The 59,383-nt window shown below is 39.6% G+C and overlaps 3 protein-coding genes across 3 annotated transcripts; 2 read left to right on the top strand and 1 right to left on the bottom strand.

Annotated features, from left to right (window-relative positions):
- The first annotated feature begins 923 nt into the window (after positions 1 to 923).
- Positions 924 to 12,573, top strand: KLHL41 (kelch like family member 41). The gene is made up of 6 exons (XM_089519800.1): positions 924 to 2,110; positions 5,011 to 5,168; positions 5,254 to 5,361; positions 8,568 to 8,753; positions 10,163 to 10,309; positions 12,231 to 12,573. Exons 1-6 carry the CDS (start codon positions 1,001 to 1,003, stop codon positions 12,340 to 12,342), a joined length of 1,821 nt encoding a protein of 606 aa, XP_089375926.1. The 5' UTR covers positions 924 to 1,000; the 3' UTR covers positions 12,343 to 12,573.
- On the bottom strand, positions 12,488 to 54,484 carry FASTKD1 (FASTK mitochondrial RNA regulator 1). The gene is made up of 16 exons (XM_089519806.1): positions 54,447 to 54,484; positions 54,250 to 54,335; positions 51,126 to 51,607; positions 47,742 to 47,810; positions 42,297 to 42,422; positions 41,041 to 41,439; positions 39,264 to 39,374; positions 36,556 to 36,687; positions 33,856 to 34,342; positions 24,362 to 24,476; positions 21,416 to 21,544; positions 19,249 to 19,380; positions 18,846 to 18,959; positions 13,843 to 13,984; positions 12,988 to 13,102; positions 12,488 to 12,839 (listed from the first exon to the last, which is right to left on the bottom strand). The coding sequence occupies exons 3-16, from the start codon at positions 51,458 to 51,460 to the stop codon at positions 12,750 to 12,752; spliced, it is 2,496 nt and encodes an 831-aa protein (XP_089375932.1). The 5' UTR covers positions 51,461 to 51,607; positions 54,250 to 54,335; positions 54,447 to 54,484; the 3' UTR covers positions 12,488 to 12,749.
- LOC149313785 (uncharacterized) lies at positions 26,940 to 29,968 on the top strand. Its single transcript, XM_089519805.1, has 2 exons — positions 26,940 to 27,566; positions 29,817 to 29,968. Exons 1-2 carry the CDS (start codon positions 27,029 to 27,031, stop codon positions 29,882 to 29,884), a joined length of 606 nt encoding a protein of 201 aa, XP_089375931.1. The 5' UTR covers positions 26,940 to 27,028; the 3' UTR covers positions 29,885 to 29,968.
- Positions 54,485 to 59,383: the final 4,899 nt, after the last annotated feature.

Raw genomic sequence — 59,383 nt, 5'->3', positions numbered from 1 at the left:
ACAAATTATTATTATTATTATTATTATTATTATTAAATGTTTACCACGCCCCCACCCTGGATGAATATTATGTCTATCCCCCATGTTAACACTAACAGGATTACTGAAGTGTGTTAAAATTTTGAGATTTGATTCATTTATGTATTCTTGCTGCTTTCAGGGTGACCAGGTGTCATAACCACCGAGGAAGATAAGGCACTGCAAAATGTAAGCCGTTCAAGAAAAATGTAGGACATTACAAAATAAAAGCTAAAAACACTAATATAAATGTAAATTCATCCTTTTTAGTCATGCTGAAACTGAGGACATTTTTACATTCCTCCTGAAGAAAAGGTTGAAATGTAGGACATGTCTGGTCATCTTGGCTGCTGTGTACTTAGGAGACTTTCTTTTTTCTCTCTGTCACTGAAGCTGGTCAATGTGTTCAATCAGTTAACATTTTACCATTGTGTAGCACAATTAACTTTCTAGGTATTGGTTACTTAGGAGTTTCTTTTCCTAGGTGTATGAAGTGGCTTAATTTGTTTAAAAGATTACCTTTTAAATGGTTTTCATTCTTATGAATGGACATCATTCACCTGATGACCTCCATATTTTAAAATCATGCTTGAGAGTATTAAATAACAAGAATGTTTTTGAGACCTATTTCATAGCAACTACCTTTGGATCTAATTCTGACTCCTTGCTAACTCAGGGTGCTAAGTATATTCTACAAGTAATCTCAGTGATTCAGTGTGTGTAACTGAGTAAAACTGATTCCCTAGTGACTAAAAGCAACAGTTGCTTCTTTCAATGCATGACAGCTGCAAACTCCACTCTTCTTTCCACACCATCCATCCGAAATTCCAGCTTGTGAAAGTCTGCATCTATATTTAGCTGTCAAGATTAAATTACAGAAGCTTCAAGCTGGGCAAAGTACACCGATCTGCCTTTTTCAGGGAGACCTAAGTACCAGCAAGAGGGTTCTCTCTCTTAGCTCCTTGCCCAGATCTTCATCAAAATGAATTCTCAAAGAGAACTTGCTGAAGAGCTTCGACTTTATCAATCCACTCTTCTGCAAGATGGCCTCAGGGAGCTTTTGGAAGAGAAGAGGTTTGTTGATTGTTCCCTTAAAGCTGGGGATAAAAGCCTTCCGTGTCACAGACTGATTCTGTCGGCCTGTAGTCCTTATTTCCGTGAGTACTTCTTTTCTGAACAAAGTGAGGAGAAAAAGAAAGAGATAGTCCTTGACAATGTTGATCCTGTCATCCTTGATATGATTATTAAGTACCTTTATTCCGCCAGTATAGACCTTGATGATTCTAACGTTCAAGATATTTTTGCCTTGGCAAGCCGTTTTCAAATTCCCTCCGTCTTCACAGTGTGTGTTTCGTATCTTCAAAAAAGGCTTGCTGTGGGTAACTGCCTGGCCATCCTTAGGTTGGGTATCCTCCTTGACTGTCCAAGACTTGCCCTCTCTGCCCGCGATTTTGTGTCAGACCACTTTGTGAAGATTTGCAAAGAAGAGGATTTCATACAGCTTGCCCCCCATGAACTCATCTCGATTATTTCACAAGACGGCTTGAACGTTGAAAAGGAGGAAGTGGTTTTCGAGGCCGTAATGAGATGGGTGAAGAAAGATAAAGAAAATAAAATGAAGACTCTGGGAGAGGTCTTTGACTGTATCCGTTTTCGCCTGATGGATGAGAAATACTTCAAAGAACATGTTGAAAAAGATGAGATAATCAAAAGCAATCCAGATATTTCCAAAAAGATCAAGGTTATTAAAGATGCCTTTGCTGGGAAACTGCCTGAGCCTACTAAAAGTGCAGGAAACTCAGCCAAAGGCGAGGTTAATGGTGATGTAGGGGATGAGGACTTACTCCCTGGATATCTAAATGATATCCCAAGACATGGGATGTTTGTGAAAGATCTCATTCTTCTCATCAATGATACTGCTTCTGTGGCTTATGACCCTACAGAGAATGAATGTTACTTGGCAGCACTGTCAGAACAGATTCCTAGAAATCATTCCAGCATTGTCACTAAACAAAAACAGGTCTATGTGGTTGGAGGACTGTATGTGGATGAAGAGAACAAAGAGCAGCCTTTCCAGTCATACTTTTTCCAGGTATGAATCCCTCTCTTGTTTCTCGTTGTTATTTCACTATTGAAGGGAGATAAAGGGATTTTAAAAAATTAGGTTGACATAATAAAGACATTGCTTTTCTATAGATCTTTGGAATATAATCTTTAAATCATCATCCCTTGGTCTATATAAATTTTGCATTTGTTGTATCCTAATTTATCATCATAAGTGACTAGAGAACCAAAGATGTTTAATAATGTATCCCATAATTTCTCTATGAATCTTAAAATGTCAATTCAGTCAGAATTCCATATCCACAGATTCTGCATCCACGGATTCACCCATCCATGGCATATATATATATATATATATATATATATATATATATAATCCAAATTCATATATATATTTACTTAAGGGGCACCATATTACCACACCATTGTATTTGATGAGACTTGAGGATCCACAGAATTTGGTATCCACAGGGGGGATCTTAAAATCAAAACCCAGTGGATACCAAGGGCCCACTGTATTAGTAGATTCTACATGGTCTAATTTGCACTATATCTTCCCCTCCCCCCAAAGCTTTTTTAAAAAAACATTTCAAAACAGAAACAGCTGTGCTGTACTATGAAATGTACATGTAAAAGAAAGAGGCATAGTATTGGTTTTATAACAGAAACGGTTAGCACTGTGCCACTCTGTTGTAATAACAGAGCTGAGACATTTAGCTGGAGAGCATTTGATCATAGCATGCCTTCTAAGTACTTTCAGTCCAGAAGAGTCTAATCACATACTATTTGTACTTGAGCATCTTCTTTCAGACCTTCTGGCAAAAGTGGGGTGGGGTGGAGGCAGAACCAATGGGCAAGAACCCACTCTCTTAAATGATTGTACAGGTGAACATTTGGCATACTCTGTAGTAACATGACGTTAAACTGTGGGATTTACTGTCACATGACGTAGTGATGGCTACTAACTTTAAAGGTTTTAAAAAGAGATTAGACATACCCATAGAGAATGGGAGGTATCAGTAGGCGGTAGTATACATCTGCATATCAGTTGTCCCTGAATGCAAGAGGCTGTAGTTGCATTTGTGTAGCTCTTGTGGGTTTTGTATAGAAATTGGTTGACCACCATGTGAAGAGACTACTAGAGTATATAGGTTTTTGGTCTAGTCCAGCATCACTTGTCTTATGTTCTTAGTTATTTCATGTGCCTTGTCTATCTTTATGCACTGTCTACATTTCTTTTATATTTTTCCTTAATGGAGTTTGACATTTCCATTTCTGATGGGTATGGTATGTCCTCACAATACAGATGGAGCTCTTCACCTCACAAGGGTTTCTTCATTCATTCATTCATTCATTCCAGAACAGGAAGTAGATATCATGGACACTCCTTTGCTCTTGCAGATCTAATTCCCCTGTATGCACTCTGAGCACATGTAGACTTCTAGGTCAACAAGCACAAGCATCAGCAAATCTTGAGCTCACAGGGTCTCTCCTCTAGTCTCCTGTGGTGTGGCTGGAGATCAGAAACGTCTGCTTCTGCTTATAGAGCAGTTAGAGTTCCTGTTATAATCTGGATTTGAGGAACTCTGGTTATTGAAGGCGAGGGATAACCACCAGTTTGTTAGCAAACCAGGATTGTAAACTATGGTTTGATCCTGACTTGTTGAACAAACCAATGTGTAGGAAGGAAAGGTGCCCTCTGACCTGAAGAAGAAAACAAAGGAAGCTATGTATTTTCACTCTTTAGCAAATAGCTGGGGGAGGGAATATTTTTATGTTAGGAAGTTAACATAAAGGAAAAGGGTGAAACAGTCAAATCTTCCCTCAGCTACATAGCTGCTTCTAACTTTAAACAAAGCCCAGGAGATCTTATTCACATACTTCCACCTTTTTCACATAGAAAACTAACATGTTTTGGGAGATCATTGGGCTATGACCCTTCTTCTGGACACCTTGTCTGTGTGCAGCATGAGTGCTATGAATGGAAATGTAGATTATGAAAAATTTAATCTGAAAAATCAGTCTCCCCTTGTGAAGAGAGGGAATCAAGTCTTGCCTTGGTTTTGTGCAGCAAACAGCTTTCTTTAAAGTGATTACTGCAAATTCAAAGAGGGTGGGTAGGTGGGTTAGCAAACATGTTCATCACTCTATATATGGCCTTCCATGAAAGATTCAGGGAATAGGGAGTTCCTTTTCACAATGAGTAAAATGTATAGCAAAGTGTATCTACGCCAAACAGTTATAACAGTTTGACACCACTTTAACTCTCATGGCTCCATCCAGTGGAATCCTGGGAGTTGTAGTTTGTTGAGGTATTTAGAATTCTCTGCTACAGATCTGTAGGATATTTCTTAAGGTAATGTTAAGTACTTTGCCAAACTACTGATCCAACAATTCCCTAGGATGGAGCCATGGCAGTTGAAGTGAGACCGAACTGTAGTATGAATGTACTTCTTGTTGCTGTTTAACTGAGTCTGAGGAGCAGCAACCCAGATGTAGGCCTAGCATTCAGTTGCTAGACCCAACCAAAGCAGACTGATTGAATTACTGAGTGGTAAGTCAACACTTATATAGATCCCATTGGTTTTATAGGTTTGATTTAAGCCATAGTGTTACCACATTAATGAAAATTAGATCCAAATAAATAGAATAATCTTTTGGGAAAATAAAAAAGGAAATCGCCTCTGGAATATAAAATTTAAATAAATAATTGTAAAGGGAACATTATAGCACAAGTGGCAAACTTTGATAATTATCAGGGGAACATGTATAGATTTTTGTGGGAGCTTGTGGGATGGGACTAAACTAGTTATTTCATAATTTGTAGAGTTTTCCAGTATTTGCAAGAAATTTTAGGAGCTGTTGTGTAGTTGTTTGTAATTGCAATGCTATATATGCTAACATTTCTTATTCTACATTTTGAAAAAGCTGGATACTGTCACTTCTGAGTGGGTTGGCCTTCCTCCACTGCCATCAGCCAGATGCCTGTTTGGACTGGGAGAATCAGAGAACAAAATCTATGTAATTGCAGGCAAAGACCTCCAAACTGAGGAATCTCTGGATTCAGTATTATGCTACGATGCCACGTAGGTTGTTTAATGTTACTGTATTATAGGCTTTTTACTTATTATTTATCAAATTAAATGCCTGCTCATGTTCCTTTCCTTCCAGATCAGTCAAATGGAGTGAGGCCAAGAAGCTTCCACTCAAAGTGTATGGTCATGCTACAACTTCACACAATGGAACTATATATTGTCTTGGAGGAAAGACTGATGATAAGTAAGTACCTGCTTAGAATTTTGTTACTGGCATATGCAGGTTCAATGTCAAAATACAATTCTATATGGGTCAGTGTGGATGGAGGTGTTCAGCTCTGCTGTCTGCACCCTCCCCCTGAATACAGTGGTTCTGATGCTATGGCATCCCACTCATGGCCCTGAGATGATAGTGTGGCCAGGCAGTGACTGACTGTGCTTTAGCAGCCAGTCACAGGAAGATAAAGGCATCCTTTCAGATTTGCCCAGGGTCCAGATGTCTGGGAGGATGACTTTGCCTTCACGCAGCCAGCTGCTGAAGGGCAGGAAGCTGAGAATGTTTACCATCTGCTTACCATTTCAGAATTAATGGATAGATTATGTCATAGAACACAACCATATTAAGAAGCGGAAACCAGTTGTGACAATGAGATGAGCTATTGCTTTCTTTGGGTACTTCTGTGATGCACCATAGAGAAAAAGTGGTTAATGTATTCATAGAATAAAATGGTTTTTTTTTCAACATCTGTAGCTTAAATAAATATATATTCCTTTAAAATCAGCTTTAAAAAATACAAATGAAGAGTTTAATCATAAAATTGTTAGTCCTTTTCTTGTGACCCTACAAGCAACAAATACCCTTGTTTTTATGCTTGTACAATATCACCACCACCACTAACTCTATGAATTTGGCTATGTATGACTGTGTATATTCTACACTGGAATCTAGTCTAAGACATGGAAATTGGCATCCTGAAATATGCAGCATTAAAAACAATCTGCTCAGGGTAGTGCCCAAAATCTGCAGCCCAGGTCTTCTTGTATGCTAAGAAGGTCCAGAGGAGGGTGTGTCCAGAGGAAGGCGACCAACATTGTGAAAGGTCTAGAAGCCATGCCCTATGAGGAGAGGCTTGGGGAGCTGGGAATGTTTAGCCTGATGAAAAGAAGTTTAAGAGTGTATATGAGAGTCATGTTTAAATATCTGAAGGGCTGTCATATCAAAGAGGGATGAGCCTTGTTTTCCATGGCTCTAGAGACTAAGACAAAATGCAGTGGATTCAAACTACAGGAAGAGATTCCACCTAAATCTTAGGAGAAACTTCCTGATGGTCAGAGCTATTTAACAATGGAATATGCTGCCTTGGAGTGTGATGGAGTCTCCTTCTTTGGAGGCTTTTAAACAGAGGCTGGATGGCCATCTGTCGGGGATGCTTTGATTGTGAATTCCTGCATAACAGGGTTGGACTAGATGGCCCCTGTGGTCTCTTTCAACTCTATGAGTCTATGGATCTAAGGTGGAAGAGCTAGCAGAGTTCTCTGCTTTTCCTCCATAGCTGCTGCTTTACTGATGCAAGGATATCTCTCCAGCATTCTTAAGCGGCATACATTTTCTTTCCTAGGTCTAATCTCTGTCTGCCAGGTAGGCTAACATGGAGAATATGATTCATATAGATTGCAGACTTTGAGTACATATTTTCTGCATCATGCTATACTGAGTTAATTATACATAAAATCCAGTGAATTGTACATAGGTCACTGTTTTGGTGGAAGGGAGGTCTCTGAAACTACCTCTTTAAGTCTTGGGGCCGGGGAGGTGGGGAAAGAGATAGCTCTTGAGGCTGGCCTGAAGGATAAACTCTCTCTTTGATCCTTGGGGATTGGGAGAGGGACTTTCTGGTTGTCCTTCCTGATGGGCCGGCCAGGGAGTAACCTAGCTTTTGGGTTCTCTTTGGGGCTCAGATGTGATCGCCCAGGGAAAGTTGCTGAAGTGATCTGGAGAAAAGACCACCTGCTGCAACTACTCTCACATTAGGTTACTCTCCCTTCTTAGTTGCAGTTCTCTTAAGAAATCAATAAATAGATCAAGTTAATAAAATAGCCCAATTTTCAACCCATGTTTTGGTGTCTGTCTCATTATTGTGTTTTGTCTTGTTTCCAGGGTTGGTCAGCAATCTGCATCACTCCCATGTCAGAGATATTAGGGAGTGATGCATAATTTGCTGGCCTCCCTGGAACAGGGAGACATATTTCAAATCATATACCGAGGCAGTTTTGCCATGGTGAGAGAAAGCTAGGGGGCATGGTCAGAGGCAATTGAGCCCTTCCAGACCCAGCTTCTCATTCTGGCTCAGGGAATCGACCCATTAAAACATTTTTGGCTGGTAGTCTGTTGGTGTTTTACATAGTTATGTTTCTGGTATCACTTCACATCATTGTGCATTGATTGCGTAGTTGCACATTCACATCAGTGTGCAGTGTGCATTTGGTACGGCATTGCAACAATTCTGACATGTGGTGGCATAGTGCAACTAAGGTGTAAAGTAATGCTACATTTCAATGCAGGAAGAGAATATTATCACCATCATCATCATCACTAGTACTACTGCTACTATTTCAATTATAAATATGATTATTTAATTGAATGGTTGGATCCACATTTATGTGTGTGCAGCTCAGTTGGCTGAAGCAGATTTTATTACTCCTCCCCAAATGGATTAGGTATTGGTGGGGGTGTGCTTGGTGGGTGTGCAAGGAAAGGAAAATCCCTGAAAACTAAGCAGAGGCACCTTAAATTCCTGGAAAGCAGATCCTGGGTCCAACCCATAGATTTCCACTTTTCTTAATGATATATCTTAAGACCAGGCTGAGAGCTAACATTCTCACCTGAGAATGGAGGAAAGAATCCTGAGACTGGAGGAAATTCTTAGGAAAGTGACACCTACAGTGTAAGTGCAACAGAGGCTTTAAAAAGAACCAAAGGCATCATTAAATGCTCATATATTATTATTCTCTATTATATCCATTGGATAATTGTGTTTCATCTCTATATCCAGATCTTTTTTGGATAGTTTTTGTTTTGGAAATTATTCTAGTTTTAGATATATATGTCTGAATATTATTATTAACTTTTATTTATAAAGCACTGTAAATTTACACAGCGCTGTACATACAATCTTTTTAATTGGACAGTTCCCTGCCCTAAGGCTTACAATCTAAAAAGACATGACACAAAAGGAAAAGGGAGTGGTGGTGGGGAAGGGGATGAGGGCCAGCAGTTCTTCTCTACCTCCGAGGCCTGGATCAGGGGAGCTGGACTGGAGGGAGGGCTTGGCTTCTTAATGTACCGTAACATTCAGACTGAAATGTTTTGCAAGGTATTGCTGAAGCTTTCCTGCTGTGATTCCTGAATTGTGGTTGTTATTTTTTTACATTGTTTCTTTTGTTCCACAGAAAATGCACTAACAGGGTATTCATATACAATTCCAAGAGGGGAGACTGGCGTGATCTTCCTCCTATGAAAGTGGCTCGGTCTATGTTTGGTATTGCTGTTCATAAAGGCAAAATTGTGGTTGCAGGAGGTGTTACTGAAGACGGCCTCTCAGCGTCTGTTGAAGCATTTGATCTCACCACTAACAAGTTAGTGCATTGTCTGTTCTCTCTCTTAAAAACATGGCTCACGGTGGGTGTCCTTCTGGAGTCTGTCCATTGTTATGTCGTATTTTTGATAAGCACTTTAAAGTGAAATATTGTTGATGAAATTAATGGGACTGGATCACTTCCATGCCTGCCTGCTGAGTTTGGAATTTCCTCTGTAGAATAGATGTGCAATTTTTACATGTGTTTTTTTCAGCTGAAAAACAACTTTTTGGGAGTGGGTTGGGATTGCAAGGGCTGGATGCAGTCTGTGGACAACATGATTCTCATCTGTACTCTTGAAACATATTTCAAATGAGTGTCGGCCATGGAAGGGAAGATCATCCCATTCCTCTGCCAGAAAGGCTCGGTTTGAACAATCAGAAACAATGTGCATGAATATTAAATGTATTTAAGTTCCCTTGTTGCATGAGTTCATCTTAAGCATTTATTTTCTATATGGCCATGTTTCTTGAGCAGAATTTTTTCCTTGATGTCTGGGAACATCTTGCTGACAGTTTATTATTAATGCTTATTGTTCCTGTTGTCCCCTTCATAACGTGAGGAATATTTCCATTGTTGAATTGTCATCAGTCTAGTAGCTTCCATGCTTTGTGTTAATGTTTCCAAAATCAGTGTTGTTTTTTACATAATATAGCTCTGCGACATCACTGACAGCTAGATTTGCACACGATCATGTCATTTCCACATTTTTCTGTGAAGCAAATTCCAGTTTCAGGACAGAACCATGCAGCCATAGAAATGAATCAAATCATGGCCACATTATTCTCAAAACATTATCTGTATGTAGTTTGTACCTATTTTCATCCCATCCAGTGAAGAGTTATATTCACAGCAGAGCTCCTTACATGCCCGTATATACTTGACTATAGGTCAACCTCATGTATAAGTCAAGGGCAGGTTTTTGGGCCAAATATGGATTTTGACATGACCTGTGGCTAAGTCAAGGGTAAAACATAGCAGCATGTAACAAAAGATGTAAAGGAGAAAGCAAAGAAAAACAATGGTAAGATCTTAAAAATTTTTGACAGGCTCACCCTAAAGGCTGGCTGACTGGGATAATAAAAGGGTTTGATGCTTCTTTTTGGTGTTCTAAGAAGAGATTCAGCGATCACTTTTTACCAGGGCATGGTTCCTTTTTTTAATAAGAGTTAAAATACAGTACAGTGGTACCCCGGGATACGAATGCGCCGGGATACTTACATTGACCCTGTGGATAAGTCGACCCAGGTTTTTTGGGTCAATTTTTTTTACTAAATTTTCTAGACTTATATATGAGTAGATACAGTAAGTAGAGTGAAAACAATGGACATAACCCACTGGTTTTAAATATACAGATGCTTTTTCTATGGTGTTGCAATATAAAAATGTTATGTTTTGTTAAATTACAGATGGGAAGTTATGCCAGAGTTCCCACAGGAGAGAAGCTCTATCAGTTTAGTTGAGCTGTCTGGCTCCTTGTATGCTATTGGTGGTTTTGCCATGGTTCAACTTGAATCAAAAGAATTTGCACCGAATGAGGTTAATGATATCTGGAAGTAAGTTCTGTTTTATTATCATTCTTTCTGCTAGCCAAAGACATGAAGATATTTCAAACCAATCTAATGTGCAATCATCTAAAATGTTCAGGGAATATTTAACTTCTTTTTGGTAAATTCCTTAAATGTATACATGGGCCAGAATTCACTAAGGCAGTTATGAATGTATAACCTAGAACATTTGTATAACCTAGAACTGGTTCATATTCACAATCCCAATATGTACATGCTTTAGGGAATAGATTAGGACTATGCTTAAAGTCCCCATTTACCAGGCAGTCACTGTGATTGATGGGGGTCTGTTCCTCTGATGACTGGAAAGCAAGTGACATTCCCACACATCTCCTTGAACAATCTGATAGAAAATGCCAGCCATAATTTTGAAGTTTTTTTTGTCATAGTGTGAACTTATATGTGAATTTATATCAATTTCAAGTTTTTTATTTCAAAATATTGTACTGCTTGAATTATTAAACAATGCTCATGTTTTTGCACATTTGACACCAGGTTAAATCAACACATGACAAATTAGTATTTATTCAGATGCAGTAACCTCTTCATTCACAAACAGGCCAGATATTTGCACGGTTACACCAGTCAGTTATATAGGTGTTTGTCCTGTAAGCACTCTTATCTCCAGATCTGGCAAAAGGTGGTATGAACTGTGGAGGAAAGCCTGTGCTAGCAGCTGGTGGATGATGTGGTCTGTTCGTTGCCAAGGAGGTTGTACCAGATTCTTGTTGGTCCATTTCAGTGTGAAATGGAAATATCCTATTGAAGCTTTTTTGAGGGAAAAAAAGTATTCATGAAATGGTAGTGAAGATTGAACAGAGCTTCAGAGTAGAGCTAAGATAACCATAGTAAAATGAGGCATCAAATAATACAGGGTGCTGAATTACAGTTAGAACTATAACTGTGCCTTTTATAATGGGATTCTAGTCAAAGGCGCAGTACAGACCGCCAACAAGTGGTGTACCAGCGCCGGTATTAGTTAGGGAGCACGCACCCTAACCCTAATACACACTCCCTAATCCTAATACGTGCCAGCGGTGCAATAATGGCGGCGCCCTGTGTACACGGGCGCCACCATTATGTCATGCACTCGCCACCTCCAAATGGCACAGTGTGGGCGTGAAGTTTTTGTGCTTCCCCAGGCCGCTTATGATGGCCTGGCTGTGGCGCAAGAAGCTCTGAAACGGAGCTCCTTCTGGGAGTGCACCTCGTTTCAGCAGCCACCAAACAGCTGTGGGAACGACGACAGGGAGAAAGGGGCCGAGTGGCTCCTTTCTCTCATAGCTCTGGCTCCCAGGGTGTCCAGAGGCATGAAGCCCCAAGAATACCCCTTTCCATGCCACAAGGAAGCGGCATTTTGCTGCTTCTCCGTGGCTTGGAAAAGCGCCGGATTGGGGCCTCTGGGCTGCTGGTATGGCTGCCCTGGCCCCAATCCTCTGCGGAAAGGGGCGGCTGCGGACCGCCCCTTTTCTTTGGTCTGTACTGGGCCAATGACTGCTATTTGTAAATACAGATGGGAGTAATGATAGAAATCAGTGTTTTTCTGACTGTGTTCCAGTGGGATTAGTAATGGCGTCCTAAATTTGACTACCACACTTGCTCTTTCCCTAAAATGCATTCTTGGCTCACAATGGGCAACCATGAGCCCATGCAGGTTTTGCATACAATGACTACACAACCTGGAACATACCTGTAGAGCCTGTACATGCTGCTACATTGTGAAGCAGTGTTAACACAAAATATGCAGGTCCATCCTTACATTAACAATTTTTTCTCATTTATGTAAAACAGGCTGTTGTACTAGAAAGTGAGTTCTTTGAAATTTAGGTATCATTCATCTGTTGTTTTTTGAAGTCCATGTTGTGCCAAGATGTACCATGCTTACATATATTAACTTCTGCCCCTGCAGGTATGATGATGAGAAGAAAGAATGGTGTGGCATGCTGAAAGAAATCCGTTATGCTTCTGGAGCCTCTTGTCTTTCTGTTGGCCTAAATCTGTTTAAGCTGTCAAAGCTGTAAATCAAAAGACTGACTAATCTGACAATATTGTGCCATCTTGTTTTGTTGTGTAAAGCTACCCTGTACAGACTCTGATAAGTAATTTTATTGACTGACCTGTTAATATATCTGTTTTACATGTGCATTAACCTCTGTAGGTGTAAAAGCCCATCTAGTTTTTACTAACAGTTTGAATTTGAAGTAAATTCTGCTGTATCAATGAATAAAATTGAATTTGGCTAAGAATCAGAATGGAAGATTTGGCTTCTATTACTGTTACATCCCAACCAAAAGACACTCCATTGCACAGCCTCCAGCAAGGTTTCAAAAACTGAAACGTTTATAATGTTAAAAACATTTAAAATGCCATGATAATAGTCCATATAAAATAGCTTCATGATTGTATATCAGTCCTCTGCACAATGCCATCAGAGCTTCTCAAATATTTTCCTCTTTAGATACTCTAGCCATGCATCCTTTGATGACAATTCCATCGAATTCCATTCAAAATGAGGGATCTGAAATTAAATTAAGTGAAATGAAATTAAATATTGTTTACATTACATTTTGTCTATATTATCTTCACAAATATGTGGCTACCTTTATGACAATAAATACTCCAGCAATAATGATATTTTTTAATGAAATGTACAGTAGGCACCATACCTGAACAACTTGGTAGCCCAGGATCTCCAAATGTCTCTTCTTCATAGCAGTTTCTCCCTTTTGGTGATTTGAGTTTTTGCAAAAGGCTTTTGAATCAAGAAATTCTATCGCAATTCTGAATAAAAATACAATATAGACCACTCACTTTCACACATGAACACATAGTTTTTTTTTAAAAAAATACCAATCTGTTGTGCTACACACAATAACCTGAAAACAAAATCTAGGCTACAAAAAGACTATAAGCACAACATCTGTGAAAGAAGGCAGGCACTGAAAAATTAGACTGACTGGAACAGATTTTTTTTCCTGCCTTCTCTTACCACTGCTGCACAACCTTGTAAATATGGCAATCTTGTTTAGCTTAGGATTCTGATGTATCTCCTAAGCTGGAGACTTTCCTTCACATGACACACAGAGAGAAAACCTGTGCACTGCAGTGCCTCCCTTTCTATTGCCCTGGGTATTTTCTGTCCCTACATCAGAAAAGAAGGGTGGAAGGACCTCTACATCCAAGAGAAGGTAGGGGAGAATTCCTTGTCTCTTGGAAATGAAGCACTAGCAGCAGTGACCCCTCCACAATTGAGCAAGGGAGACTGGTAGGCTTTTCCTCACTCAGCCCAGTGGGAGGACTTGGCCACTGAGGGCTGCCCCTTGCTTCACTTAATTTTCTCTCTCTCAGGCAGCCACAACTGATCTTATGTTATTAACTGGTTTTGATTTTTTTGATAGTTTAATAATCTGTTCACTTTTGCATTTTGTGTATTTTAACAGTGTGTTTTTTATCTGTTATAAGCCACGTTGAATCTCAAACTGGATAAAAGGTAGGAAATAAATACATTTAACAACAACCACCTCTGAGCGCCTGGTGGTAGTCCTCTCCTTCCCAAGAACTGGCCATCTTGTCCCCAGTGCACCCTCTCCAAGTCAGCTACGACAACATTCTGGTCCATATATGGAAGAGGCTTCTTGTTTTTATCAAGAATACATTCAAAGTCTGAAAGACAAGAATTGTTATTATTACTAACTGAGTATGTTTTGATTTAACAGTTGTAGCTGGTATTTCAAAATAGAAAGTTACATCATTACAGCAACCTTGTCAAAGCAGGAAGTGAATCTTTAGTGTGGTATCCCTGCTGCAGCAGAACAATACTGCAAACAATAACATACTTAGGTAATGCATTTGTGTGTCCCTACACAGATGTTTACTTATCTCCTGTTCTCATTTTAAAACACTTAAAACAGTTTACAGAGGGTATCTCCTGGCCTCCCATCTAAAAACTAATTAAATCCACACTTAATTTCAATTTATTATTATTATTATTAACCTTTATTTATAAAGCGCTGTAAATTTACAATCTTTTTAATTGGACGGTTCCCTGCCCTCATGCTTACAATCTAAAAAGACACGACACAAAGGGAGTGGTGGTGGGGAAGGGGCCTCTCTAGTAGGATAATACATATAAAACACATAGCAATACAGGAAATGATTCAATAAAACAGGCAACAAAAGAACATCAAATAGCAAGTGACAATTATGCAATGCCTGGGAACGCTTCTCTGAACAGGATGGTCTTCAACTCTGTTTTGAAGCTGGTTAAAGAAGTGATGGCTCTTGCTCGCGGAGGAAGAAGGTTCCAGGAGTGAGGGGCAGCGAGTGAAAAGGGGCGAATCCGAGATGGGGCAGAGGAAATCCTGGGCTGGGACAGCAGACCTTGACTACCAGAACGGAGGGCCCTGGTGGGAAGGTGAGGAGAAAGAAGGTCTGATAAGTAAAGAGGGGCCAGTCCATGGAGGGCTTTAAACGTCAACAGCAGGAGCTTATACTGAATGCAGAAAGGGAGGGGGAGCCAGTGAAGGGATGCCAACACAGAGAGATATGGTCAGAGCGGTGGGCGGATGTGATAATGCGTGCAGCTGAATGCTGGACAGAGATTAAAGGACGGAGGTGAGAAAGAGGTAGGCCAGCCAGGAGGACGTTACAGTAATCAAGTCGTGAGATCACTAGGGTGACCAGGATCTTGGCAGTAGAGGCGGAGAGATATGGTCAGATTTTGGCAATATTGTATAGAAAGAATCTACAAGCCTTGGCTGTGGTCTGGATCTGAGAGATACACGACAGAGAAGAATCAAAGATAAAACCAAGACTGCGGGGTTGCTGGACTGGTTGAATAGAAATGTTGTCCACAGAGACAGAAAAGGAGTGTTGAAGGGTGGGCTTAGGAGGAAAGACAAGAAGCTCCGTCTTGGACATGTTGAGCTTCAAACGCCGATGGCACATCCACTGCGAGACAGCTGTGAGGCAAGACGAGCCTTTCTGTTCAAGCCTTGGAGAAAGGTCAGGGGTGGAAAGATACAACTGGGTGTATCAACCATGCTTTAACTTCAAGTGCTCCTAGACCACATACTGGTTTATTTAAGGTTGGAGTACAGTTATGCAGACTTTTTAAAAACAAATTAAGTGTAGAAAAACTTCCTGTATACATATATATAAACAACAGCCTTTGAAGCTGTCTACTCACTTTTTGTGACTGCAGTCTTAGTGATTTCAGCAGGGCCAACCAATCTGCAAATGTTTATAATAATCTGTTCACCGTGATCCATGTGTTACTAGTTTTAGTGAAATATACCATTTTGTGGTTTCTGTGCCTTACATAAAGGGTTTTCACACCTATGCAGAGAGTCAATAGGAATGTTCTAAACCTGAGTGGCCTGGCAGGAACTTCACCCCTTACATACTTACCGTGCATGTCCTAACCCACCAAGCTACTGTCCAGTCACTTTCTTTCCATCCACTGACAGAGTGACTTCTCTCAGAGTGTTTTGTGTTAAGTGGCTTCCTCATTTCTTATTTCATTACCTTCCTCCCTTGATATTTCTGTAACTTTGTGTTGTTTCTTCTCCCTTTGTTTATCTACTGTGCTCTCTCTCTCTCTCTCAAGGTAAAGGTATTCCCCTTTGACAATGTTGTCAAGTTATGTCCGATTGTAGGGGGTGGTGCTCACCTCCGTTTCTAAGCCGAAGCATCAGCTCTGTCAAACCAGGCCTTCCAGCTCATAATTTCAATTTGGGGCAGACCTCACGCAGATCTCTCCATGACTGTGACCAACAAGAAATGCTTTCGCTTCTGCTTGAGGGCAGGGAAAAGTCAAGGATCCCTGGGAGATGCATTTCTTCAAAGGTGGTCAAGTCATCTGATTTATTTGTTTTCTCATTCCCCCTACTTGGGAAAGTGGTAGAGAGTGTCAACAGAAACAGGTCTGATGCCATATTGGGGGAACTGCATGGGCACACAAAGCCATGGTTTGCACTGCTACTCCACTAGTCCAAGGGACACTTGCATTGTTGAAGCTGCTGTCCCACTTGCTGGAGCAGGTTCTGCAACCCAATGTCAAAATTTTGAGACTAACAGTGCAGAGAATACTCCTGTGACCTCTTCTAGGTTGGCAGCAGTTCTGGCAGCCTCAAGGAAAGATTCTACCAGATGGTCACATGATCCCAAGTGGAAAGGGTATTGTTCATTCTCATCAGCCTGATATGAGCATTATCCTGCACTTCTTTCTTCACCTATTACAGCAGGGTCTCACTCTCTCTTCATTAAAAGTATACTTAGCAGTAATTGTAGCTCGTCAACTGGTGTCTCTTGTCATCCACCATTCTCTTTTCAGACCCTGTAGAAAAGAGGTTTCTTAAAGGCTTAGCACATCTTTATCTGCCAGTTTTGGCTCCGATTCCACCATGGTTGCCAATATTAGTTCTTCTACAGTTGATGCATAAGCCTTTTCAACCTTTTGACATCTTGTAGCTGCATTCATTTTCGCAAGACAGACAAGTGAGCCCACAGCTATTCCATTTAGCAAAACTTTCCTTTCTTTTCTCCATGATAACGTCATCCTTCATCCAGATGTTACATTCTTATCCAAAGTAGCATTTCAATTCCATTTGAATCAAGATGCTGTACTACCTACATTCTGTCTACAGTGTCATCACCATTGGATAAGGTGCTCCAGTCTGGATGTGTGTCAGGCATTCACCTTTTACATACACCATACATCTGCATTCCTGTTATGGCGGTCCTTAAAAGGGATTTCAAGTATCCTCTCAGTGACTGTCCAAACGGGTGGTAGAGACTATACACCTCTATGAGTTTGCCTGTTCCTGTGGACCTCAGCACTCACTCTACAAGAGTAATGGCTTCCTCTGCGGTGTTCCCTTGCCTGAATTTTGTAAAGTTGCCATACGGTCACAGCTGTTAAATATATTCAGCATTACTGACTAGACTGCAGAGGTAGGGTGGAAGCTCACTTTAGACGTGCTGTTATTTCTTCTATTCTCCAGTGAACAGACCCATCATCCTTTAGTAAACTTTACAATCACCTATTTGTGTGAGGCATAAAGACTACAAAGGAGAAGAACACGTTGTTTACCTGTAACTGTGGTTCTTTGAATTGTCATCCATGACCTACCACAGCCCATCTTACCTCCCCTCTTTTCAGGTCTGTTATATTCTCAGTAGATTTTGAAACTAAGGGGACTGTAGCTTGGCAGTCTAGGACATGTGCGGAAGTTAGATAGCTGGCAGGATTACCACCAAGCTAAAATTCTGCCTAGATCTTATCCAGGCACAAAAGCCCATTTCTGTGAAGGCAGAGATGACCACTCAAAGAGCCATAATGACAGGTAAGCAACCTGTCTTTCTAGTGAAAAACTTATCCTGAGGATGTCATAGCATGTCTGAATTACATTCCATTCTTTTTCAAATTGTTCCTTTCAGTTCAGTGCAAAGACTATTCTTACATTAAACAGAGTTTAATGTTTAGGATGTTGCTTTGCAATTAATCTTTTTTTAAAAAATATGAGCTGTGTGCTTTACTATATGACCACATCTACATTTAAAAGATCTGTAAAATATAAAATTTATGGAAATACTATGGATATAATTATTATATAATACAATGGTAAAACGGAAACTAATAAATTTTCGCTTCTGCTCATAGCACTTATATAACAACATTCCACCCAGCTAGCTGGACAAATAATTATATCTCTTCAAATACCAGACTACATATAACATTTCTCAAGGAGAACTCTCCCCTCCTCTGCTCTGCATTCATCCACATTTACTCCAGAGGGTCTCCCCTAACCCCCCACTCCCAGAGTAGATTTTGGGAGGTATGAGAGGGCTGTGGAGTGAAGGAGGAAATAGATCTTCACCATTCCACCCAGGGAAGATATTACCTAATTAAATGACAGTAACTTGATTACATCCTATATTTTCAGATTTCAGAAACTTAGGGGGGGTACAGACCGCCAGAAAGAGGCGCCTCCCTGGCGCCTCTCTTTGTTCCACAGGAGCGCTGCAGCAATCAAATTGCGCAGCACTGCTGCGGAGCAAATAAGGAGTGCCCGGAAGAGGCTAATTTCTGCGGCACTCCAAAGTGCCAGAGCTGGCGCAGTGATATCGGAGCTGCGCCACCCCGCTTGGAAGCGGCGCAGCTGCAACATCACCGTTACACACCCCATCTGATGGATGTGCCGCAGCTGCGGTGCCCTCATCACATGCAAGGGTTGCCGAGTGTGTGGTTGCTCCGCCCACCAGGCAACTCTCGCACATGATGAGGGCGCTGCAAAGGTCCGTCTGTTCCGGGCCATAGTATCCTTGCCACAGAAGCATGACCTTCAAGGAATGGTACAGGATCATCATAAAAGAAACAGGAAACAATGGCTGTATGTTTAGGGTCACTTTTCTAGAGCTTACTTCTGTACATGTGAGTAACTATCTTGAGTACTTTATGTTTAGGAGAAGATTTCCGTTAAGCACCAAAGCAAGGAAGCTTTTCAGCGAATGAGCTACCTACCAATTCCATAGCAGTAAGGAGTGAATACAGACACCTTGGCAAAATGGCTTCCTCCCAAGATTTCTCCCAGCAGTCTGTGAATCTGCTGTTGTAATGCACTGAGACTACCATTGCCTGGGAGAAAACAGGACAACATGCAACACAACATTAGAAGCAAAGGAAAAATGGAATAGAACACTCAAAAGTTGTTATATGTTCAAAAACTATCATAACCTATAAACATTTTGTAAATAACAAGCAGATCACTTTTTATAAGGGAGACTAATATCAGACTGAAGAACAAGACTAGTTTCTATTTACTGAAATTAAGTAGGAATAAACATGATCCTTCTGCAAAAGGTTATTTAAAAATGAATGGCAACATCTGCAATGCCACTGGCATTTAACAATTTAAAATACTTACTTTTTTTCTGCAGCTGCTGACAGTAGCGGTCATGAAACCATGGGATTTGAAGTTCTGGACACTCCAAGCAGACTGCTCGGTTCAGTTCCATCAGCCGTAAGCGGACTCTCCTGTTTAAGGCATCTGGTAGTGCTAATTTCAAAAGACAAAGGGGAAAAAATACCAAACCAGCATTTATAATACCGTTTGCCCAACAGCTTATCTATTACTTCAAAAGAAAGCAAGTGATCCTTTGGGCAAGGCAAACTGATCGATTACAGAAAGAATTTAGCAGTTTCACCCAATACTATAGAAGTTCAGAACAAATAGCGGTTTCCATAAAAAATTGAATGTGTGTATTGAAGGCAAAATACTAAAATTTTAAAACTTTTGCTAAGAGCAAAAAAATTCCCAAAGAGGTTTAGTAAAAATATTAATGTATTGTAAGAATACAAAATTATTGCACTAAAATGCATTAATACAAAACTATTATATAAAACATAGGTTTTTGTGTGTTTTTTTGGCTATGTGGCCATGTTCTAGAAGAGTTTATTCCTGACATTTCGCCAGCATCTGTGGCTGGCATCTTTCTCTGAAGATACCAGCCACAGATGCTGGCGAAACGTCAGGAATAAACTCTTCTAGAACATGGCCATATAGCACGGAAAAGCCACAAAAAACTATGGATGCCAGCCATGAAAGCCTTCGGCTTCATATTATATAAAACACTTATAAAACTATTATAAAAACTACTATTACCAAATAAATAGTTTTGGTATTTGGCAGCATTCAGACTACAATTGTAAGCTGACCCAGTTTGTGAGGTTTGTACTGGCTCTGTAGCACATGAATGAAATATGTTTGTTGATTATATTGCTATTTGCATTACTAACTTTCACAAGGTCTTTCCCCAGACAAGCCAATATATCTAATAGCTAATCTGCACAACTCTGAAGATACTTTGCCTACAAACTGCATTTCTCTTAGCTGGTCAGGGAAACAATTAGAGGCTCAGATAGTGGCATATCCAAAACCTTTCTCTGCTACAAGTTAACTGGAAGTTTTCAAAGATTAGTGAGAGGTTTTTTTGAATAAATAGACTCAATGTTTTCTAGAAAAAAACAGCCTCTGTAAGTACAGTCAACCCTCCATAGCCATGGATTCCTTATTCACAGATCAATCATCCACAGCTTGGAAATACTCAAGAAACATATAAATTCTAAAAAGCAAATCTCAACTGTGCCATTGTATTTAATGAGACTAGAGCATCCACAGATTTTGGTATCCACAGGGGGTCCTGGAACCAAACCCCAACGGATACCAAGGGACCACTGTACATACTGCATTTGAACAAAACATCTTTTCACTGCACTATAGGCACTCATGGAACCAACACATGCTATAAGTAGCATAACATTCATACTGAGATTTACACGGAGAAACCATTTTGCTTTGTACCATCTAGAAAGTGGCCTGATGGTAAAACACAGTGGCAGGCAAACAATGCATCACAAGAAGTTAAAAACATGCAAACTAATAATAGCTAAGGCAACAGTGAAGTCTCAAAACAGAGACAAAATTCTGTTGCTGATGTTCTTAAGGTGGTTTGGGTCAAGTATCCTCCTAGTCGTCAAAGGACAAGTAGAGATATTTATTCTACCCTGGACAGATTGAAATTTTTAGGGTTTCTGCCTACCAGCACTCCAAATAATCAATAAAGAAGGAGACAGGTACTTGCCTATCTTGGCTCCTTTTGCTCATAAGATCACTTGCTCTGAGAGGTAAAAGAGAAGAACAAGGAGAAGCCTTATGCTACTTAAGCAAAGAACAAATGTCTTCCTCAGTAAGATTGCTGTAGCTGCTGAGGAGAAGAAACAGGCATGTCTTCTCCTCATTTTCCTTCTCAGAGAGAGTACAAAGGATATACAAATAAGCAAGCAAGGCTGTCATCTTGCACACCTTTAGTTGGAAATCCTACTGGGACTCATTCCTAAATAAGTGCGCAAAGGTATATGACCTGGAGTTCATCTTCTAAACTTAACTTTATTCCCCAATGGGAAGAAAGTGGATGGAGAATAGTAATTTCTAATTCCACACATTTGCAAATGAATCTCCAAACATTTACAAGAAAAATGAGCATTTCTGAAGTCCATCTAAAATAAATGGTATACAAGTAGTTATTGCTTACTTTCAAGCTGGGTATCCAATTTGGTTAGGAATTCAACATTAAATATTGCCTTTATCACAGTCTCTGGAAAATACTCAGCAACAGCCAAAGCAAAACCAAGCAGCACAAGAAGATGAGGTTCAAAACAATCTGTATAAAATAAATACATTGATACATTAAATGATCTTGTTTTTGGGAAAGTGGTTACCTGAAAAGTGGGAACCTGATCCAAGGTAGCTTAAATTTTAATATTGGAATTACAACATGTGAACATATTTGCATATATTTTCTCACTTAACATCATTCTGCTTTTCAAAAACTAGATTTTGGCTTTTTATTTTTATGGGGTTGCATGGAAAGAAGACAAAGGGCTGGGACATAAAATTTGGACATAGGAAGGCTGGAAAACTTTACTTAACTTTTCCTTCTCCCCTAATTTCCCAAGATTTCAGCTCTGTCTACTTATTATGCTTATTCTTTCCTTCCAAATGAAAGTGGAGTCTTATGATACTTCTCTCTGGAGCCCAGTTGCTACTCTTTAGTGTCTTGTAAGTCAATATATGTTAACACTATCAGAAGCAAGTTTAACCACTGGAACTGTGCAGATTAAAATGTCTTTTTAGAGTGATGTAGGTTAAATAAATTCAATGGGACTATGCTGGAGAAATGCCAGTTGCTATCTTTCTACCCTATTATACTGACAAACCAACAACACTTCTTCTAGATGTTGAATGAGCACTTAATCCTGGCAGGTTCCAGAAAGTAACAAATCTCACTTTCATTATGGTTGCTGGAGCCAAAGGAATTAATAGAAACCTTTAGCATGGACTATAAATGGAAGTGGAGAAATATCCAAAATCTATTTCCAGAAATAACAGAAATTTAAATAAATGAACAAAAACAACTGAAAGCCATTAAGTAAATGTTCACAAACAGTTCAGTAAAAGTTATTTTAAGATTTAAAAGTCACACAAAATGATTTGGCTTTATGTTGTCATCGCCACTAAGATTTATAAGAAAAATATAAATAAGTGATTAAATAAACAAGTGATAGATAGTGCAGTCCAGACAACAGAGGCCAAGTGCTGAATAAGAACAGCACAGTTCTTATTTTTTACCTCTCTCCACTGCAGAAAATATTGCCAGAATCCTAATTAACATTTACTTGGATTAAATCTTGAGAAAAAATGGAGGAGAAACAATTGAGATGATTTAAAAACATGCTATTGATACCACATACATGTTTAAGTATTTACCACACTCCATATAATCCCTGAAAAGCATATTCCAGATTTCTTCTATTGTTCCGTGTTTCTCACTTTTCTGTACAGTACTTAAAAAAACCTTTATATTTATTGAGAGGCTTTCAATAAGGGAGTGGAGTTATGTCTAACTTTCCAGTACTCTGGGAAAGGATGGGGAAGGATATCTGTGGTTGATTCTTGGAAAGATCCAGGGGGTGGTAAAAGGGAAAGGGGGCAGCAGGAGGCCTTCAGTTTAAATTATTGGTGTGCAAGAAAGACAAGGGAAACCAGTGGCCTTTTCGGACCGTGTTGGGGATAAAGGTGGCATGAAACTTTTTTTCAGGATTCCTTAAAACCACCACGAAGCTTTGCTTCATGTAGTGCTGTCTCCCAGACTCCACTTGTGCATGCAAACACACTCTCTTAGCCATGTCTTTCACTAGTAGTGGCAGGAAACTGAGGCTTGGGCACAGGGCATCATTTTTGTGGCTTGGAGAGGCACCATTTTGGGACAGACTGACTGACTGGAGCAAGGAGTTACAGCACATGGAGGTGAGGGAAGAATTGGTGGCAAAAAGGAGCTTTCACATTTGGACCCTGCTTAAGCTTTCTGAGCTTTACTTGGAATTGGATGGCAGGTTGGAGCTGCAGTCCAACCTGCTATTGCTTTCTTTCTTCAGACAGGCTGCGAGAAAGACTAGCAGAAGAAGAAATATTTATTTGTGGGGAAGATATGTCTCTGGGGAAGGAGGGGGAAGAATATCTGGGGTTGATTCTTGGAAAGAGCCCTTTGCCTTGGAGCAGCTCCTACAGTTAAAATATCTATCTCCCTTTCCCTGTCCACGACAGTCTCCAGTGCAGTCCAGAGCATGTGTCCTCTGTAAACCCACTATGGCTGAGCCCCTTTCCACCTCAACAAAGAAGGATTGAAAGTTCTCCCCCCGCCCCCCCCCCCCCCCATGGGAGAAGCTTCTCCCTTTGCAGCTGCTGGTCACTTTGGGAGCAGCAACTGACCAGCTGGCTGAGCAGAGACAGAGAAGCTTTTTGCCCACACTAGCCTTTGTCACAAGGCCAGAATGGGTGAGAGGCTTCTTGATCACTGGTCAGCCAGGTGCTCAATTGCTGCTCTAGCTGCAGATTCTGCACTGAGCAAGGGGTTGAATTAGATAGCCCATAAGGCTAATTCCAGCTCTATGACTGCATTAGTCTCCATACAGTGGCATGTCATGAAAAGCTGAACAGTCACCCCAACCCCCTCAGGGCAAATGGCACAGCTGCAATAGCAGCTTCTCCAGAGACACTGGGAAATTTCATAAACATCAATTCGGGGGCAGGGGGGATCATTATCTGAAAAAAAAAATCATCATTTGGGTCAGCAAGAGATACATTCTTCATAATCATTTAAAATGCACTCCTGCTTGCACAGTAGTCATTTTGAAAGATACAGAAAGGAACAGAACCTGCTGCACTGCTCACTAATTTAAATTCACTCTACCTATTGATGTTTTTAAAGCCTGGACCAGTCTCCCCTGGGAAACAAGCAAAAAAGGCACTGAACATTATATTCATTCCTTTTTCCTTGAAAGAAAGAAAGAAAGAAAGAAAGAAAGAAAGAAAGAAAGAAAGAAAATGACACAAAAGGTCTGGCTTTATGTTCTCATATGCCACTAATTTAAACTTGAGGAAAATATCCATGACAGCCATTTCTCTTTGATTAACTTACCTATCCGAGGGCTGAAGTGTCCAATGCAAACCTCAAAAAACTTTTCACCTTGAGGAGGATCATAATTTAAAACAGCAAAGGGAAGAAGAAGAGAATACGTTCCTGAATTGTAAATCTATGAAAAATTGCAAGGGGAGGGGGGAGAGAAAGGAAAAAAAGGGGTTAATAACATTTTTGCCAAACTTGTAAATTATTCAAAATGCAACTATAACCAGGGAGATGGTCTAAGACTGCCACAACCATCTATCAGCCTCATTTTCAGTTACAAGGTAACAGATATCCAAGGCAGCATTCCCACTGCAGAAACAATCCAGGTTGAAATCAGTTTAACTGCCATGACTCAGTGCTATGGAATCCTGTGAATTGTTATTTGTTGTGGCACCAGAGCTCTCTGACAGAGATTTTCACACGGGGAAAAGTGACAGGAGGTGTATAGCGGGATTTTCCCATTAATGAAAAGCGGCACTAGAATTCCTCTTCATTCGTGGGGAAATGCTGCAATTATCACAACGTCACACAACGTCGTCTAAAAATCTCCAGAGAAGCCTAAATGTCTCACAAAACTACAAATCCCAGAATTCCATTCTGAGCCATGGCAGCTAAAGTGGTGTAAAACTGGATGATTTCTGCAGTGTGGGTACAACCTTATAAAAGGAATGAAAAAGGCTCAGTGTGACATTCACTCATAACTATTTCAGTGTAATGTTAGAGATGAAATGAACAGAACAAGATTCATGTACGGCTCTGTGAGCAATCACAGGCTATTAGCTAGTTTCATGCTTACCTTTTATAGGGTTTCATTTAAAAAAATAAAAATAAAGGTAAGGTAGCTCCTGGAAAAAACAATGAAGGTGCCATGACACTATTTGGCTGTCAGGAGTCTACCTAAGATGAGTTGGGGTATTGGCTGCAGGTTCCCACACACTCCTCTTTCTGTTCCTCTCCATAGGGAAAGGCTAGATCTAAGAAGGAAATCCTATTTTTTAATGGAGCATTTCCTACAGCACATAGGATACATGTGGCCCCTGGAGTATCCCCCCTCCCACCTGGCAGCCCAGCAACAGCAACGAAGGTGAGGGCACCGCCCAGGGCCCTTTAAAAGAGGCCCAGGAACAGCGACCTCGGCGAGGCGGCGCAGCAGCAGCGAGGGAGAGAGAGGCAGCGTCTTTGGGGCTGGGCAGGCCCCTGGAGTATCCCCCCTCCCACCTGGCAGAGAGTGTGTGGTGAAATTACTGATATGGGCAATAAAAAACGTTCTAGAACAAGCCCTGATACAAACAAGCAGAACAAAGCTTCCAAACAGCTTAGAATTGATGACTTACTTGTTAATGAGGAAACTGCGAGTACTCCATCTAAATTGGCAAACACAAACTTAGAATTTTCAATTCCAACTGCTAACAACTTTCTTGTGTTGGGGCAAGAAAATGAGCTTTTATCTGAACTTTTAGTATCTTCAGGGAGTGAACCGGCTAATATTGGTGGAGGGGTGTCCCTGGAACTAAATGAGTCTGTATGGGAGAAACTGCCAGATACTGAGAAGGAACAACTCACAAAGCAAAACAAGTTAAATCCACCGGATTTTGTGACAAAACAATGCCTTTTAACAGCTCATACTGTCATTTCAATTTATGAGCGCTTAGGGAAAATTGTTAATCAGGTAGAGCTTCTCAAACACTCCTTTGAGACTTTTATGCAGAAGCAATTAGTGGCAAAAGAGAATTTAGATTATGTCAATAGAGAAATACCCTGTAAAGCGAGGATTTCCACTATCAATAACCCCAGAGGCAATCTACCAGCAACTTTTAAGGAGAGGGGGGAAAGAAACCACGGTAGGGTTTTACAAGTAAACCAAGTTATGTTGCAAATTGCCTACAACAGTATAAACAACGGCAGATGGAGATCCAAGAGAATTATTAGATCCTCGCTGAGCCAACTCCTACAGGTGCCCTTCTACGACATTGATATCCTTGATGTGGAATGGCTTCCTAATACATCAATTTATAAACGAATCTTGTTAACATTTGAACAATCTACAATTTCTCTCATGTTGTTGAAAATGAAACCTTTTTTATTCAAATTCCAAATAATTCCAGCACAGGTTTTTCGGGATCAAATTTTATCTCCTCTGTTCCCTAATAAGCATGATAGTGGGGGGCCTGCAGTTCAAAGTAATGCCCACCTGACAATTCCTAAAGGAATCCCTAAAGGGACCCTGAGTAAGACCACACCGAAGCCCAATTCAGTTAAAACCTCCAACAGTACGGCAGAGAGGCAACCCACAGAGAAACTGGCCACAGATTTAAGTGATTTAATAATTAATATAGAACAACATGACATCACATCCAGAGTGGACGACCTTAAAAATATGCTGCTTACTACAAAGGATTTGGCCATACCACTGTGGAACTCAATAACTACCGCTGAGGCCCACGATGTGGAGAGGGCTTTAGATATGAGTTCTATTGATGCTCTCTTATCAATGAATAAAAAGGACCTTACAACTATAATTCCAGTACAACCTTTGGAACCTAAGAGAGTTAATACTGTACCCTCAGTATAGAAGCATCTAACAAACAAAAGGGTCCAGTTCAAACAGAACTCTTGAACATTGATGATGACATGGACTTTACATCAGCCTGACAACTAAGCTTATTAAGTTGGAATATCATGGGCTGGGGAAATAAGTTCCATGATGCAGACTTTGCAAATTACCTCCAAACTTTTAAAATTCTATGTTTACAAGAGACATGGGCCCTTGAAACCAATTTGCCATCTCTTTATGGATTTCAAGCATTTTCTGTTCCCGCAGTTAAAAGTTGTACAAGAGGCCGTGGTAGTGGTGGTCTTACAATATTTATATCGGTTGATTTGCAGGCAGAGATTCAACCAATAACTAGTGCTTTTCCACATTGTATACAAGTGCTAGGTATCAAGAGCATGGATTTTGGTTTCTTAATTTGTATAAATGTTTACTTCCCCCCTAACTTAGCAAAGAACGTAGGTCCTAATAATATTTGGGATAGTTTATCTGAAACCATATTTTCCTTAGAGAGCCAATATCCCTCTACAAGGCTTTTACTTTGTGGAGATTTTAATGCTAGAATCGGAAATGACTCAAGGCAGGTGGAGAGTACTAACCAAGGATTAATTGCTTATACTGCACCAGTTCCTAGGGTCTCAAAGGATATAATTACCAACAAAGCGGGCTCTAAACTTATAGAAATTCTTTCTTTGCATGGCTTGCTGTGCCTTAATGGAACCCATTATGATCTGACATCGGGTCCATATACGTATGTTACCAACAGGGGAACAAGTACAATAGATTATATAATAGTATCTGCAAATCTGGTTCCTGATATTTGTAGATTTGAAGTTATTAGTCGTGTTGAAAGTGATCATTTCCCTTTGTCATTATTATTTAATACTGGGTCATTTCATCTCCCTGATACTCCCCAAAATTTAAATTTAAACTTAAATTTAAATGGAATTCATATCAGGGAACAGAGAATACGGTGGTCAATTAATCTGGGTAGCTCAGTCCATCAGATGCTGGAGAGTATTACTTTTAAGTCCCTACAATCAGCTATTTTAAATTCCACTTCAGATATTCTACATATTTTCCAAACTATCATTCAAATGCTTAGGCCCAAGTTGGTGAGTAACAAACAATTTAATCCCAACACGGTAGCAACTAACAGATGGTTTGATTTTGAATGTCAAAGTGCTCGGAAAGCACTGATGAAGTGCTCTCGGCAGGCACTTAGAAACAACGACAATATCTCTCCTGAAATCTTAGCCTCTATGCGGTCAGCCTATAAGGCACTTTTAAAACACAAAAAAGATGAATATATTAGAACGCAATGGAAACAAATAGCGCAAGCGGTTACAGAAAAAAATGAGAAACAGTTTTGGGATATTACTGCCTCTAGCATGAATAGGATTAGACCGGTTATTGTGGGGCATATTTCACACGGAATCGCGGCTTTCGCTATTAGCGCCTAAGGGCATTTCGGCTAGCGAAAGTTTCCGGGTTACGAAAGCGGCGGCGGAACGAATTAATTTCGTAACCCGGGGTACCACTGTATAGACAATCGCTTATTGGTTCTGATTAAGGAACTTTATACCAATACAACAGCAAGGATTAGAGTTGGTACTTCTGGCTCACTAACTGATCCCATTCCCACAAATAAAGGAGTTAAACAAGGATGCCTTTTGGCACCAACACTTTTTAATTTATTTTTGAATAATATTATCCCAGTACTTTCTGGCCCAGAATTCTTCCCGCCTACACTTGGATCTAAAAAGATCTCTATTTTGTTATATGCCGATGACATGGTTTTAATCTCACTTACACGTATAGGTCTGAGAAGGTTACTTTCCAAGTTAGAGGCATTTTGTTCCAAGGAAAAGCTTGTTATTAAGTATAATAAAACAAAGGTAATGGTTTTTGGGAAAAGACACGCTGATTTTCGTTGTTCTATTAATGGTCATCAGATTGAACAATGCAGAGAATTTAAGTATCTCGGCATTTACTTCACAGAAAATCTTTCTTGGAAGCCCCATATAGAAGCTAGTAGAGCAGTAGCTGTGAGATTAATTGGAGCAATCCTTAGATTCTATAATCAGGCAGGGGGCCACTTAGTTGCGCCTGCTGTTAAAATATTCCAGAGTAAAGTTATAACCCACATTCTTTATGGCGCTGCCGTGTGGGGTTGGGATGATTCCCAACTGGCCAAACTGGAGGCCATCCAGAATATGTTTCTTAGGAAGTTGCTCCTACTCCCACCTGGCACGCCTGCAGCCTTGGTTCGGGCTGAGGTTGGCCTTCCTTCTATTAGAGCTCGTATTCATTTTACTTTATTTAATTATTGGAGATCTATAAAAGATTCTACGGTTAAGGTCTTTCCTAAGTTGTGCTTTCATTATTTACCAAGCTGCAAAGTTTGGAGCTCAAGATACCAGAGGCTGCTTGAAACATATCCTGCTCTAATTGAAAATCCTTCCAGTTGGAATTCAAGAGAGAAACTCCGTGAATATATTTTTAACCAAGATGTGCATCTGGATAGACTGACTATTAATAACTCGAAATTTTCTAAATGGTTTAGATTATATAAATTGGACCATCAGATGGCTGTTTATTTAGGGAATCTTACATTTTTAAAGCTTAGACAGGCTTTTACAGCTCTCCGCTTCCAAACAATGCCCTCAGCTATGATTGATGGTAGATATTCACATACACCTAAGGATTCCCGTTTATGTATTTGTGGAGCCTCAGAAATTGAGGATTTACCTCATTATTTGTTTTCTTGCTCACTATATACTGGTCCAAGAACTAAATTTATGGGATCTATTCTGTCCAATTTACAGTCTAATACCATTTCCGAAAAAATATATTATCTCTTGTCTGATATCGATTCTAAGGTAACTTATAAGGTTTCACTGTTTGCTTCAGCAGCAATTAAAATTCGGGCAAGGGTAATAGCAGACATCGCAGTTGATTGCCAGGGGGATGATCTTATCTAAACTCTGAAGCTTTTTTCTTTTTCTTTTTTCTTTTCTTCTTTTTTCAATGCTTTTAATGACTGTTAGGTGGATGATTTTACCCAAACTTTGAAGTGGTTTTTTTTTGTTTTTTTTCCCCCCACTTCTTTTAATGTTGTTCTATTTAATTGATTGGAAGTATATTATGTATTATGTATTAAATCTGGATGTTATTTGAGGGGATATTTTATAATTCTAAATTGCTGTTACTGGTTTTATATTTTATATTTTATATTTTATCATGCGAATGGCCTTTGGCTCAAGCATTAATAATAAAGATGATGATGATGATGAAAAAAAAATGTGGCCCTCAATGCCATTTTGGGGGACCCAGACCCTCAATTTTTTGGGCCCTTATACCTGCCAGTGAATCAGGTGACACACTAAAGAGGGGTGGACACTTCTCCTTAAACACCTACCTTTTGGCAGAATGGGTGGTGGCATTCACCTCAGGTGAAGCTCAGTGGGAAGAGAAAGGAGAGGCCCTAGAATGTTTTAAAATTAACATTTCACATTTCAAAATTTTAAATCGAAAATTATTTTTTAAAAAATCATTTTAATTTTTTTAAAATCATTTTAAATTTTCTTTAAAACATCACATTTTAAAAAATATTCACTATGCATATGTAAATACTTTTAGGTAGTGTGTATGATATTGTAATTTGAAGGTATAATTTTAATCTTGCTAGTTGTTTATATCACATTTTTGCCATTGCATTCAGTGGTACATGGGAATTACAATTCACATGTAACATTTGTGCAAAAAAGCATTACTAAGGATTCTGTATGAAATGGGAGGAGGTCAATTGGGGGAGTGACATCATGAGTTACCGCACTGGGTGACAGCAACCCTAGTGGCGCCACTGACCAATACCTTGCAACATTCTCCCCCACACCAGTTAGAGGATATTGGGGGGATGTTCTGGGCCAAAACCTTTATTGTGAATACAGTATAATGAGAAGGTGGGAAATCATTTTTGCCCCTAACTCTGACAGTTGCCCATCTGTACTATGAAGTAAGCTGACATACATATCCATATAGTTCAGCACTCAGAAGTGTTTTCATTTTCATTTTGGTATTTACTATTACTTATTGTTTAAGTTTTGCAATATTAAGGTACCTTTGTAAATTAAGAGTACAATATAATTTTCTAAAAACAAGTAAATAAACAGTTGAGATGGGAGACAGACTGATTTGGCCTCAAAAAAAGCATGAAAATTAGCAAAAAAGTTAGAAATTTTCATCAGGTATGAAAAAGTCCTCAAGAAAAACATTAACTCAACAAGTTAGACTGTGATACTCCCTGCATCCTCAATAATATTCCCAGCATTTCCCCATATGTTTTTCTTCTAGTCCCTGCGAGGTGTAGTATGCTAGCAATTTAAATCTCACTTTTAAAGAACACCATTTTACATTTATAGAACAAATGGGATAAAAAGAAGTGGACTCCATACAATCCAGTGTTCTGTTGACCTCAAGATGCTAGGCAGTGATTCATACCCTTTTCCTGACAGATTCCAGTCCCTTCCTCTCTGGCCACTTTCTCTGCATGAAGAGAGGAAACAGACTGGAGCCCAAACAGTTCTGGAAGGCAATTTATCACTAGCTACCGACCTAAAAAGATTCACTATGCAACATGGCCAAAGGAAAGAAAATAGAGATTGGCTTCTGTGTAATAAAAACATAAACAAAGGTTGCATTTATCTGGTGTAAATGTTACCTTATTTCTTTTATGCACATGCCTGCCTTTGCAGCTCCAGCCGGAGAGCACCTTAATTACATGCTGCTTCCTCAGCCATGTATATGAAGGAAAAGACTCCACACAAGCGCTACCTTTGACAAATCACAGGTGGCATGTAACAATAGTTGTTTATTTTAACTATTCCAGATGTATCTGAAAAGTACCCTAAAAAGTGCAAATTCAGAAGCAGCCCCGGGTTTAAATCTAATTTGGGGTGGAGGGGAAAAGTAAAGGAGGTGCTTAATTTTGCCTCCTCTTGGGAAGAGGGAGAAGAAGAAAAAGTGGGAAATGTCTTTCCTTTCCCACCAAGCATAGTTGCAGCAAACCAGCACTGCCATTCATATTGCCCTACCAGGAACAGAGGATGCGGTTCAGTGTCACCAGGATGGTGGTAAAACCAAAACCCTCTCTCTCCTTTTCCATCCAATTCCAAGAAAACTGCTTCTGTACTAAACCAATGTCTGCTGTCAGTAATGGACTGGATGAGAGACATAAGAGATGCTCCTGGTCAATCAGAAGGCCGATTAGGGAAAAGGGATTCAGCCTGTGCTAGATGGGTCATGCTCCCCCTGAAATCTCAGGTTCAAGTTTGAGGGTACACCTGGAATCAGATCTGAGCCTGGATGTCCAGGTTTCAACAATAGCCAGGAGTGCATTTGCGCAATTAAAACTAGTACACCAGCTGTGCCAGTTCCTTGAGAAGTCAGATTGGGCTATGGTTACACATGCCTTCAATATATCCCATTTGGACTACTGTAATACACTGTGAGAACCAGCATGGCGTGGTGGTTTGAGTGTTGGACTATGACTCTGGAGACTAGGGTTTCATTCCCAGCTCAGCCATCAAACGCACTGGCTGACCATGGGTAAGTCACATGCTCTCAGCCTCAGGGGCAAGCAATGGAAAACCTCCTCTGAACAAATCTTGCCAAGAAAACCACGATAGGTTTGCATTAGGGTTGTCATAAGTCAGAAACAACTAAAACAAGGCACACAACAATAGCAATGCATTGTATTGTTTAGAGGAGGGTTGACTTTGCCTTCCTCTGAGGCTGAGAAATTGTGACTTGCCCAAAGCCACTCACTGGATTTCTATGGCTGGGCATGGATTCAATATCTGGACTCCAGAGTCCTAGTCCAACACTCAGACCCCTATATCACGCTAGCTACTGTTATTTAATTGTGTGGGAGTTTAAATTTTTTTATAAAATAAGATTTTATCTTAATCTTGTTTTAAATTAGTTTAAGCCTCCTTGGGTTGCATTCCAGGAGAAAGGTGGGGTACAAATTCAATTTTTAAAATGAATAATAAATAAGGATAATGAGCCATAAGACTATTTGTTTTTTTCAGTATTGCACATACAATGGTTATTACTAATACATATACAATGTGCCCTTGCCTTATGCGGGGGATCCGTTCCGGACCATCACCACCCCGAATAAGGCAAATCCCATGTATGATGAAGCCCCATTCATTTGAATGGTGCATGCCTCATGTGTGCGGTGCGACACGGTATGTGGGCACACACCCCATTCACCATATTAGGACTTGCCATCTGCATAAGCTCAAATCTGCGTCTGGTGAGCCTGCGTACAGCACGGGTGTGCTATACTACCTGTAGCAGCTTGGTGACAATGGGATAAATTGCTAATCAAATTACATTAGGAAAAGTATATTCATATGATTACCACAAATGTGCCCAAGAAATATTCAGAACCAATTCAACAAACTATCTGGTTGTTGATTTTTATTCGCTATCTTTGCATGAACAGTTGCAGGCTTTTCTAAAAACCAGATAAATCTGAGATAAATCTGAAGATGTGTACCCTTCTTTTCCTTAATCTTTCTTGAACAATGAAGACAGAATGTATTTTTCTTCCTGGAGTAGAATGACAGCAACCTTATCACCACTCAAAGTTGTGTTTATCTGGACAAGAAACTCTTACGTGAATTATTAAGAAGCTGCCCTCTACTAATTCAGGCCAAAGGGTGTGTGTCTATCTAGCAGATGTGTTTACACTGACGGCTGGCAGTGGCTCTCCAGGATTTCAAACAGTGGATTTCCTAACCTTAGCTGGATATTCCTAGGACTACACATGGCAACTCCTACCTGCCAAGTATGTACCACAGCATGACAGACCATTCCCAAGATAATATTGTACAGTTGTGCTTTCACTTACAGAAGAAATAAAATTCAAATATGCTGTTACCTTGTTTATGTGCTCAATGGTAATAGCAGCTGTTTTATCCAGTAATGGTGTGCAGAGGTAGCTGGTTTTTATGAGGAAAGATGAAAACTCTATCACATTTGCCCACGTCACATGGTCCACCAAACGCTGAAGAGTACTCATAGTTTCTTCAAGAAGCATTTCCTCAAACCACTCTCCGGATATATATTTCATTTCCTCTAAAAGAAGGTCCAAATCACTGGCTTTCTGAAGTCGCTGAAATGCACAATTGTTAATTTTTTGCAAAAGTTGTCCACATGGTCCAGAAGGACTTTGTTGACTCGACTGGTCACGTCGAACCCATTTAATGACAGCAGTGGCAAAAGAATTCAAATCGCTCAGGTTGCACTGAGGCAAAATGGCATCAATTCGTGTGACTACAACATCATCCATGGATGATGCAGGAAGCATGGAAAGAACGCGGATTAGCATAGAAATATCAGCTGGAATGATGCTAATTTGTAAGCAGCTGGAATTAAAATGAGAAACAAATCCATCAATTATTAGTAGTAAGAAATGGTGGACTGCAAATATTCACAACCACATTTCACAAGTAAATCACATGTTAAAAAGGCAGATGTGTTCCTGGACAGAAAATTTGTACCAGAGGTAGATATAACAGAAATAGGAATAGCTTCCTACACCACAAAACAGAAGAGCACTTTCACATGTTTTAGTATTTTTTTTTAAATTAAAAACTAAAAAAAAAATGCATGTGACATAAATAAATAGAAATATTTTGAACTTTCTAGAAACCATTTGAAAGCTTCTTCCAAAGTGCACCAAGGATTTTTTTTCTTTCCAGAAAATTTGATACCTATAACAGAAATAGGGATAGCTTCCTACACCACAAAACAGAAGAGCACTTTCACATGTTTTAGTAGTTCTTTTAAATTAAAAACTAACAAAATGCACATGTGACATAAATAAATAGAAATATTTTGAACTTTCTAGAAACCGTTTGAAAGCTTCTTCCAAAATGCACCAAGGATTTTTTTTCCTTTCACCAGCATTCACTTTTCTTATGATTTCCATTTTGGTGGCTAAACTTTCAGATCTATACTTTTATTTTTAACATGCTGTGGGTAGCTGGTGAGACCAGCTAATCTACTATCCACTTTTCTCTATTTTACTGTTCAGTAAGTTTCTGGAGGCAGCTGCTGTTATTTACTTTGTCTGTTGTAGGCTGGCATACCCAGCTGCATTAGGATTGGCTAGAGCAAAATCCTATTCTTTCCCAGCTCATGTTTTATTGCACTGTTTACTGCAGATATGCTGCTGCAACCCAGCACTGAAAGTCTGTAGTCGCTAGCTCTCCTCCACCATTTTTCTAAATTCAATGCTGCTAAAAGCTTATAACTAGACAGAGGACAAGAAGTAAAGGTGGCCGGCTGGGTATTAAGAGAATTTGCAAAAGTGAGTGAGTTTGTCAGAAGCTTTATTAACTGAGGTATGTCTGTATTTGATTGAAAGGTAATCCAACTGATATCAACTGAAGCTGCATATGTATTGCAGATATAATGCAGTTTGACCCACTTTAACTACAATGGCTCAATGCTATGGGAGTCTGGACTTTGTAGTACAAATGAGGTCTGAATCTACTTAAGTATATTTAAGACTAGCACCATATCCCTAAAGGGAGAAAATGAGAAAGAAGACCACAAACTAGATTAGACTGATCTCATACTTTGAACATTTATATTTCTTTTCCAGTAGATACAATTATTCAAAATATCAATATTTTAATCAGATTTCATCAGATTAGCTAACAGATTGCAGCAGCCCTCGAGTGGGCTGCTACAATCCAACTAACGTTTTTCTACTGATGGAAAGTCTCTCTCAGTCTCAGCAGAACAAGAAGCAGGCAAAATTTCTGACGATTTCCCCTTCCTTCACACAGCCTCCTGGACCACCCTCAACAAAATATGCTCCAGCATGTTGGGAGACCTTCCTGGCTAGAGATGTAGGAGGGGAGAATTAAAATCCAAAGCAGCTAATTTAATACTACACTTTTCTACAAGTGTGCACAACCAGTGTTTCCCCTCCCCTGGGTTTTATAGGCACATCTCTTCCTTTCAGACCCGCCAGCAATTACTGCTTCTCTTGAATTTGCCACAACAGCATGATTCCTCCTGCCTTGCACAACAGACAGTGTCTCTCTCCTGTCTCTAACACTAGCATAGAGCATTACACTCAAATGGCTGAAATCAGAAATCTGTCTGGCAGCCACTCTCAGAAGGCTTTACAATCTTCTCAGTGCTGTTGCTGCCACCACCAAACCGCCCCCCCCCCACACACACACACATCAGTGCACACTACACCACAGTGTGCAACCTTATTTCATTTTATTTATTTGGTAACATTTGATCTGCATCATGCCCATCCTCTAATGAATTCTAGTAGCCAATGGCAACTTAATATTTAAGTCAAATGGTATTTAGGTCTCATTTTCATCTTCTTCAAAGGAAAGGAAAGGACAGATGGTACTGTAAGTCTGACTTCTCCAGTGCCTGAATGGGAGATTGTCTGGGATCCCAGACTCAAACATCTTTGATTTTATCACTGAAGAAAGGAGGTATACAAATGTAATAAACCAATAAAAATGCATAAAAGAATATATGTGCAACATGATGTTTAACAGAAAAATATGTAATATATAATACATAAAATATACCTTCTTACCCAATTATCAACCTCTGTAATTTGGAGTAAAGGTCAGGATTGGGACAACGTAATGTCACTAGGGATTGTGCCACTTTGGTCAGCTCAACTGGTCTATACATATCCAAATATTTATGAAGAAGGGATATAATTCTGAAATAAAAAACAAGTTAGGCTAAATTGCAGGGTAACATTTTTACACTAATCCCTTCCAAATCCTTAGAAATCTGTGTAAAATCTAATCCTGCAATGCACAACAAATTACAAGATGGATCATAACTTTTTTCACCAGACCCTTAGCAATAGAAACACATGTGTATGTACGTGTCTTCAAGTTGCCTATCAAATTATGGCAGCACCATGAATTTCCTATGGCTTTCTTAAGTAAAGAGTAATAGTAGTGTTAAAAAAAGGCTATCTGGAAACTACGAATGCTTTTTGATAAACAGTATATTATGTGTGTGGTTATGCCAAGAACCTGGAACCAAACTGATACAGGTTGTGTATCTCCTCTCTGAAATGCTTGGGAAGTGTTCTGTATTTCACATTTTTTCAGATTCTGGAATACCTGTTTTTATATTTACATAATGACGCTGGAGAAAGATTGAGGATCTGTGAAATGGGCAGGAGTGGATTCCCACCATTTCACAGATCCTTGCATCGCTTTCTCTCTCCAGCCTCACGAATAAAGTACAAGTGGGTACTACGCTACTTGTGTTGTAGCTCAAAACCTTTTTTGGATTTTGGAATACTTTGTAGTTAGAGAATAAACAACCTGTACAGACACAGCCAATTGGAAACAGATATGAACACTGCCTTCTCTGTGACTTCTTTTTCTTTGTCTTATTCTTATTATATTTATTTATATCCCGCCTTTTACTCAAAAGTGGGACTCAAATGTGTGATCTCAAAACAGTGAGATTGGTTGTGTCTTTACTAACAGGAATCTAGGTATATCAATTTTTAGTTAAGGAATAGCTGTTACCATTCCTACCCAATGTTATCCTTCCATTCACAGAAGTGTCTTTGATCTAGCAGAGCTTCTCAATATTAAAAGCAGGAGGTTGAGGAAATTTTTGGTAATTTCCCCTTCCCCATGCAAACCTCTGTGATGCTTCTTCTCCAGAGTATTGAAAGATCCTGCAGAACAGCATGGGAGGTAGGACAGGAAAGTGGAGGAGAACTGACCAAAATTGTCTTTACTATTATTTATAACAGTTTCTGCTCCATCAAAGACCCTTCTGCCCAAGGACCAACCCAGAATTGTATTAGTTAAAAGAGGTTTTCAAGGTAGGGACTGGAGGGAAGAAAATCCAGCCAACTTTTAAAGGAAGCTAAACCTCACCCCATGTGTGAATCAAAAGTGTTGGTAACTTTCCTCATAATGCAAATAACAGAGGAGATTTAAAAAAAAAAAAAGGACTGTGGATCCCTGAATGAAAAATTTAGATATCCACCTGCCCCACTTTAGCTACATACATTTTTAAATGTATCACATTACATGCAAAGACAACATGTCTATTTTGGCCATTAGACAACAAGTATAGCTAGAACATCATGTTGCTTTTAGGCATACTGTATTTTCTGGCGTATAAGACTACTTTTTAACCCAGGAAAATCTTCTCAAAAGTCGGGGGTCGTCTTATATGCCAGGTGTCGCCTTATAGGGAAGGTGCTGAAACTTCCAAGCCAGACTGGAGAATCTGCAGTCGCCACATATGTAACTGAAGGGCGGAGCAAGCTGCAGGCGTCCAGAATGCCCGGGGAATGGAAAAAAAGAGTCGTGTTTGCAATACCGCTCTGATAGTCTTATATACAGGGAGGGCTGGGCAGGCAGGGAGAGCTGACCAATCATAGCAGGCTTTGCATACAGTAAGTTTTCCTGCTAAGTATCTGCATATCATAAGCATTTGAATTAAAATTACCATATTGAAATCAAATCTGATGTTTTTTTAATTTTTATTTGGTATGCGTTGGAAGAGGAGTAGTCTTATACAGCGAGTATATCCCAAACTCTATATTTTAACTGGAAATGTTGGGGGTCGTCTTATACGCCGGAAAATATGGTAATTGTTCAGTGCCTGTTATTAAATACCTGTTGTGCCAGAAGGCTGTGTGTGTATTTCAGCTTCCTGAATATATTTTCATGAAGAATCCTAAACTAGGGAATTCTTCTGTTAAACACACAGAATTGAGTTATACTATGACCTAAGCATGGTGTACATCCACCATAGTTCTTATGGGGTCTTTAATAGGACTAGCTTCCAAAAATATATATTTAGGACTGTAGTATAAATGTAACATAATGGTATGCTATACTGTAGAGCCAGTGTGGTATAGTGGGTATGTATATTAGGCTAGTATTTTGAAGACCAGGGTTCAATTCCCTACTTGAACATGGAAACCCATTGGGCAAGTCACACATTCTCAGCCTCAAAAGGATAGCAATAGCAAATCTTCTCTAAACAAATCTTAGCATGACTACTCAGAAGTAAGCCCTGATGATCCTGAGTAAAACCTCATGATCTCCTTAGTGTTGTTGTGAACTGGAAAAGACCTGAAGATACACAACAACACAGCAACAAGCCATGCTCCATGCATATCCAATGTTCTGTTTTAACTACGGTATTCTTACATGAGGGGATATTTCACATGCTCATTCTCAACAGTTAAAAAAAGGAGAATTGTTTAAAATGAGAATAGTGTAGCTGTTTTGTACTGAAACCTACTTTTGAATTAGCTGTGAATTTCTGCATTCTATTTCTTGCATAGTTTCTGCCACTGCTAATGTTTGGTGGTGGTCAAACTCATCTGCCATGAGTAAAGCAGTTTCTATTAACCTAAAATAAAGAAAAGACATGTTTTCAGCAGTTATTCTACATAGGAAAGGACAGATTTGTATCTGTCCCTCTTATTTCAAAGAAGAATGGAAGGAAGAAAATGTGCTAAACAGAAAGAGAATACACAGAAGGGTTTTTTTAAAAATCTTTTCAAGTATTTACAAAAAGCTGAGAATGGTGCAGTTTCTTTATTGGTGATCATGAAACCATTTTCTCCATGATCACAAGGGATATGAGATAAGGCAGGAAATCTATGGGGTGAAAAATATCAGAGGCTTGGAGTAACCTCTGGCCCCCAATCAGCCCAAGATCTCAGCAACTGGATAGCCTGCTCTCAAAATGGACCACTGCCACAATCCCAAATGTACCTTTGGCAAGGAGCAGATTTTTGCAGCTCCTTTTGCTGGTAGCTTCAGACCGCCTTAGGAAGCCTCAGAGCACCTTCTGGCAGTGCCAGGGGCATGCATCATCTGCATGCCATGCCCCTGAAGCAGCCCGAAGTTGCTCCTTTTGGCCCATCCGTTTTGGGATCAAATAAATAATTCACTTTTGTTCCTATATTTGAAAGATATGAAATTTGGATGTATATTCATGTATCTACTATACGCTTTGGGAAAAGTGAGACAGAAAGGATCCTTGTGTTTCACTAAGCTTCTATGTTGTATACAAATTCTTTGGAGAAAGCTATTATTGGCCTGTTTCAGACTGCCAAAATAAAGCTGCTTCGGGTCTCTTTGGAGGTATACTGTTTAAATGATGCATGCATCCTAAGAATCCGGAAGCTGCGCCAAAACTGCACTCCAGTGCTTAGGAATGGAGTGTGGCTTTGGCGCGACCTCCAGACTCTTAGGACCCATGCATCATTTAAATAGCATACCTCCAAAGAGACCCAAAGCAGCTTTATTTTGGCAGTCTTTAACAGGCCATTGTTGGCAAAAAAAAGTTGCATAGCAATTATGGCTGTCAACATCTACATTCTGATGTGTTAAATAAATATTGAAATTGGGGTGAGATGTTAACACTGTTGATGGATAAAGGAAATAAGAAACAAGATGGTCTCTCTGGGGTTCTGTGTTATTGCTGGAAACCACAAAGCCATGTTGGGGACATCAAAGCCTCATTATTATTTTTTCAGTCTCTGTGTAGTTCTTGAAAGGTTTCAAAACTTTTGACTAATCTTTGGGGGTAACACAAGCTCTTCTGCACTTTTGTTTGGAATCTTCCCTTATGACTAATCCAGGAACAACTACTATTCACAAAGGAGGCAAGTTGTGATCCACAAGGCTATTACTGTGCTTCTCCATGAGCACCTCCTCTCATGCACCACACCAGAACTTAACTCCCATGGACTGAAGGAACAGAAGGAAAGTGGCATGAAACAAAGCAGGAGTTTACTCCTCTATAAATAACCAGTACTAAGGAGAACTCAGACTTTATTTCCTTTTGCTACACTGCAGGCTATACTTACCTGAAGTCCCGTTGTTCCTAACATCAGTGTGGCCGCATGCATGCACCACCATTGGGGACAACAGGACTTGAGGTCCTATAGATTTTGGTATGTGTGGGGGGAGAGGTCTGGAATGGGTCCCCCACAGATACTGAGGTCCCACTGTATAAAGAAAAATTCACGCACATGTACATCAAATAAGCAGACAGGTAAACTTACTGTTCTTTGACCTCTGGTCCTGCCATAGGTGCAAGACTAACAAACAGTCGAGTAAAGCTCAAAGGATTGTTGCAATCATCCACCATTTCAGTCAGTTTCTGCTTAGCAATTAATCTAAATTCAGTGTTGTTGAATTGTAAAGACTGGTAGAGTCCAAGGATGATACTCAAATTTTCAATATTTAGCTGGTTGGCCTTCTGAAGAAAAACTTTATTACATTTATGTAGCAATGGGCGATGTGGTAGTTTCACATTCCGAAGAAACTGTACAAATCTCCTGGCATGGTTCAAAAGGACAAATTCCATGGTTTCCAGAGCAAACTCAGCTTTCTGTATTAACCGATCTCGGAAATTCTGGGAGATAATGCCAGATATGCTGACCATCAAAACTGACAAAATCCTAAAAATAATCAAACCATATTACACTTATTGAGTCAAGAAATGTAGAAAGTTTAAGAAACTGCATTAAAAAATAAATAGAAAGGTAAGAATGGTGTCTGTGGGGGTATATTTGGGTGAGGTGTAATCAACTGCCTTCTTCTGAAGAGCCATTTAAATTAAAAGCAGACTTTAAAATGCTATGAAAGCAGCAACTTTTGAGCTAAGGATGTAGTTGCTAATGATCCACAATCATGTACAGAAATAAGACAGGTTGAACTCAACAGGGCTTACTTCTGAATAGTCATGCTAAGATTACCAGCCAATATGTCTCCAACCCCAATCATGTAATAAAATTATCATGTGGTCTTCAGTTAGTTATTATTCCAGACTCAGGCCCACAGTACAACATGAAGCTGATAATACTAATCTCAGCAGGACCTACAGTCAAGCAGACACATCTGGGATCGGGAAGGAAGGTTCAAGAAATAATATCCAGCTACAATTTAAAACTATTTGTAATTGTCCATCAGTAGGACAGGAAACTCAGACAGGGACAATATTTTCTTGACTGCCATTCAGAGGTGCCATAGTTATCGTACAAAAAACCCAGATTACCCATTCATCAAAAACAAGGAATACAGGGTTCCTTGTATGCACCTAGGCCAAGTACTTTCAATCAATGGATCCAATCAAGTAGTTTAAAAAATCTTCACAGTTAATTCTGTGTAAGAAGGCTCCCGTCAGTTTCATTTTCTCCTTCAGTTTTACTCAGTATTTAACTAATATAACCAAACCAGAATGATTTAAACATGGACTTGTATTAAGCAAATGTAGTCACAGTCCTGTCCGCTGAGACATCTGTTCAGCTAAAATTACCTTGTATCTTCTATGGAATCCAAATTCCTATTCACAATATCAGCTATATGTCCCATGAGAGGACTGTTGTACATTTGTTGCTCATTTAAACATAGTGCAAACTTAGATAGTGCAGGCAGACTCAATCTGTGAAGATAACAAATAAAATCTCATTATTGTATCAAAAGATTTAAAGTGGTATATATCAAGCATGGCAATACTGAGTGCATTATATATAATAGAGACTCTTGATGAGTTAACTTCTTACTTTCATTACTCATTAAAAAGCAACTCTATAGCTCTAACCTATGACCCCCAGGATGAAAAACTATAATTGGTTATCTGGTAAAGAGATTACCACTTCAAGCATTCACACAACCATCAACTCTTCTGGGAGCTACTAAATTGCTGATTGGCCATAATTTAAACTGAACCTACCAATTCAGCTGCCCTCCAAGGGAGTTAGTGCAGGTGCCACTAAACTTAATAAGAATGTCAAGTACTACATTTAGAAATGTAGCAAGGAAACAAAAATTGGATGGCTTTTTAAACTACAAAGTCCTTACTATAGAAGCGTTATACCATATTAATTCACTTGAAGGCAGAACAAAATGAGTGTGCTCTAAGGCAGCCAATATATGAATAGTAAGTCAAGTAAAAATAAGAGTAAAACATTTTGTGATACAAACCAGGTGACTACCAGCAACTCTGGGAAAGTACAAGAAGGGGAACATTAACGGCCACAATTCTACATGAAGTGTGGCTACTAGGATTCATTCTAATCAGCCCTGTGTAATGACTCTAGCTAATGCTCAAATGAGCAACTTCCATAAACCACCGGGGGGGCATTTCACCAACGTGAGTGGGTGTTAAAGGACATTATGCCCAAGAGACAGACTTCCCCACTCTTAAAAAGAATACATACACACACACAGCAGAAAATAAGCTTGTGCAACATGACTCTCCTGGTTCTTCAAAATACAGTACTGTACCCAGTACTCCCACATAACTGTTCTTGAAGATCAACAGATTCTCTAGAATGGAATGAAGCACAAGGAACAGAAGAATAGTAGGATCAGAGAAATTTGGCAGAATTACCTGATGTAAGTGAAAAAATATATATTTGCTGCACAAGACATTTCTAGATCCAGTCCACTTCTTTAGGTGTAAGTCAGACAGATGCTACTACTGTATTTTCAATAGGATATGTGTTTCCCTATATTCTGCATTCTACCTTCCCCCTCCATTTTTTCCCCACCAGGCTCACCAATACAGCCAGAAATTACCCAAGGATGTTACTCAGTCATTTTTGTTCTAGTCTCTTGAGTATCTCCCTTCAGGGGAAATGTACAAGAGAAAACAAAAAACAAGCATCCTGAAGCAAGCCTGCAGTTCAGTATGAAGGAATTCTATGCCCTACTTGGCCACTAGTTTAGGTTTCTGAGTTTGCAGTTGATATGCATTGACATCCTCGGGGAGGGGCAGACTGGAGCAGAGGTTATTTACAACAATAATTTTTTATGAATCCTGCTATAAACAAGTTTAAAGCCAAGTTATCCATCTCTTACAATTACAAATTTTTAAAAGCCCAGAACTGTCTTTTCTAAAAGGGGGAATGGGAAACTAACTCTGCCCAGAAAATCCCTTACACATGATATACATGTGAGCCAAGAATAAATCTTGTTTAGTGACACTTTATTGGCTCTCCATAATTGGTCAGGAATACATTAAAGCAACCTGACAAGCTCTTGAGAACAAACATAATTTGAAGAGCTTCTGGCTGCTTTATTTTCTCTTCTTTGGAATTTATATTCTGGCTGTTACAACCAATAACTAAGGCCTGGTACAGATGGGCAAAAAGTGCCGTCCTGTTGGCAGGATGAGAGCTGAGCATCCCCACACTCAAAGCCCTCACTGCACTGCCCAGGTGCCATCTTAGCGCGCACTCGTTCAGACATTGCCCAAATGGTGCTGCACCAAAGAGATGTAATCAAGCCGAACGGCAGCGGCTATGGTACCCCTTCACGGGCACAAAAAGGAGCTGGAAAAAACGGCTTCTTTTTGTGCTTTGCAGAGGCCAGATCGGTGCTATGGCATGCGTTTGCTGTGGCACCAATTCGGGGGCCCTTCCTGCCCATCTGTAAAGCCCCTAAGATTCACATGAAAAACGTTTCCTGTTTTCAAAGTACAAGTATTTGAAGACAGAGAAGAGAGATAATAGGGGGGTCTAGTTGGATGAGTTGTTGCACCATTCTTGAAACTGTTTCAATAATAGATTTCTAAACTGTATGGGTGGGATTACAACATGTCAAATAGGGATCCTTGTTCCTTACCATTCCCTCAGCATACAACAGGGAAGACTCTGTTAATTAGATGTAGTGTTACTAGGCCAAGAAGAAATTTACATATCAGACTATGAAGATTCTTTAACCGCTGCTGACATCAGTCTGTTGCTTCCAGTATTATGACTCTCTCTTTTAACTTTTTTACCAGTGGATCAGAATGTCAATTTCTTAATTCCTTTAGGTTTTTGGGGATGATCATCCTAAAATACAGTGTCTGTACTACAGCCACAGTAAAGTGGTTAAATGCTGTACTGCAGCCACTCACTCACAAACCCTAAGGCTGCGAGTTCAATACCAGCAAAAGGGCTCAAGCTCAACTCAGGCTTGCATCCTTCCGAGGTTGCTAAAATGAGTACCCAGATTGTTGGGGGCAATTAGCTTACACTCTATAAACCGCTTAAGGAGTGCTTAAGTGCACACATAAGTGCTATAGAATGTACTTGCTATTTCTATATATTAGACATCACTTCAATTTTTTTGTTTGTTTTTTGTGTTTGTTTCCCAGAGAGACAGTGAAACATACCTTGAAATAATTACCTTCCAGACTGGCCATACCATCAAACTTGGCTACATAATGTGTGGAGTTTTTTCATGGTTTTTTTTTTTTCATTCAGTTTAACACCTTTAATTCTTAAAACACATTGGCTGCAATTCTGTTTTAGTTCCGACTAGAACCCACTGAATCAATTGGATTTATCTATGTACTGACTCACCATTCAACAATCAACTCAATGGATCTACTCCACTTGGTTCTAACCAAGAGGATGGCAGCCAATGGCTGAATCAGTTTGGAATTTAATAGTAATACTACATGAGGTCAAATTATTTGAATTTCTTCTTCTGACTCTGTATATAGATGTTTGGTAATGTTCATATACTTGTCACCAATAGTAATTTTAAAACATTATAAAGAAATCCCACTCAGTCCAAACAATTGCCTTGAAGGCATCAAGCAACAGTAGAGCTGTTTTCAAGGATTTGTTTATTTATTTATTTTGAGACATTATAATGTTCCTGAACTTTCTCATTGCATTGTTGTGAAGATGAAAAGGATCTGTGTACATTGGCTTGAATTCTTTCTTAAAGACAGAAGTGTAACACATATATAGCAAAGATACTATTAAGGATTCATTTGATGGATTTAGTTAGTTCTCTGCTTGGAATAAATCCAGTTAGGTGAGTCAGAAAATTTTGGTAGTACAATCTTATACATGTTTATACAGGAATAGGTTCCATCAAATTAAATGGGGCTTACACCAAGGAGGTAAAGTAACTACATTTTTGGTAGTTCAGATGCAACTCAAAGCACTCAGTTCAGGACAAAGAAAGGTTCAGTAAGCACTTCAGCAGCACAATAATGTAATTATTTCCTATTTTACTAGTTATATTCATATCCCACAATTCCTCCTTGGAGTTCAAGATGGTGCCTCTCCTTCTTCAAGCATTAATCTCACATCCAACTAATTATTTCCTGATCACACAAGCTTTGTATGAGGGGGATGTGGTGGCTTAGTGGTTAAGATGCAAATTCTAATTATTGCAAAATCAGAAGGTTGGCAGTTCAAGGCCTGAGTGCCACATGATGGGGTGAGCTCCTGTCACTAGTACCAGCTTCTGCCAACCTAGCAGTTCGAAAACATGCAAATGCAAGTAGATAAATAGGTATCACTTCAGTGGGAGGGTAACAGTGTTCGGTGCAGTCATGCTGGCCACATGACCACTGCACTTGCCTTCAGACAGTGCTGGCTCTTTGGGTTAGTAATGGAGATGAGCACTGCCCCTACAGTCAGTTACAACTAGACATTCATGTCAAGGGACTATCTTTACCTTCTTTTTACCTCATGCAAGGTAAAATAAATGTAAGGAATGTTATTAACAATAATTTGCTCAGTGAGTGGATCAAACCAATAGGTCTCAAACTGTGGCAACTAATTATCAGGAGTAAATATTGTGACATATGCGTGAAACAAAAAAAAAAGAATTTAAAGTTCTTAAGCAACAAATGCTTATTTCAACTGGAATCCAACTGGGATATGTTGTGCTGGCACAACCCTCAGAACAGTGTTTGTTCTTTCTCTGACCTTGTATATGGACATATTCACTAAACTGCACAACAGCCAGGATCTTTTCTGGTTGATCAGGCAGAGCCCCACCACTTCTGTCCTCATTGCACTCCTAGATATTTCTACTCAGAGTACAGTCAGAGCCAAGCATAAAAGGTGAAAAAGCAACCAAATCAATTTTAAAGAGAAAAGGACTTTGTAAATAGTCCGTGATTTTAATGTATTAATTAGCTGATTTGATTAAACTAGGGAAACAAAGAAATGCTGAATACAGGTGAATACAGAGGGTGATCAAAGACCAGACACAAAAGGGAATGTGGACATCCATTCCAGCCTTTGCCTTACGCTTCCCAGTGCGGCAACCTCTATACTTCAGTGTATATACTATAGAAGCAATCCCAGACATTAGTTTCATTTTGTGTCATTATTCTGATGGAAGAAGCCAGTTCATCAGACGTTTTATTCTTTGATTTGAGCCTCATTTTTACACACATAGCTTAATTTATCTAACTTTACCCCTCTGTTGTTCAGATCATCAACAAATTTTGTGGTAATAGTCTGGCTTTTTATCTGATTCGTGAAAAGCAAACATTTGTTCCAGTTTTGGTTCAGATTTGATTTGGCTTCCATTTTCCTCCCAATAAGGAACTGACAAAACCACCTCTGAGTGTTCCTTGCCTAAACATAAGCCTATGAAGTTCATGGGGTTACTGTAAGTCAAAAGGCAACCTGAAAGGGCATCCACACACGCACATACAAATATATATAACTGCTGCCTCAATGTACAAATAAGAATCTACCCTGAGCCACCAGCTGGACTGTACATTCTGCAGTTCTCTCTGTCAGTACAACATTCTTTATTGGAAATTTATCTTAACCCACAATCACACCAATCTGAAACACTTGACTTAATAGCTCTTTAAGAAGAAAAATGTAGTTTACAAAACTTTTAAAAATGCTAAGCTTGCCACCACTAATTTATGGAATCTCTTATAAACAAAAGCAACCAAGTTTTCAACATATAAAAAGAATGAAAACAAAACAAAAAGTATACTTGCCCATCTAATCTTCTCCACCCTTCCATGACCAGCTCTTGTACCAATGAATCATGTGCCTCCACTTTGAACCTACAGAAAGAACAAGTGAAAAGGCTCAGCATAGCTATTTTAACCCTGTTAGCTGAAACTATGTAATCAGAAACCTATTAGAAAGAGCAGCTCGTTAGCACATACATTTTGTGAATAATTAATAGTTTCACTATAAGTTTTTAAAAATCTTTTATAACTATGAGTGGATCCAGCTCTTTCTTTTCCTGCCATCTTTACTTACTGCTTTTATCACTTAACTCCACACCCCCACCTAAACTAACCTTAAGCAAATATAGCTGCATTTATACAGTCCCTGATACGTTTGCCTATATCTGCAGTGCAAACCTGTGGCACACATGCCAGAGAGAACACGAAGAGCCCTCTTTGAAAAGCATGTGCGCTGTTGCCCCGTCATGGCTAGAGATGTAAAATTTCCAGAAATTTTGAAGCTGCAGGAAAAAAAGTTCGTTTTATTTTGTTTTGTTCGGGGGGGGGGGGGGGAATTGAAATTTTTTGACAAATTTTTAAAAAATGCAACATTAGCACCTTTTACAGACTGAAAGTCAGGAACATAAAATATAACTATGTACAATTTGATTTGGCCTAAAATTATTACAGTGTATTCAAACAATTATTACAAACAGAATTTACTTTTATTTATTTTTTTAATATTTGTAATAAATGGAGTAATAATCTCCTGAACTTTGGTTTTGCTAGTTTATGTGGAGGAGGCCAAAAACAAAACAAAAACAAAAACAAAAGCCAGAGAAGACATAATCAACCTTAGTAATTAAAAATTATTTATATTTCCACTCCACAGCATAGAGATAAAGCACCTATTCCCTTCAAAAGAATTAGGGTGTGTGTGTGTGTGTGTGTGTGTGTGTGTGTGTGGTGTGGATGGGAGGAAGGACTAAGATTCAATTAATAGGCAGGAAATTTAATCAGATTAATTTTCCGAGCTCTGGACTGTATCCATACTGTAGAAATATTCCAGTTTGACACCACTTTAACTCCCTTGGCTCAATGCTAAAGAATCCTGTGAATTGTTGTTTGTGGCACCAGAACTCTCTGACACAGGCGGCTAAATGTCTCACAACTACAGTTCCCAGAATTCCATAGCACTCAGCCATGGCAGTTAAAGTGGTGTCAAACTGCATTATTTCTGCAGTGTGAATGCAGTCCTGGTTATCAGTATCAGTTCATCTCTGCTTCGTTATATTTGTCATCATCACAGTTATCATGGACTTCTAAAAACCTAAGGTGTACCTGGATTAAAAGAAGCTTCGGTACCTTTTCACGTTACAGTTTATTTCTTGATTTAGTGTGAGTATTTCTAAACATAGACCAGATTCTTTCAGTGCCCCTTAAAGGAAGAAATGCATCTTGCTCTTGCACTGGAGAGTTCATTTTGTAACCTAGCACTTGCTTGTCTTCCTCATTCACTGCACAGAAATTAGAATCATCTGATACTGTACATAGTTTTTAGAAATGATTTGGAGAATATATGAACACGTTGTCTTAAAGACTTTATTCATCATGCTAAAATAAAACATTCCATAACCACTTTTTTCAGTTTTCCTCATTTTGGAAGGGGGGGACAAAAAAAAGACTTCAGGAAAAAGCCACTTTCCAATTTTTCCAGTTTTGTTCCAGGCCTTCCCATCTCTAGTTATGGCAGAGGACAGGAGGCGCGCGGGAGAAGGAGCTCTCTACTTCTCCACGCCTCCCACCCCAAAAATGCAGGGAGAAAGTTTTTCCAAGGTGGGAGGGGTGAAGGAAAACAGTGTTCCGTTTCTCCATCCCTCCCACCCTGGAAAGCTGGGAGATGTCCCACCCCCTGAAAGTCCCCCCCCCCCGGCACTGGGCGATATCTGGTGTGGCGATGCCACTGAGTTTGGGCACTCGGTTTCTAAAAGGTTCACCATCACTAAACATTGACCTCTTCGCATCTCCTTGAGCCAGAAGCACAGAACCAGCCAAGAACTGATGTTCACGCTGCAGAATCTCCTCACTGGACACACTGCCCAGTATATACATCTTGCTTCCTTAAATTCCTTAACTTACTTTACTACATGGTTTCCAGAGGGTGAGAATGCTTTTCTTAGGCAACAAAGAAAGCTATCTGGGAATGCATAAGTTCTCCATTTTCCATTTTTGAGATATTGTATGGGGCAGCTGTCAGACTGCTAACCCACCTCCTCTCATTCAGTGTAAATAACTATTTCATGTGTGTCTGTTCCCAGCCTGTCAGCTACTTTGCAAAGCTGAGGATCAATCGTTATAATTTTCTTTGTTTCTGATGTTCCTCCTCCAGCAGTTTATCTCAAGTACTTTTCACTTTAATTTGTTTTCACCAGACATTAATACTGCCGGGGGAGCTATCTTTGCTTTGGTCTGGATACCAATGCACAAACTCAGATCTTCTCACCCATCTGCAGCACCTGTGACTTGAAAGTAATTTTACTTTTTAGAGGATCAAACATAAATATTGCAATTCATTCCTCAAAATATATAAACATAAAGTATTCCACAGTCAAATTGGCTCATATGTCTACCAATGCTAATCCAAAATGCTGGAGGGGGAACCTTTGCACATATGTGGCTGGATTGTCCCTTAGTGAATGAGTATTGGATAGAAATTTTACAACTGATCTCCAAGATCACTAAACAAAGAATACAATTATCACCACTGACTGAAAATAAAGCCCTGCAGCATGAAGAACTTATTAGTTTGCTTCTGGCTGTTGCCAAGATTGAGATAGCCAAGAACTGGAAAACTGGAAAGTTGAATATTGCAGAATGGTGGACTAGACTCTGGGACTTGTGGTTAATGGAGAAAATGGCAGACAATAACAACAGAGCGAGAGGCTTACACTCTGGATTGACCTTTCGTAACCCATTTATTGAATACATCCAGCAAGATTTAGTCTCTAGACATCCCCCAATTTTAGCTAAATTTTTATGGAAACATGTATTTCAGGTTCCCTGAATAAAATAAATAAACTGTGGAACAGTTTATTTATTTTATCTATAATTTATCTATTATCTATAATTTCCAGGGCCATATCTGGGTTATTGCCTGTACTTATTGTTGTTTTGGTGTACTGTTTGCTGTCGTGTTTTGTTTTAGAATGTATTAATAAATTTTAATTAAAAAAATAAAATAAATAAACTGTTCCACAGACACATGTTCTTACTTGCTCAGCAAGCTGTCTGTGCAGCAAAAATGATGGCCCATTTCAAATACTCAATTTCAATCAAAGAGGAACAAAAGAGGGGGAAATTCTTTTTTAAAAAATCACAGATTAAGAAACACATTCCCATACATTTAAAATCTCGTATTGCTTTTACCTGAGTATATGGTAGAGCATGTCCACTAGTGTTTCATTATCCATATATGCAATCTTGTTCTCTGCTAAAATGCGAAGAGTAAGAAACTGGGAGTGGCTTTTTATGTAATCAGTATTCCTCAGGAACTCAGGTTTCCACTTTTGAAAATGCCAAAGTATGTTAATTGCACTTCCCACATGTTTTTCAGAAAGTTTTGTTTTGTTCTTTCCAACAAGATCAAAGACTTGGTCTTCATTTGTGCAGTTATTCAGCTGGCTCAACAAAGGGTCACTACTCCAAGTTCGACAACAGCAATGCCTCAGTCCAAATGGGTAAAAACGTTTTAAGTGAAGCATCCTTTCTCACTTTTATAGATTTCTTTTAATTGTACTCAGAATTAGATTTTCTTCCTTCATTTTCATTCATCAGCAAACCGCACACTAGCAACCAGTATTAGCATTTAGACAGTATATATCTCACTTTTCCTGTATTCTTTGAAGTTACTGCATGGGACAAACATAAAAGAATTTTGGAATATCTGTAGCAGAATCAGTTTAAAATAGTTCAACGACCATCCCAAATAAGATTGCAAAAATGTGGCTGCAATACACTACAGTCCCAAACAAAATAGTTTTCTTCCAATGAACAAATTAACACTAAACCATGATTTGACACATTTGACACCAAGCTATAGTAAGCCTCAGGTTTACTCATGCTTAACCCTCCTGTTTTTCCTATACAGAGGTGGAATTTGGAAACTTTCACTTCCATTTTAGATTAATCACAACTTCTGATGTTTGGACCCACACAAATGCAGGCTTGTTTTCACTGTCACTATCCCTCCTCCTTCTAATTCCTTCTATGAACAGTCTTGCATCCTTCTGAGATCATTAAAATGAGTACTCAGCTTGCTGGGGGCAATTAGCTTACAGTTATAAACCGCTTAGAGACTACTTAGCACAGTATAAAGCCAAGCTGCCATGGTTAGCTGCTACTGCTAAGATGCCCTTTGATTTGCAGTCTTGATCAAACCCATCATTTCTAGTGCAAAATTATTTGTCATTCCAAATCTCAGAGGCTTAGACTTAGCAGGTGAGGCTTTTCTTGCCTTTTTGACATGACAACATGAACGTGTTTTTTTTTAAATAATCTCTTTTATACAATGGTTTTAAAAACCTACTATTGCACCTGGTCACTTTGGCCAAGAATGTTATCATTTAGAATGGAAACAAAACTAGTAATGAATGATTGTTATAATGGAATAAAAAAGAAAAAGTGTGCTCTTCGACATCTTTATCAATTACTTGGATGACAGTATTGGGGGCATACTTATCAAATTTGCAGATGACACCAAATTAGGAGGAGTAGCTAATACCCCAGGGGATAGGATCAAAATTCAAAATGACCTGAAGAGACTAGAAAGCTGGGCCAAAGCTAACAAAATGAAATTCAACACAGAGAAATGTAAGGTACTGCACTTAGGGCAGAAAAATGAAATGCACAGATATAGGATGGAGGACACCTGGCTGAACAAGACTACATGTGAAAGGGAACTAGTAGACCAAAGTTGAACATGAGTCAATAGTGTGATGCGGCAGCTAAAAAGGCCAATGCAATTTTAGGCTGGATCAATGAAAGTATAATGTCTAGATCAAAGGAAGTAATAGTACCACTATATTCTACTTTGATCAGGCCCCACCTGGAATATTGTGTCCAGTTCTGGGCACCACAATTCAAGAAGGACATTGAGAAACTGGAGTGTGTCCAAAGGAGGACGGTGAAGGGTCTGGAAACCATGCCCTATGAGGAACGCCTTAGGGAGCTGGGGATGTTTAGCCTGGAGAAGAGAAGGTTAAGAGGTGATATGAGAGCCGTTTAAATATTTGAAGGGATGTCATATTGGGGAGGGAGCAAGCTTGTTTTCTGCTGCTCCAGAAACTAGGACTCAGAACAATGAATGCAAGCTCCAGGAAAAGAGATTCCTCCTCAACATTAGGAGGAACTTCCTGACAGTAATGGCTGTTCGATAGTGGAACACACTCCCTCGGAGTGTAGTGGAGTCTCCTTCCTTGGAGGTCTTTAAAAAAGAGGTTTGACTCAAAAAGAGGCTTGAATGGCCATCTGTCAGGAATGCTTTGATTGTGATTTCCTGCATGGCAGGGGGTTGGGCTTGTGGCTGGATGGCCCTCCTCTACGATTCTATGCAGGGGAGGAAGGGGAAAAGATAGCAGCGCCATTAATCAATCAGTTAAGTAATTAATTTCATTTATACGCTGCCTTTCTCCTGGAGTGGGATGCAAGGAGAGCAGAATGGCCCCATCCTTGTTTCCTTCAGCCAGAAGTCTAAGACTTTTTTGTTTAGACAGGTGTTTAAAATGGAAAATTTTAAGACCTGGAGATGGTGTATTCTTTAGAAGTGTATGTTATTTTAAAAAGTGATTTTATTTTTTTTACATGTCATTCTATTTTTAAATAAATTATATTTTTAATATTGAAATAGTTTAATACTGTTCTAATTGCCAATTTTGTAGGTTTTTAACTGTATTGTGTTTTTTAGACTTAAGTCACTTTGGGTCTCAGTCTTGGAAGGAAAGTGGGATAGAAATAAATAGGAGGAGGAGGGCCTTCATGGGTCCAAAACACACTGCAGAAATAATCCAGTCTGAGACCCTGACTCAGTGCTAGTGAATCCTGGGAATTGTAGTTTGTTGTGGCACCAGAGCTCTCAGACAGAGAAGGCTAAATGTCTCACAAAACTGTAATTCCCAGGATTCCCTAGCACTGAGCCAGGGCAGTTAAAATGGTCTTAAAACTGGATTATTTCTGCAGTGTGGTGTGGACCATAGCTATTAACCCACTTACTTACTCAAATGCCATGACACAGTGCAATAACAAGTAAAAATGTTTTTAAGCCATGCAGAAGCACAAGCCCATTCACGTGCTTGGGACAGAAAAGAAGGGCTACACTGCTTTTAAACACAAAAGTTTCTGCAGATACGAGTTACTTTTCTAACCTCCCCATCAAGACACAGGCATCCATTTAGGGATGATGATCACCATCATTATCTGCAGCAGCAGCAGCAGCAGCAGGGGTGCCTTTTGCATTCCTCCCATGCCTGGCCATGCTTGCTGCCTCTTGGCTCACCCATTACTTCCTTCCTTGGTCTCCTCCTAGCATCCACAAGAAGACCATCCCTTAGGCAGCAACAGAGGCACGGGTCTTCTTCCCATCTGCAGAGAACAGGGGGATTTAAGAGCAAGGAAAAACACATGAAGCACGTGCTTCAAAAGGAATACCTCTAGGCTGCTTTATACATTCAGGAGACCTAAAAGGGTACTTACTACAGACTCCTCCGCTTCCTATTTCGGGTGGAAGAAGCTGGTCCTACATTTCCCATCATGCTCTCTTTTGCAATCCCGTTGCCTACTGGGAGCTTTCTTTAAATTTTTTGGCACGCCTCCCTGTCTGGCGTGCTTGTGGCAATCCTGTTTTCCTTAAGTAGCGGTCACTTTTCTGGGGTGAAAAACGTTTTATAACAGGGAGCAATTTAAATGAGGATGATGCTAAGGGTGCATTTCTACAATGCAGCTTGGCACCACTTTAAGTGCTGTAGCTCCATCTTGTGGAATCCTGGGATCTGTAGTTTCCTGTAAATGCCCCTCTTCTTAGCATGTGTAATATTCACTGTACAGCCAGACTCTAACATGCATCTCCAAAAATGCATCTGAGGAAGTAGTCTTAAGTCTAGGAAAGCTCATGCTGCCAACTTCTCTCTTTCAGTGAGTCTCAAAAGGGCTACAATATAATCTCGCTATATACTTATTATTTGTGGGTTTTTCGGGCTATGTGGCCATGTTCTAGAAGAGTTTGTTCCTGACGTTTCTATATATTGCTTCCACAGACCAACATAGCTATATCTTTGAATTCCCCAAACATGCAGTGTAGTCCAGTGCAACTTGTAAGGTTTTCAAAATAACAATAAGGAGGGACAATCAAAGTTCATGACCTCCAGGGCTGACAATCAGAAATTAGCTATTAACTAAGATGTGTTGTACCTTAATAGCAAATCTTGTAGCCCCTTTGACGCTTACTGAAAGAAAGAAGTCGGCAGCATGAGCTTTTCTAGACTTAAGTCTACTTCCTCAGATGAAGTCCCAAAGGTGCTGTAAGATCTCTTTATATACTGATTTTACAGACTAACATGGCTATGTCTTTTAATTCTACTAAATAGCAAACAGCAATATGGATTGAGTATGAGGCTTGTACAAGAGGTTGTAGCATAAGCTTTCATAAACTTGGTCCACTTCCCCAGATGTCGGCCTTCTGTACCCACGGATTCAGCTATCCACAGCTTGAAAATATTTTCAAAAATACAGTATAAATTCCAAAATGCAAGCCTGAATTTTGCAATTTTATATAAGGGACGCCATTTCCCTATGGCATTGTATTTAATGGGACTTGAGCATCCACTAATTTTGGGATCCATGGTGGGTTCTGGACCCAAATCCCTGCTGATACCACTGTATTGATTTCAGATAAGCTACAGAATTCAGAGAAAATAATGATTCCCAATGAGCAAGGCTGCATTCTGTTTGTTCAACGTGTATGGAGAAAAAACCATAAGAAGAGCAGGTTTAGACTCGGAGGAAGAGTGAAGAAATGAGGAAGGAAGAGATTTGGGTGGGTGGCACCATACCACTAACAGAAAACAGACTTGGAACAATTACTGAGGAAGGTCAAGGAAGAAGGTGCAAAGGCAGGCTTGCTGCTGAACATAAACAAAAATAATGACCACAGAAGAGCTACATAAATTCCACCTAGACAATGAGGACATCAAAATAGTTAAGCATTTCCATACCTTGGATCAAACATTGATCAGAACGGAGTCAAGAAATCAAAAGAAGACTAGGAATGGGAAGGACAGCTATGAAAGTACGAGACAAGATCCTAAAGAGTAAAGATATACAACTGAGCTCTAAAGTCAGAATTGTACAAGCCATTGTATTTTCCATCACCATGTAGAGATCTGAGATCTGGACAGAGAAGAAAGTGGATAAGAAGAAAATAAACTCATTTGAGATGCGGTGCTGGAGAAGAGTGCTAAGGAAACCATAGACAGCCAGAGAGACAAACAAATGGGTCCTTGAACAGACCAAGATTGAATTCTCCCTAGAAGCCAAGATGATCAAGTGGAAGCTGTTGTATTTCAGTCACATTCTGAGAAGGCATTAGAAAATAAAATCATATTAGGAAAGGTAGAAGGTAGTAGAAAGAAAAGAAGGCTGCATGTCAGATGGATGAGCTCAGTCAGGGAGGTTATGGGACTGAGTTTGCAGGACCTGAGCCAAGCAATGGAAGATGGGGGTCTTGGAGATGCTTCATCCACAGGGTCGGCATGAGTCAGGGTCAACTCAAGAGCAGTTAACAACAACAAGCCATGTGTTTCTCTGTAAAACAGACATATTTTCCATAATTCATCAGTTACATGATGCACACATATCTGTCTTTTTGAGCAACCCACACTTAGAAATATGGAATTTTTCTTGTTAATTCTACACAACAGGAAAAGCTTCCCACTCCTGAAATAGGGGCTATCCCTTATAATAAGGGGCACATGCAAGTCCTAAAAGGCACAAACTTCCCAACCACCAAACAGGGTTCATCCCTTGTAATAAGGGACACCTGGCAACCCTAAACTGTACAGCTATGCCCAACAGAACATGCACTAGATGGGTCTTCTCCTGTAGGGCAGACCTAAAACATTGCAAGCCTTTACCTCCCTGTGAGGCAACCTCAACTTAAAAAGGCAAGTGGAAAAGAAAACTTAGGGGCATTCTTTTGGTACAATATGTCACCTCTTATACCATTTCCCCCAAAGCAGGACAGCTTTGGGGTGCATCTACACTGTAGAAATAATAATATAATAATTTATTATTATTATTAACCTTTATTTATGAAGCGCTGTAAATTTACACAGCGCTGTACATGCAATCTTTTTAGTTAGACGGATCCCTGCCCTCGGGCTTACAATCTAAAAAGACATGACACAGAAGGAGAAGGGAGTGGTGGAGGGAAAGGGTAAGAGGTCCAGCAGTTCCTCTCTACCTTAGTTTATTTATAGTTTCCCGCCTCTCCCAAATGGATTGAGGTGGGATTACAGCTCACTAAAAATCACATAAAAACACATCAATAAAATAACATAACAATTAATATTAAAACTAGCTCAGTTATCAGGTGGAAGAAGTTATACAATGGTCAGGAGGATGGGAAATATCTCTTATATAAGATCTATATAAGATCAGGTGGATAACCTAGCCAGAAGAGATCTGTCTTAAGTGCCCTCTTAAATGCTTCCAAGGAGGCAATAAGATGGGTCTCTTCCGGAAGACCGCTCCACAATTTTGGAGCAGCTACAGTAAAGGCTCTTTGGGAAGTCAATGTGAGCCTAGTTGATTAATGTTCTAATATGTTCTTCCCAGCTATTCTGAGAGTGCAGGGCGGATTATGTAGGGAGAGGTGTTCCTGCAAGTAACTCAGACCCAAGCCATGTAGGGCTTTAAAGGCAATAACCAACACTTTGTATTGCCTCTGGCAGCTAATCAGCAGCTAGTGAAGAGACTTCAAAACAGGTGTTATGTGGTCAGACCTGGCAGAACCAGTGACCAATCTGGCTGCCGCATTTTGAACCAATTGAAGCTTCCAAACATGGTACAAGGGTAGCCCCATGTAGAGCGCATTACAGAAATCCAGATGAGAGATTACCAGTGCATGTACCATTGCTTCCAGGTCCTTTCAGTCCAGGTAGGGGCATAGTTGGCACATCAACCGAAGTAATAATGCAGTTTGACACCACTGTGGCTCCATCCTATGGAATCCTGGGACTTGTAGTTTTGCAAGGTCTTTAGCCTTCTTGCTGCTGAAGATTGCTGGTGCCTCTTGTTGTTGTGTGCCTTAGAGTGACCCAAAGGCTGCATCTTCACTGCAGAAATAATCCAGTTTGGGATCACTTTAGCTGCCAAGAATCAGTATGTAGAGAGATCTTGTAGCACCTTTGAGACTAACATGAAAGACAGAAATTGGCACCATGAGATTTTGTACACTACAGTCTACTTCCCCATACACATTTGGACCAAATGCATCTGAGGAAGTACACTGAAGAGGCTAGACAGACCGCTAAGGGGTGGTGGGAAGCCACCCCTTTCCTGGCCAGATCGGGGCCGCGGCAATGTCATGCTGTGACCCTGATCTGGCCTTCCAAGGGCGCAAAAAGGAGCTTCAAAAAGCGGAGGTGCATCATGATGCCGTGCACCGTCTGGAGCTGCCTGCAGTGTCATGGCGTCCTGGTGGCGTCGTCAAGGGTGTGTGTCATCTGGACGCAATACTCTGACTCCACCCTCAGGCAGGCACAAAGTGTTGGTCTGTACAGGGCCTGAAGTCTACAAAAACTCATGCTGCCAATTTCTTTCTTTCAGTTAGTCTCAAAGGTGCCACAAGATCTCTCAGCTCTAACTGCCATGGTTCAATGCTCTGGATTTCTGGATATTGTAGTTTATTTTTGGTACCAGAGCTCTCAGACAGAGAAGGCTACAGTTCCTAGAATTTCATAGCACTGAACGATGGCAGTTAAAGTGGTGTCCAATTAGCTTACAGTTGTAAACCGCTTAGACACTGTTAGTTCAGTATGAAGCGGTGTATAAACGAAGCTGTTTTGTTTTGTGTCAAACTGGATTACTTCTGCAGTGTGACCCTATTGTGGCGTTTTCTTGGCAAGATTTCAGAGGAGGTTTGCCACTGCCTTCCCCTGAGAGAGTGTGACTTGCCCAAGGCCACCCAGTGGGTTTCATGCCTGAGAGAAATGGATTTGAATCAAACACATAAGATTTAATAAGAGTTAGAAACACATGAATAGAATAGAAATCGTGTTAGACTATATAAACGTATGCTATAATTAAATTACATATAGATAATATGAAACTACATATATACATGTATATTATTATAATCAATATATCTATTCTAATAGGATTGAGTAAAGGTCAGCTGAGGCCCTTTAACTCAAAGGGAATTTTATAAAAATAGATAAGTTAGTAAAAGAAAGAGTTTTTAGATAAGCTTTTTATAACATTGTTATTTATTAAATATTAAATATATTGTTTTATAAGAATAAAGGGGGTTTATATGTTTGATAATAAATAAGATACACTTATAAAATATGCTGGACTTAGTAATTTTAAACAGTATTTTTTGTCTCTGTTAAGATTATCAAAATGGCTAAGTG

Source organism: Sceloporus occidentalis, unplaced genomic scaffold (genome assembly GCF_023333645.1).
Source record: "Sceloporus occidentalis isolate IW3139 unplaced genomic scaffold, rSceOcc1.0.p SCAF_4, whole genome shotgun sequence".
In the NCBI taxonomy this organism is placed as follows: domain Eukaryota; kingdom Metazoa; phylum Chordata; class Lepidosauria; order Squamata; family Phrynosomatidae; genus Sceloporus; species Sceloporus occidentalis.
The sequence above is the reverse complement of the archived record's forward strand: the minus strand, read 5'-3'. Positions and strand labels throughout refer to the sequence as shown.

What these genes read in the sequence shown, in the direction of transcription:
- KLHL41 (XM_089519800.1), top strand. Translation starts at nt 1,001, where the DNA reads ATGAATTCTCAAAGAGAACTTGCTGAAGAGCTTCGACTTTATCAATCC. An exon ending in GTATTATGCTACGATGCCAC is followed by an intron (nt 5,169 to 5,253) that starts GTAGGTTGTTTA and finishes CTTTCCTTCCAG; the next exon opens with ATCAGTCAAATGGAGTGAGG. An exon ending in TTTGATCTCACCACTAACAA is followed by an intron (nt 8,754 to 10,162) that starts GTTAGTGCATTG and finishes GTTAAATTACAG; the next exon opens with ATGGGAAGTTATGCCAGAGT.
- LOC149313785 (XM_089519805.1), top strand. Translation starts at nt 27,029, where the DNA reads ATGGGCTGGGGAAATAAGTTCCATGATGCAGACTTTGCAAATTACCTC. An exon ending in TATAATTACCAACAAAGCGG is followed by an intron (nt 27,567 to 29,816) that starts GCTCTAAACTTA and finishes TTGCTTCAGCAG; the next exon opens with CAATTAAAATTCGGGCAAGG.
- FASTKD1 (XM_089519806.1), bottom strand. Translation starts at nt 51,460, where the DNA reads ATGCTTCACTTAAAACGTTTTTACCCATTTGGACTGAGGCATTGCTGT. An exon ending in TTACAGAGGTTGATAATTGG is followed by an intron (nt 34,343 to 36,555) that starts GTAAGAAGGTAT and finishes TTTTAATTCCAG; the next exon opens with CTGCTTACAAATTAGCATCA. An exon ending in ATTGGATACCCAGCTTGAAA is followed by an intron (nt 19,381 to 21,415) that starts GTAAGCAATAAC and finishes TTTTGAAATTAG; the next exon opens with CACTACCAGATGCCTTAAAC.